Here is a 72,089-nt window from a genome sequence, read left to right as displayed (position 1 = left end):
TAGCCCATGGTCAAAAATGTAGAAAAACGAGGATAATCTTTTTTTTCAAAAATTCTAAAAACGATGGGTTATAACCCATGTTTTTTTTTTCCCATTTTTTTCAAATCCTCAAAAATGATGAAAAACTGCGTGCTATAGTATGCCGTACGGTATGGGCTATAGCCCATGGTCAAAAATGATGAAAAACGAGGTTAAAAACTTTTTTCAAAAATTCAAAAAACGATGGGTTATAACCCATGTTTTTTTTTTTTTTTTTTTTTTTTTTCAAATCCTCAAAAATGATGAAAAACTGCGTGCTATAGTATGCCGTACGGTATGGGCTATAGCCCATGGTCAAAAATGTAGAAAAACGAGGATAATCTTTTTTTTCAAAAATTCTAAAAACGATGGGTTATAACCCATGTTTTTTTTTCCCATTTTTTTCAAATCCTCAAAAATGATGAAAAACTGCGTGCTATAGTATGCCGTACGGTATGGGCTATAGCCCATGGTCAAAAATGATGAAAAACGAGGTTAAAAACTTTTTTCAAAAATTCAAAAAACGATGGGTTATAACCCATGTTTTTTTTTTTTTTTTTTTTTTTTTTCAAATCCTCAAAAATGATGAAAAACTGCGTGCTATAGTATGCCGTACGGTATGGGCTATAGCCCATGGTCAAAAATGATGAAAAACGAGGATAATTTTTTTTTCAAAAATTCAAAAAACGATGGGTTATAACCCATGTTTTTTTTTTTTTTTTTTTTCAAATCCTCAAAAATGATGAAAAACTGCGCGCTATAGTATGCCGTACGGCATGGGCTATAGCCCATGGTCAAAAATGATGAAAAACGAGGTTAAAAACTTTTTTCAAAATTTCAAAAAACGATGGGTTATAACCCATGTTTTTTTATTTTTTCATTTTTTTCAAATCCTCAAAAATGATGAAAAACTGCGTGCTATAGTATGCCGTACGGTATGGGCTATAGCCCATGGTCAAAAATGTAGAAAAACAAGGATAATCTTTTTTTTCAAAAATTCTAAAAACGATGGGTTATAACCCATGTTTTTTTTTTTCCCATTTTTTTCAAATCCTCAAAAATGATGAAAAACTGCGTGCTATAGTATGCCGTACGGTATGGGCTATAGCCCATGGTCAAAAATGATGAAAAACGAGGTTAAAAACTTTTTTCAAAAATTCAAAAAACGATGGGTTATAACCCATGTTTTTTTTTTTTTTCATTTTTTTCAAATCCTCAAAAATGATGAAAAACTGCGTGCTATAGTATGCCGTACGGTATGGGCTATAGACCATGGTCAAAAATGATGAAAAACAAGGTTACAAACTTTTTTCAAAAATTCTAAAAACGATGGGTTATAACCCATGTTTTTTTTTCCCATTTTTTTCAAATCCTCAAAAATGATGAAAAACTGCGTGCTATAGTATGCCGTACGGTATGGGCTATAGCCCATGGTCAAAAATGATGAAAAACGAGGTTAAAAACTTTTTTCAAAAATTCAAAAAACGATGGGTTATAACCCATGTTTTTTTTTTTTTTTTTTTTTTTTTTCAAATCCTCAAAAATGATGAAAAACTGCGTGCTATAGTATGCCGTACGGTATGGGCTATAGCCCATGGTCAAAAATGATGAAAAACGAGGATAATTTTTTTTCAAAAATTCAAAAAACGATGGGTTATAACCCATGTTTTTTTTTTTTTTTTTTTTTCAAATCCTCAAAAATGATGAAAAACTGCGCGCTATAGTATGCCGTACGGCATGGGCTATAGCCCATGGTCAAAAATGATGAAAAACGAGGTTAAAAACTTTTTTCAAAATTTCAAAAAACGATGGGTTATAACCCATGTTTTTTTATTTTTTCATTTTTTTCAAATCCTCAAAAATGATGAAAAACTGCGTGCTATAGTATGCCGTACGGTATGGGCTATAGCCCATGGTCAAAAATGTAGAAAAACAAGGATAATCTTTTTTTTCAAAAATTCTAAAAACGATGGGTTATAACCCATGTTTTTTTTTTTCCCATTTTTTTCAAATCCTCAAAAATGATGAAAAACTGCGTGCTATAGTATGCCGTACGGTATGGGCTATAGCCCATGGTCAAAAATGATGAAAAACGAGGTTAAAAACTTTTTTCAAAAATTCAAAAAACGATGGGTTATAACCCATGTTTTTTTTTTTTTTCATTTTTTTCAAATCCTCAAAAATGATGAAAAACTGCGTGCTATAGTATGCCGTACGGTATGGGCTATAGACCATGGTCAAAAATGATGAAAAACAAGGTTACAAACTTTTTTCAAAAATTCAAAAAACGATGGGTTATAACCCATGTTTTTTTTTTTTTTTTTTTCTTTTTCAAATCCTCAAAAATGATGAAAAACTGCGTGCTATAGTATGCCGTACGGTATGGGCTATAGCCCATGGTCAAAAATGATGAAAAACGAGGTTAAAAACTTTTTTCAAAAATTCAAAAAACGATGGGTTATAACCCATGTTTTTTATTTTTTCATTTTTTTCAAATCCTCAAAAATGATGAAAAACTGCGTGCTATAGTATGCCGTACGGTATGGGCTATAGCCCATGGTCAAAAATGATGAAAAACGAGGTTAAAAACTTTTTTCAAAAATTCAAAAAACGATGGGTTATAACCCATGTTTTTTTTTTTTTTCATTTTTTTCAAATCCTCAAAAATGATGAAAAACTGCGCGCTATAGTATGCCGTACGGTATGGGCTATAGCCCATGGTCAAAAATGTAGAAAAACGAGGATAATCTTTTTTTTCAAAAATTCTAAAAACGATGGGTTATAACCCATGTTTTTTTTTTTCCCCATTTTTTTCAAATCCTCAAAAATGATGAAAAACTGCGTGCTATAGTATGCCGTACGGTATGGGCTATAGCCCATGGTCAAAAATGATGAAAAACGAGGTTAAAAACTTTTTTCAAAAATTCAAAAAACGATGGGTTATAACCCATGTTTTTTTTTTTTTTCATTTTTTTCAAATCCTCAAAAATGATGAAAAACTGCGTGCTATAGTATGCCGTACGGTATGGGCTATAGACCATGGTCAAAAATGATGAAAAACAAGGTTACAAACTTTTTTCAAAAATTCAAAAAACGATGGGTTATAACCCATGTTTTTTTTTTTTTTTTTTTCTTTTTCAAATCCTCAAAAATGATGAAAAACTGCGTGCTATAGTATGCCGTACGGTATGGGCTATAGCCCATGGTCAAAAATGTAGAAAAACGAGGATAATCTTTTTTTTCAAAAATTCTAAAAACGATGGGTTATAACCCATGTATTTTTTTTCCCCATTTTTTTCAAATCCTCAAAAATGATGAAAAACTGCGTGCTATAGTATGCCGTACGGTATGGGCTATAGCCCATGGTCAAAAATGATGAAAAACGAGGTTAAAAACTTTTTTCAAAAATTCAAAAAACGATGGGTTATAACCCATGTTTTTTTTTTTCGATTTTTTTCAAATCCTCAAAAATGATGAAAAACTGCGTGCTATAGTATGCCGTACGGTATGGGCTATAGACCATGGTCAAAAATGATGAAAAACAAGGTTACAAACTTTTTTCAAAAATTCAAAAAACGATGGGTTATAACCCATGTTTTTTTTTTTTTTTTTTTTTTTTTTCAAATCCTCAAAAATGATGAAAAACTGCGTGCTATAGTATGCCGTACGGTATGGGCTATAGCCCATGGTCAAAAATGATGAAAAACGAGGATAATATTTTTTTCAAAAATTCAAAAAACGATGGGTTATAACCCATGTTTTTTTTTTTTTCATTTTTTTCAAATCCTCAAAAATGATGAAAAACTGCGCGGTATAGTATGCCGTACGGCATGGGCTATAGCCCATGGTCAAAAATGATGAAAAACGAGGTTAAAAACTTTTTTCAAAATTTCAAAAAACGATGGGTTATAACCCATGTTTTTTTATTTTTTCATTTTTTTCAAAAATGATGAAAAACTGCGTGCTATAGTATGCCGTACGGTATGGGCTATAGCCCATGGTCAAAAATGATGAAAAACGAGGATAATTCTTTTTTCAAAAATTCAAAAAACGATGGGTTATAACCCATGTTTTTTTTTTTTTTCATTTTTTTCAAATCCTCAAAAATGATGAAAAACTGCGTGCTATAGTATGCCGTACGGTATGGGCTATAGCCCATGGTCAAAAATGTAGAAAAACGAGGATAATCTTTTTTTTCAAAAATTCTAAAAACGATGGGTTATAACCCATGTTTTTTTTTTCCCATTTTTTTCAAATCCTCAAAAATGATGAAAAACTGCGTGCTATAGTATGCCGTACGGTATGGGCTATAGCCCATGGTCAAAAATGATGAAAAACGAGGTTAAAAACTTTTTTCAAAAATTCAAAAAACGATGGGTTATAACCCATGTTTTTTTTTTTTTTTTTTTTTTTTTTCAAATCCTCAAAAATGATGAAAAACTGCGTGCTATAGTATGCCGTACGGTATGGGCTATAGCCCATGGTCAAAAATGATGAAAAACGAGGATAATTTTTTTTCAAAAATTCAAAAAACGATGGGTTATAACCCATGTTTTTTTTTTTTTCATTTTTTTCAAATCCTCAAAAATGATGAAAAACTGCGCGCTATAGTATGCCGTACGGCATGGGCTATAGCCCATGGTCAAAAATGATGAAAAACGAGGTTAAAAACTTTTTTCAAAATTTCAAAAAACGATGGGTTATAACCCATGTTTTTTTATTTTTTCATTTTTTTCAAATCCTCAAAAATGATGAAAAACTGCGTGCTATAGTATGCCGTACGGTATGGGCTATAGCCCATGGTCAAAAATGATGAAAAACGAGGATAATTCTTTTTTCAAAAATTCAAAAAACGATGGGTTATAACCCATGTTTTTTTTTTTTTTCATTTTTTTCAAATCCTCAAAAATGATGAAAAACTGCGTGCTATAGTATGCCGTACGGTATGGGCTATAGCCCATGGTCAAAAATGTAGAAAAACAAGGATAATCTTTTTTTTCAAAAATTCTAAAAACGATGGGTTATAACCCATGTTTTTTTTTTTCCCATTTTTTTCAAATCCTCAAAAATGATGAAAAACTGCGTGCTATAGTATGCCGTACGGTATGGGCTATAGCCCATGGTCAAAAATGATGAAAAACGAGGTTAAAAACTTTTTTCAAAAATTCAAAAAACGATGGGTTATAACCCATGTTTTTTTTTTTTTTCATTTTTTCAAATCCTCAAAAATGATGAAAAACTGCGTGCTATAGTATGCCGTACGGTATGGGCTATAGACCATGGTCAAAAATGATGAAAAACAAGGTTACAAACTTTTTTCAAAAATTCAAAAAACGATGGGTTATAACCCATGTTTTTTTTTTTTTTTTTTTTTTTTTCAAATCCTCAAAAATGATGAAAAACTGCGTGCTATAGTATGCCGTACGGTATGGGCTATAGCCCATGGTCAAAAATGATGAAAAACGAGGATAATTTTTTTTTCAAAAATTCAAAAAACGATGGGTTATAACCCATGTTTTTTTTTTTTTCATTTTTTTCAAATCCTCAAAAATGATGAAAAACTGTGCGCTATAGTATGCCGTACGGCATGGGCTATAGCCCATGGTCAAAAATGATGAAAAACGAGGTTAAAAACTTTTTTCAAAAATTCAAAAAACGATGGGTTATAACCCATGTTTTTTATTTTTTCATTTTTTTCAAATCCTCAAAAATGATGAAAAACTGCGTGCTATAGTATGCCGTACGGTATGGGCTATAGCCCATGGTCAAAAATGATGAAAAACGAGGTTAAAAACTTTTTTCAAAAATTCAAAAAACGATGGGTTATAACCCATGTTTTTTTTTTTTTTCATTTTTTTCAAATCCTCAAAAATGATGAAAAACTGCGCGCTATAGTATGCCGTACGGCATGGGCTATAGCCCATGGTCAAAAATAATGAAAAACGAGGTTAAAAACTTTTTTCAAAATTTCAAAAAACGATGGGTTATAACCCATGTTTTTTTATTTTTTCATTTTTTTCAAATCCTCAAAAATTATGAAAAACTGCATGCTATAGTATGCCGTACGGTATGGGCTATAGCCCATGGTCAAAAATGATGAAAAACGAGGTTAAAAACTTTTTTCAAAAATTCAAAAAACGATGGGTTATAACCCATGTTTTGTTTTTTTTCATTTTTTTCAAATCCTCAAAAATGATGAAAAACTGCGTGCTATAGTATGCCGTACGGTATGGGCTATAGCCCATGGTCAAAAATGTAGAAAAACGAGGATAATCTTTTTTTTCAAAAAATCTAAAAACGATGGGTTATAACCCATGTTTTTTTTTTTTCCCATTTTTTTCAAATCCTCAAAAATGATGAAAAACTGCGTGCTATAGTATGCCGTACGGTATGGGCTATAGCCCATGGTCAAAAATGATGAAAAACGAGGTTAAAAACTTTTTTCAAAAATTCAAAAAACGATGGGTTATAACCCATGTTTTTTTTTTTTTTCATTTTTTTCAAATCCTCAAAAATGATGAAAAACTGCGCGCTATAGTATGCCGTACGGCATGGGCTATAGCCCATGGTCAAAAATAATGAAAAACGAGGTTAAAAACTTTTTTCAAAATTTCAAAAAACGATGGGTTATAACCCATGTTTTTTTATTTTTTCATTTTTTTCAAATCCTCAAAAATTATGAAAAACTGCGTGCTATAGTATGCCGTACGGTATGGGCTATAGCCCATGGTCAAAAATGATGAAAAACGAGGTTAAAAACTTTTTTCAAAAATTCAAAAAACGATGGGTTATAACCCATGTTTTTTTTTTTTTCATTTTTTTCAAATCCTCAAAAATGATGAAAAACTGCGTGCTATAGTATGCCGTACGGTATGGGCTATAGCCCATGGTCAAAAATGTAGAAAAACGAGGATAATCTTTTTTTTCAAAAATTCTAAAAACGATGGGTTATAACCCATGTTTTTTTTTTTTCCCATTTTTTTCAAATCCTCAAAAATGATGAAAAACTGCGTGCTATAGTATGCCGTACGGTATGGGCTATAGCCCATGGTCAAAAATGATGAAAAACGAGGTTAAAAACTTTTTTCAAAAATTCAAAAAACGATGGGTTATAACCCATGTTTTTTTTTTTTTTCATTTTTTTCAAATCCTCAAAAATGATGAAAAACTGCGCGCTATAGTATGCCGTACGGCATGGGCTATAGCCCATGGTCAAAAATAATGAAAAACGAGGTTAAAAACTTTTTTCAAAATTTCAAAAAACGATGGGTTATAACCCATGTTTTTTTATTTTTTCATTTTTTTCAAATCCTCAAAAATTATGAAAAACTGCGTGCTATAGTATGCCGTACGGTATGGGCTATAGCCCATGGTCAAAAATGATGAAAAACGAGGTTAAAAACTTTTTTCAAAAATTCAAAAAACGATGGGTTATAACCCATGTTTTGTTTTTTTTTTTTTTTTTCAAATCCTCAAAAATGATGAAAAACTGCGTGCTATAGTATGCCGTACGGTATGGGCTATAGCCCATGGTCAAAAATGATGAAAAACGAGGATAATTTTTTTTTCAAATTTTCAAAAAACGATGGGTTATAACCCATGTTTTTTTTTTTTTTCTTTTTTTTCAAATCCTCAAAAATGATGAAAAACTGTGCGCTATAGTATGCCGTACGGCATGGGCTATAGCCCATGGTCAAAAATGATGAAAAACGAGGTTAAAAACTTTTTTCAAAATTTCAAAAAACGATGGGTTATAACCCATAATTTTTTATTTTTTCATTTTTTTCAAATCCTCAAAAATGATGAAAAACTGCGTGCTATAGTATGCCGTACGGTATGGGCTATAGCCCATGGTCAAATATGATGAAAAACGAGGATAATTCTTTTTTCAAAAATTCAAAAAACGATGGGTTATAACCCATGTTTTCTTTTTTTTTTCTTTTTTTTCAAATCCTCAAAAATGATGAAAAACTGCGCGCTATAGTATGCCGTACGGCATGGGCTATAGCCCATGGTCAAAAATGATGAAAAACGAGGTTAAAAACTTTTTTCAAAATTTCAAAAAACGATGGGTTATAACCCATGTTTTTTTATTTTTTCATTTTTTTCAAATCCTCAAAAATGATGAAAAACTGCGTGCTATAGTATGCCGTACGGTATGGGCTATAGCCCATGGTCAAAAATGATGAAAAACGAGGATAATTCTTTTTTCAAAAATTCAAAAAACGATGGGTTATAACCCATGTTTTTTTTTTTTTCATTTTTTTCAAATCCTCAAAAATGATGAAAAACTGCGTGCTATAGTATGCCGTACGGTATGGGCTATAGCCCATGGTCAAAAATGTAGAAAAACGAGGATAATCTTTTTTTTCAAAAATTCTAAAAACGATGGGTTATAACCCATGTTTTTTTTTTTTTTCATTTTTTTCAAATCCTCAAAAATGATGAAAAACTGCGTGCTATAGTATGCCGTACGGTATGGGCTATAGCCCATGGTCAAAAATGATGAAAAACAAGGTTAAAAACTTTTTTCAAAAATTCAAAAAACGATGGGTTATAACCCATGTTTTTTTTTTTTTTCATTTTTTTCAAATCCTCAAAAATGATGAAAAACTGCGTGCTATAGTATGCCGTACGGTATGGGCTATAGCCCATGGTCAAAAATGATGAAAAACGAGGATAATTTTTTTTTTCAAAAATTCAAAAAACGATGGGTTATAACCCATGTTTTTTTTTTTTCATTTTTTTCAAATCCTCAAAAATGATGAAAAACTGTGTGCTATAGTATGCCGTACGGCATGGGCTATAGCCCATGGTCAAAAATGATGAAAAACGAGGTTAAAAACTTTTTTCAAAATTTCAAAAAACGATGGGTTATAACCCATAATTTTTTATTTTTTCATTTTTTTCAAATCCTCAAAAATGATGAAAAACTGCGTGCTATAGTATGCCGTACGGTATGGGCTATAGCCCATGGTCAAAAATGATGAAAAACGAGGATAATTCTTTTTTCAAAAATTCAAAAAACGATGGGTTATAACCCATGTTTTTTTTTTTTTTTCATTTTTTTCAAATCCTCAAAAATGATGAAAAACTGCGCGCTATAGTATGCCGTACGGCATGGGCTATAGCCCATGGTCAAAAATGATGAAAAACGAGGATAATCTTTTTTTTCAAAAATTCTAAAAACGATGGGTTATAACCCATGTTTTTTTTTTTTTCCATTTTTTTCAAATCCTCAAAAATGATGAAAAACTGCGTGCTATAGTATGCCGTACGGTATGGGCTATAGCCCATGGTCAAAAATGATGAAAAACGAGGTTAAAAACTTTTTTCAAAAATTCAAAAAACGATGGGTTATAACCCATGTTTTTTTTTTTTTTCATTTTTTTCAAATCCTCAAAAATGATGAAAAACTGCGTGCTATAGTATGCCGTACGGTATGGGCTATAGACCATGGTCAAAAATGATGAAAAACAAGGTTACAAACTTTTTTCAAAAATTCAAAAAACGATGGGTTATAACCCATGTTTTTTTTTTTTTTCATTTTTTTCAAATCCTCAAAAATGATGAAAAACTGCGCGCTATAGTATGCCGTACGGCATGGGCTATAGCCCATGGTCAAAAATGATGAAAAACGAGGATAATTCTTTTTTCAAAAATTCAAAAAACGATGGGTTATAACCCATGTTTTTTTTTTTTTTCATTTTTTTCAAATCCTCAAAAATGATGAAAAACTGCGTGCTATAGTATGCCGTACGGTATGGGCTATAGCCCATGGTCAAAAATGATGAAAAACGAGGTTAAAAACTTTTTTCAAAAATTCAAAAAACGATGGGTTATAACCCATGTTTTTTTTTTTTTTCATTTTTTTCAAATCCTCAAAAATGATGAAAAACTGCGCGCTATAGTATGCCGTACGGCATGGGCTATAGCCCATGGTCAAAAATGATGAAAAACGAGGTTAAAAACTTTTTTCAAAATTTCAAAAAACGATGGGTTATAACCCATGTTTTTTTATTTTTTCATTTTTTTCAAATCCTCAAAAATGATGAAAAACTGCGTGCTATAGTATGCCGTACGGTATGGGCTATAGCCCATGGTCAAAAATGATGAAAAACGAGGATAATTCTTTTTTCAAAAATTCAAAAAACGATGGGTTATAACCCATGTTTTTTTTTTTTCATTTTTTTCAAATCCTCAAAAATGATGAAAAACTGCGTGCTATAGTATGCCGTACGGTATGGGCTATAGCCCATGGTCAAAAATGTAGAAAAACGAGGATAATCTTTTTTTTCAAAAATTCTAAAAACGATGGGTTATAACCCATGTTTTTTTTTTTTTCCATTTTTTTCAAATCCTCAAAAATGATGAAAAACTGCGTGCTATAGTATGCCGTACGGTATGGGCTATAGCCCATGGTCAAAAATGATGAAAAACGAGGTTAAAAACTTTTTTCAAAAATTCAAAAAACGATGGGTTATAACCCATGTTTTTTTTTTTTTTCATTTTTTTCAAATCCTCAAAAATGATGAAAAACTGCGTGCTATAGTATGCCGTACGGTATGGGCTATAGACCATGGTCAAAAATGATGAAAAACAAGGTTACAAACTTTTTTCAAAAATTCAAAAAACGATGGGTTATAACCCATGTTTTTTTTTTTTTTCATTTTTTTCAAATCCTCAAAAATGATGAAAAACTGCGCGCTATAGTATGCCGTACGGCATGGGCTATAGCCCATGGTCAAAAATGATGAAAAACGAGGATAATTCTTTTTTCAAAAATTCAAAAAACGATGGGTTATAACCCATGTTTTTTTTTTTTTTCATTTTTTTCAAATCCTCAAAAATGATGAAAAACTGCGTGCTATAGTATGCCGTACGGTATGGGCTATAGCCCATGGTCAAAAATGATGAAAAACGAGGTTAAAAACTTTTTTCAAAAATTCAAAAAACGATGGGTTATAACCCATGTTTTTTTTTTTTTCCATTTTTTTCAAATCCTCAAAAATGATGAAAAACTGCGTGCTATAGTATGCCGTACGGTATGGGCTATAGACCATGGTCAAAAATGATGAAAAACAAGGTTACAAACTTTTTTCAAAAATTCAAAAAACGATGGGTTATAACCCATGTTTTTTTTTTTTTTTTTTTTTTTTTTTCAAATCCTCAAAAATGATGAAAAACTGCGTGCTATAGTATGCCGTACGGTATGGGCTATAGCCCATGGTCAAAAATGATGAAAAACGAGGATAATTTTTTTTTCAAAAATTCAAAAAACGATGGGTTATAACCCATGTTTTTTTTTTGTTTTTTTTTCAAATCCTCAAAAATGATGAAAAACTGTGCGCTATAGTATGCCGTACGGCATGGGCTATAGCCCATGGTCAAAAATGATGAAAAACGAGGTTAAAAACTTTTTTCAAAATTTCAAAAAACGATGGGTTATAACCCATAATTTTTTATTTTTTCATTTTTTTCAAATCCTCAAAAATGATGAAAAACTGCGTGCTATAGTATGCCGTACGGTATGGGCTATAGCCCATGGTCAAAAATGATGAAAAACGAGGATAATTCTTTTTTCAAAAATTCAAAAAACGATGGGTTATAACCCATGTTTTTTTTTTTTTTCATTTTTTTCAAATCCTCAAAAATGATGAAAAACTGCGCGCTATAGTATGCCGTACGGCATGGGCTATAGCCCATGGTCAAAAATGATGAAAAACGAGGTTAAAAACTTTTTTCAAAATTTCAAAAAACGATGGGTTATAACCCATGTTTTTTTATTTTTTCATTTTTTTCAAATCCTCAAAAATGATGAAAAACTGCGTGCTATAGTATGCCGTACGGTATGGGCTATAGCCCATGGTCAAAAATGATGAAAAACGAGGATAATTCTTTTTTCAAAAATTCAAAAAACGATGGGTTATAACCCATGTTTTTTTTTTTTTCATTTTTTTCAAATCCTCAAAAATGATGAAAAACTGCGTGCTATAGTATGCCGTACGGTATGGGCTATAGCCCATGGTCAAAAATGTAGAAAAACGAGGATAATCTTTTTTTTCAAAAATTCAAAAAACGATGGGTTATAACCCATGTTTTTATTTTTTTCATTTTTTTCAAATCCTCAAAAATGATGAAAAACTGTGTGCTATAGTATGCCGTACGGCATGGGCTATAGCCCATGGTCAAAAATGATGAAAAACGAGGTTAAAAACTTTTTTCAAAATTTCAAAAAACGATGGGTTATAACCCATGTTTTTTTTTTTTTTCATTTTTTTCAAATCCTCAAAAATGATGAAAAACTGCGTGCTATAGTATGCCGTACGGTATGGGCTATAGCCCATGGTCAAAAATGATGAAAAACGAGGATAATTCTTTTTTCAAAAATTCAAAAAACGATGGGTTATAACCCATGTTTTTTTTTTTTTTTTTTTTTTCAAATCCTCAAAAATGATGAAAAACTGCGTGCTATAGTATGCCGTACGGTATGGGCTATAGCCCATGGTCAAAAATGATGAAAAACGAGGATATTTTTTTTTTTCAAAAATTCAAAAAACGATGGGTTATAACCCATGTTTTTTTTTTTTTCATTTTTTTCAAATCCTCAAAAATGATGAAAAACTGTGTGCTATAGTATGCCGTACGGCATGGGCTATAGCCCATGGTCAAAAATGATGAAAAACGAGGTTAAAAACTTTTTTCAAAATTTCAAAAAACGATGGGTTATAACCCATAATTTTTTATTTTTTCATTTTTTTCAAATCCTCAAAAATGATGAAAAACTGCGTGCTATAGTATGCCGTACGGTATGGGCTATAGCCCATGGTCAAAAATGATGAAAAACGAGGATAATTCTTTTTTCAAAAATTCAAAAAACGATGGGTTATAACCCATGTTTTTTTTTTTTTTCATTTTTTTCAAATCCTCAAAAATGATGAAAAACTGCGCGCTATAGTATGCCGTACGGCATGGGCTATAGCCCATGGTCAAAAATGATGAAAAACGAGGTTAAAAACTTTTTTCAAAATTTCAAAAAACGATGGGTTATAACCCATGTTTTTTTATTTTTTCATTTTTTTCAAATCCTCAAAAATGATGAAAAACTGCGTGCTATAGTATGCCGTACGGTATGGGCTATAGACCATGGTCAAAAATGATGAAAAACAAGGTTACAAACTTTTTTCAAAAATTCAAAAAACGATGGGTTATAACCCATGTTTTTTTTTTTTTTCATTTTTTTCAAATCCTCAAAAATGATGAAAAACTGCGCGCTATAGTATGCCGTACGGCATGGGCTATAGCCCATGGTCAAAAATGATGAAAAACGAGGTTAAAAACTTTTTTCAAAATTTCAAAAAACGATGGGTTATAACCCATAATTTTTTATTTTTTCATTTTTTTCAAATCCTCAAAAATGATGAAAAACTGTGTGCTATAGTATGCCGTACGGTATGGGCTATAGCCCATGGTCAAAAATGATGAAAAACGAGGATAATTCTTTTTTCAAAAATTCAAAAAACGATGGGTTATAACCCATGTTTTTTTTTTTTTTCATTTTTTTCAAATCCTCAAAAATGATGAAAAACTGCGCGCTATAGTATGCCGTACGGCATGGGCTATAGCCCATGGTCAAAAATGATGAAAAACGAGGTTAAAAACTTTTTTCAAAATTTCAAAAAACGATGGGTTATAACCCATGTTTTTTTATTTTTTCATTTTTTTCAAATCCTCAAAAATGATGAAAAACTGCGTGCTATAGTATGCCGTACGGTATGGGCTATAGCCCATGGTCAAAAATGATGAAAAACGAGGATAATTCTTTTTTCAAAAATTCAAAAAACGATGGGTTATAACCCATGTTTTTTTTTTTTTCATTTTTTTCAAATCCTCAAAAATGATGAAAAACTGCGTGCTATAGTATGCCGTACGGTATGGGCTATAGCCCATGGTCAAAAATGTAGAAAAACGAGGATAATCTTTTTTTTCAAAAATTCAAAAAACGATGGGTTATAACCCATGTTTTTATTTTTTTCATTTTTTTCAAATCCTCAAAAATGATGAAAAACTGTGTGCTATAGTATGCCGTACGGCATGGGCTATAGCCCATGGTCAAAAATGATGAAAAACGAGGTTAAAAACTTTTTTCAAAATTTCAAAAAACGATGGGTTATAACCCATGTTTTTGTTTTTTTTTTCATTTTTTTCAAATCCTCAAAAATGATGAAAAACTGCGTGCTATAGTATGCCGTACGGTATGGGCTATAGCCCATGGTCAAAAATGATGAAAAACGAGGATAATTCTTTTTTCAAAAATTCAAAAAACGATGGGTTATAACCCATGTTTTTTTTTTTTTTTTTTTTTTCAAATCCTCAAAAATGATGAAAAACTGCGTGCTATAGTATGCCGTACGGTATGGGCTATAGCCCATGGTCAAAAATGATGAAAAACGAGGATATTTTTTTTTTTCAAAAATTCAAAAAACGATGGGTTATAACCCATGTTTTTTTTTTTTTCATTTTTTTCAAATCCTCAAAAATGATGAAAAACTGTGTGCTATAGTATGCCGTACGGCATGGGCTATAGCCCATGGTCAAAAATGATGAAAAACGAGGTTAAAAACTTTTTTCAAAATTTCAAAAAACGATGGGTTATAACCCATAATTTTTTATTTTTTCATTTTTTTCAAATCCTCAAAAATGATGAAAAACTGCGTGCTATAGTATGCCGTACGGTATGGGCTATAGCCCATGGTCAAAAATGATGAAAAACGAGGATAATTCTTTTTTCAAAAATTCAAAAAACGATGGGTTATAACCCATGTTTTTTTTTTTTTTCATTTTTTTCAAATCCTCAAAAATGATGAAAAACTGCGCGCTATAGTATGCCGTACGGCATGGGCTATAGCCCATGGTCAAAAATGATGAAAAACGAGGTTAAAAACTTTTTTCAAAATTTCAAAAAACGATGGGTTATAACCCATGTTTTTTTATTTTTTCATTTTTTTCAAATCCTCAAAAATGATGAAAAACTGCGTGCTATAGTATGCCGTACGGTATGGGCTATAGACCATGGTCAAAAATGATGAAAAACAAGGTTACAAACTTTTTTCAAAAATTCAAAAAACGATGGGTTATAACCCATGTTTTTTTTTTTTTTCATTTTTTTCAAATCCTCAAAAATGATGAAAAACTGCGCGCTATAGTATGCCGTACGGCATGGGCTATAGCCCATGGTCAAAAATGATGAAAAACGAGGATAATTCTTTTTTCAAAAATTCAAAAAACGATGGGTTATAACCCATGTTTTTTTTTTTTTTCATTTTTTTCAAATCCTCAAAAATGATGAAAAACTGCGTGCTATAGTATGCCGTACGGTATGGGCTATAGCCCATGGTCAAAAATGATGAAAAACGAGGTTAAAAACTTTTTTCAAAAATTCAAAAAACGATGGGTTATAACCCATGTTTTTTTTTTTTTCCATTTTTTTCAAATCCTCAAAAATGATGAAAAACTGCGTGCTATAGTATGCCGTACGGTATGGGCTATAGACCATGGTCAAAAATGATGAAAAACAAGGTTACAAACTTTTTTCAAAAATTCAAAAAACGATGGGTTATAACCCATGTTTTTTTTTTTTTTTTTTTTTTTTTTTCAAATCCTCAAAAATGATGAAAAACTGCGTGCTATAGTATGCCGTACGGTATGGGCTATAGCCCATGGTCAAAAATGATGAAAAACGAGGATAATTTTTTTTTCAAAAATTCAAAAAACGATGGGTTATAACCCATGTTTTTTTTTTTTTTTTTTTTCAAATCCTCAAAAATGATGAAAAACTGTGCGCTATAGTATGCCGTACGGCATGGGCTATAGCCCATGGTCAAAAATGATGAAAAACGAGGTTAAAAACTTTTTTCAAAATTTCAAAAAACGATGGGTTATAACCCATAATTTTTTATTTTTTCATTTTTTTCAAATCCTCAAAAATGATGAAAAACTGCGTGCTATAGTATGCCGTACGGTATGGGCTATAGCCCATGGTCAAAAATGATGAAAAACGAGGATAATTCTTTTTTCAAAAATTCAAAAAACGATGGGTTATAACCCATGTTTTTTTTTTTTTTCATTTTTTTCAAATCCTCAAAAATGATGAAAAACTGCGCGCTATAGTATGCCGTACGGCATGGGCTATAGCCCATGGTCAAAAATGATGAAAAACGAGGTTAAAAACTTTTTTCAAAATTTCAAAAAACGATGGGTTATAACCCATGTTTTTTTATTTTTTCATTTTTTTCAAATCCTCAAAAATGATGAAAAACTGCGTGCTATAGTATGCCGTACGGTATGGGCTATAGCCCATGGTCAAAAATGATGAAAAACGAGGATAATTCTTTTTTCAAAAATTCAAAAAACGATGGGTTATAACCCATGTTTTTTTTTTTTTCATTTTTTTCAAATCCTCAAAAATGATGAAAAACTGCGTGCTATAGTATGCCGTACGGTATGGGCTATAGCCCATGGTCAAAAATGTAGAAAAACGAGGATAATCTTTTTTTTCAAAAATTCAAAAAACGATGGGTTATAACCCATGTTTTTATTTTTTTCATTTTTTTCAAATCCTCAAAAATGATGAAAAACTGTGTGCTATAGTATGCCGTACGGCATGGGCTATAGCCCATGGTCAAAAATGATGAAAAACGAGGTTAAAAACTTTTTTCAAAATTTCAAAAAACGATGGGTTATAACCCATGTTTTTTTATTTTTTCATTTTTTTCAAATCCTCAAAAATGATGAAAAACTGCGTGCTATAGTATGCCGTACGGTATGGGCTATAGCCCATGGTCAAAAATGTAGAAAAACGAGGATAATCTTTTTTTTCAAAAATTCTAAAAACGATGGGTTATAACCCATGTTTTTTTTTTTTTTCATTTTTTTCAAATCCTCAAAAATGATGAAAAACTGCGTGCTATAGTATGCCGTACGGTATGGGCTATAGCCCATGGTCAAAAATGATGAAAAACGAGGTTAAAAACTTTTTTCAAAAATTCAAAAAACGATGGGTTATAACCCATGTTTTGTTTTTTTTTCATTTTTTTCAAATCCTCAAAAATGATGAAAAACTGCGTGCTATAGTATGCCGTACGGTATGGGCTATAGCCCATGGTCAAAAATGATGAAAAACGAGGATATTTTTTTTTTTCAAAAATTCAAAAAACGATGGGTTATAACCCATGTTTTTTTTTTTTTCATTTTTTTCAAATCCTCAAAAATGATGAAAAACTGTGTGCTATAGTATGCCGTACGGCATGGGCTATAGCCCATGGTCAAAAATGATGAAAAACGAGGTTAAAAACTTTTTTCAAAATTTCAAAAAACGATGGGTTATAACCCATAATGTTTTATTTTTTCATTTTTTTCAAATCCTCAAAAATGATGAAAAACTGCGTGCTATAGTATGCCGTACGGTATGGGCTATAGCCCATGGTCAAAAATGATGAAAAACGAGGATAATTCTTTTTTCAAAAATTCAAAAAACGATGGGTTATAACCCATGTTTTTTTTTTTTTTCATTTTTTTCAAATCCTCAAAAATGATGAAAAACTGCGCGCTATAGTATGCCGTACGGCATGGGCTATAGCCCATGGTCAAAAATGATGAAAAACGAGGTTAAAAACTTTTTTCAAAATTTCAAAAAACGATGGGTTATAACCCATGTTTTTTTATTTTTTCATTTTTTTCAAATCCTCAAAAATGATGAAAAACTGCGTGCTATAGTATGCCGTACGGTATGGGCTATAGCCCATGGTCAAAAATGATGAAAAACGAGGATAATTCTTTTTTCAAAAATTCAAAAAACGATGGGTTATAACCCATGTTTTTTTTTTTTCATTTTTTTCAAATCCTCAAAAATGATGAAAAACTGCGTGCTATAGTATGCCGTACGGTATGGGCTATAGCCCATGGTCAAAAATGTAGAAAAACGAGGATAATCTTTTTTTTCAAAAATTCTAAAAACGATGGGTTATAACCCATGTTTTTTTTTTTTTCCATTTTTTTCAAATCCTCAAAAATGATGAAAAACTGCGTGCTATAGTATGCCGTACGGTATGGGCTATAGCCCATGGTCAAAAATGATGAAAAACGAGGTTAAAAACTTTTTTCAAAAATTCAAAAAACGATGGGTTATAACCCATGTTTTTTTTTTTTTTTTTTTTTTTTCAAATCCTCAAAAATGATGAAAAACTGCGCGCTATAGTATGCCGTACGGCATGGGCTATAGCCCATGGTCAAAAATGATGAAAAACGAGGTTAAAAACTTTTTTCAAAATTAAAAAAAACGATGGGTTATAACCCATGTTTTTTTATTTTTTCATTTTTTTCAAATCCTCAAAAATGATGAAAAACTGCGTGCTATAGTATGCCGTACGGTATGGGCTATAGCCCATGGTCAAAAATGATGAAAAACGAGGATAATTCTTTTTTCAAAAATTCAAAAAACGATGGGTTATAACCCATGTTTTTTTTTTTTTCCATTTTTTTCAAATCCTCAAAAATGATGAAAAACTGCGTGCTATAGTATGCCGTACGGTATGGGCTATAGCCCATGGTCAAAAATGATGAAAAACGAGGTTAAAAACTTTTTTCAAAAATTAAAAAAACGATGGGTTATAACCCATGTTTTTTTTTTTTTCCATTTTTTTTAAATCCTCAAAAATGATGAAAAACTGCGTGCTATAGTATGCCGTACGGTATGGGCTATAGACCATGGTCAAAAATGATGAAAAACAAGGTTACAAACTTTTTTCAAAAATTCAAAAAACGATGGGTTATAACCCATGTTTTTTTTTTTTTTCATTTTTTTCAAATCCTCAAAAATGATGAAAAACTGCGTGCTATAGTATGCCGTACGGTATGGGCTATAGCCCATGGTCAAAAATGATGAAAAACGAGGATAATTCTTTTTTCAAAAATTCTAAAAACGATGGGTTATAACCCATGTTTTTTTTTTTTTTCATTTTTAAAAAAATGCGCGCTATAGTATGCCGTACGGTATGGGCTATAGCCCATGGTCAAAAATGATGAAAAACGAGGTTAAAAACTTTTTTCAAAATTTCAAAAAACGATGGGTTATAACCCAAGTTTTTTTATTTTTTCATTTTTTTCAAATCCTCAAAAATGATGAAAAACTGCGTGCTATAGTATGCCGTACGGTATGGGCTATAGCCCATGGTCAAAAATGATGAAAAACGAGGATAATTCTTTTTTCAAAAATTCTAAAAACGATGGGTTATAACCCATGTTTTTTTTTTTTTTCATTTTTTTCAAATCCTCAAAAATGATGAAAAACTGCGCGCTATAGTATGCCGTACGGCATGGGCTATAGCCCATGGTCAAAAATGATGAAAAACGAGGTTAAAAACTTTTTTCAAAATTTCAAAAAACGATGGGTTATAACCCATGTTTTTTTATTTTTTCATTTTTTTCAAATCCTCAAAAATGATGAAAAACTGCGTGCTATAGTATGCCGTACGGTATGGGCTATAGCCCATGGTCAAAAATGATGAAAAACGAGGATAATTCTTTTTTCAAAAAATCAAAAAACGATGGGTTATAACCCATGTTTTTTTTTTTTTTCATTTTTTTCAAATCCTCAAAAATGATGAAAAACTGCGTGCTATAGTATGCCGTACGGTATGGGCTATAGCCCATGGTCAAAAATGTAGAAAAACGAGGATAATCTTTTTTTTCAAAAATTCTAAAAACGATGGGTTATAACCCATGTTTTTTTTTTTTTTCATTTTTTAAAAAATGCGCGCTATAGTATGCCGTACGGTATGGGCTATAGCCCATGGTCAAAAATGATGAAAAACGAGTTTTTTTTTTTTTTTTTCAACATTTCAAAAAACGATGGGCTATAACCCATGTTTTTTTTCATTTTTTTCAAATCCTCAAAAATGATGAAAAACGGCGTGCTATAGTATGCCGTACGGTATGGGCTATAGCCCATGGTCAAAAATGATGAAAAACGAGGTTAAAAACTTTTTTCAAAATTTCAAAAAACGATGGGTTATAACCCAAGTTTTTTTATTTTTTCATTTTTTCCAAATCCTCAAAAATGATGAAAAACTGCGTGCTATAGTATGCCGTACGGTATGGGCTATAGCCCATGGTCAAAAATGATGAAAAACGAGAATAATTCTTTTTTCAAAAATTCTAAAAACGATGGGTTATAACCCATGTTTTTTTTTTTTTTCATTTTTTTCAAATCCTCAAAAATGATGAAAAACTGCGTGCTATAGTATGCCGTACGGTATGGGCTATAGCCCATGGTCAAAAATGTAGAAAAACGAGGATAATCTTTTTTTTCAAAAATTCTAAAAACGATGGGTTATAACCCATGTTTTTTTTTTTTTTCATTTTTTTCAAATCCTCAAAAATGATGAAAAACTGCGTGCTATAGTATGCCGTACGGTATGGGCTATAGCCCATGGTCAAAAATGTAGAAAAACGAGGATAATCTTTTTTTTCAAAAATTCTAAAAACGATGGGTTATAACCCATGTTTTTTTTTTTTTTCATTTTTTTCAAATCCTCAAAAATGATGAAAAACTGCGTGCTATAGTATGCCGTACGGTATGGGCTATAGCCCATGGTCAAAAATGTAGAAAAACGAGGATAATCTTTTTTTTCAAAAATTCTAAAAACGATGGGTTATAACCCATGTTTTTTTTTTTTTTCATTTTTTTCAAATCCTCAAAAATGATGAAAAACTGCGTGCTATAGTATGCCGTACGGTATGGGCTATAGCCCATGGTCAAAAATGTAGAAAAACGAGGATAATCTTTTTTTTCAAAAATTCTAAAAACGATGGGTTATAACCCATGTTTTTTTTTTTTTTTCATTTTTTTCAAATCCTCAAAAATGATGAAAAACTGCGTGCTATAGTATGCCGTACGGTATGGGCTATAGCCCATGGTCAAAAATGTAGAAAAACGAGGATAATCTTTTTTTTCAAAAATTCTAAAAACGATGGGTTATAACCCATGTTTTTTTTTTTTCCCATTTTTTTCAAATCCTCAAAAATGATGAAAAACTGCGTGCTATAGTATGCCGTACGGTATGGGCTATAGCCCATGGTAAAAAATGATGAAAAACGAGGTTAAAAACTTTTTTCAAAAATTCAAAAAACGATGGGTTATAACCCATGTTTTTTTTTTTTTTCATTTTTTTCAAATCCTCAAAAATGATGAAAAACTGTGCGCTATAGTATGCCGTACGGTATGGGCTATAGCCCATGGTCAAAAATGATGAAAAACGAGTTTTTTTTTTTTTTTTTCAACATTTCAAAAAACGATGGGCTATAACCCATGTTTTTTTTCATTTTTTTCAAATCCTCAAAAATGATGAAAAACGGCGTGCTATAGTATGCCGTACGGTATGGGCTATAGCCCATGTTCAAAAATGATGAAAAACGAGTTTTTTTTTTTTTTTCAAAGTTTCAAAAAACGATGGGCTATAACCCATGTTTTTTGTTTTTTTTTCATATCCTCAAAACAGACGTCTAAAACACGTCTATTTTTAGACTTGTTTTAGACGTTTATAAACAGAACTGTCCATCTAAATTCTAAACGGATGGTTAAATATAAGTTCCCGATTGTACCTCACATGCCAGTGTGGCACCGTAGATAAACCTGGGGTTTATAAGCAGAACATTCCGGGTTCAATTCTCCTGAAGAACATTTTCACTGTCCATCTAAATTCTAAACGGCTGGTTAAATATAAGTTCCCGATTGTACCTTACATGCCGATGTGGCTCAAAAGATAAATCTGAGGTTCATAATCCAAAGGTTACTGGTTCAAAACTAATACTCAACCAATGCTGCAGTAATTTGAACTTTTCAAGGCTAGAATAAAAAATAAAAACTCATAAGCACCAGGAGACATCTGCTGATTGCCCCAAGGTGCCTTAGCTCAATGGTGTGGTGTGCTTGATCGGTAGCCTCTGCTACCACCTGCCTGCAGGTTCAAGTCCCATGCAAGGTACTAGTGAGGACCATCGGGAGACGGTGCTCTCTCCCCCTGTTTCCTGAAAAGTAGCAGTTGGGGGTTATGTTTGAAAGAACCCTGTCCACCTAAAATTTTACAGATAAGAATTAGGTCAAACGTTTAAAAATAAAATAGCAATTTGGCCCATCATCTGACAGAAAGAATAGTCTGTGTATTTGCATACTGGGCCAAAACTTGGTTGGAAAGTCCCTCTTTTATGTCTGGCTTCCAGGCCAGTTGGAAAAGGGCAAACTGAGAGGTGGTAAGAGTATGTTAAATTGGACATTTTCATGGTAAAAGGTTAGCTGGACAGGGTTCTTTCAGACATAAGCCCCAACCGTTACATCTCAGGAAACAGGGGGAGAGAGCACCCTCTCCCGATGGTCCTCCAGCACCTTGATGTCATGACATGGGACTTGAACCTGCCAACTGCCTGTAGAGGCAACGGGTCAAGCGCTCCACACCATTACGCCAAGGCACCTTTGGGCATTCAGCAGATGTCTCCTGGTGCTTTTGAGTTTTTATGTTTCATTCAAGCCTTGAAAAGTTCAAATTACTGCAGCATTGAGCTGTAGGAGGAACAGGACTTGAACATGGAATGTCTGTACTGAAAGCCTGATGATTAGACCATTGCACCATCAGTCAGACACTCTCAGGCAAAGTCTCCTGGTCATTTTGAAGTGATCTTTTGTTCGTTAGCCTTCAGTTAGTAAAGTTTAAATAACACAGAATCATATTAATCAGATGCTTCTTAGCGCTGTTGAGGTCTTCTTTTATATGATAGTGTAACAGCCGGGAATCGAACCCTGGTCTCCCACGTGGAAAGCCAACATCTTAACCACTACGACAATTAGAGTTTTGAGGTAATCAGGCTGAGGCTGTGAGCCACTGCTAGAATAGCAGTAAATGAAGCTCAATAACTAGCATTAAACTTTAGGAAGAGTGGGATTTGAAAATGAACTCTCTGTGAGGAATAACCCCTACTACACCATCACTCAGTAACATCTGCCTCTTTGTACTGTTGAAGCGATCTTTTGTATGTTAGCCTTCAGATAGTAAAGTTGAAAGAATCAAGAGTTGAACATAGAATCACGTTCATCAGAGTGTAACACCCAGGAATCGAACACAGGTCACCTGCACTGAAGGCCAACATCTTAACCACTAAGCCAAAGCAACTGCCTATGGCTCAGGTGAGATATGAGACTTTTGAGGTCATCAGGCTGAGGCTGTGAGCCACTGCTATACAATAGCCTTCAATTAATACACCTTTACATGTTCAAATCCCTGTTCTCCAATACGTACGATATGGGCTATAGCCCATGGTCTAAAATGATGAAAAACGAGGATAAAAAATAAATCAAAAATTAAAAAAACGATGGGCTATAACTAAGGCTGTCCCCAAACATTCAAGGTTCGAATGTTCGCTCGTTAGGGTTGGCACTCGAATCTTAATTAATGGGTTTGAACCATTCGTTTTTTTTTATTTATTTATTTTATAAAAATAAATATTATTATTATTTTTTATTTTTTATTAACTCGAAAATATATCTCGGCGAGAATGTGATATGAGCATGTCAAAAAAAGTAAGTTTCTAGTGCATTCCTGTCAGAAGTTATGTCTATCTCCTTGTGCTCCAAAATCCCCTGTGCACATTAATTTGGTGATGGCCTGCACTCCCTGCAGCCAATCAGCCAATCAGCAACAAACACACACACACACACACACACACACACGAGTCGTTTTGTTTGTGAGGGAACTGGAAAGCGGCTGTGCAGCAGCAGTGCACTAAACTACATACATACATGTGTCCAGCTTGTTTATGTTTGGTTTCCAACTTTCCATCAATTGTGTGTATAATTCGACTGCGTTGCGCGGCGGCGCGGCCGATCTACAAGCTCACAACGCGTCGTGCTGCGCCGCGTTGTGAGCTTGTAGATCTGCTCTAATTCTGCAGTGCACGCCTGCACGACACTGCGCTGCTCAGAGGGGGAAAACAGGGGGCCCCACGACAGGACGGCCGGGCGTCGTGTGTGTGTCAGTGTGTGTGTGTGTGTGTGTACACACCCCAGCACGATCGCACAATTTGAGAAAAAGGTTAGTTCTCTCTCTCTCTCTCTCTCGCTGCGCTGTAGGCTACGTGTTGCGCTTCCATCGACAGAACCGAAAGTGCTATACTGTACTTCTCCAGTACAGCAGTGCAGAACCGAGAGAGAGTGATACATTGGATGTAAACTGCGCAGCTAAGAGCGGGGGAGGCGCGCTGTGCGCTCTGATCGAGACGGTTATTTTTTTAATTAATTAGAAACAAATGGTCCGAATGTTCACTCGGAAATTCCTGCCGAAGTTCGAGTCCTAAAATAAGGGCTAGGGTACAGCCTTAGCTATAACACATCTTTTTTAAATTTAATAATTTTTTTCAAATCCTCAAAAATGATGAAAAACGGTGTGCTATAGTATGCCGTACGTACGATATGGGCTATAGCCCATGGTCTAAAATGATGAAAAACGAGGATATTCTTTTTTTCAAAAATTCAAAAAACGATGGGCTATAACCCATCTTTTTTCATTTTTTCATTTTTTTCAAATCCTCAAAAATGATGAAAAACGGCGTGCTATAGTATGCCGTACAATATCGGCTATAGCCCATGGTCTAAGATGATGAAAAACGAGGATAATTCTTTTTCAAAAATTCAAAAAACGATGGGCTATAACCCATCTTTTTTTCATTTTTTCATTTTTTTCAAATCCTCAAAAATTATGAAAAACGGCGTGCTATAGTATGCCGTACGATATGGGCTATAGCCCATGGTCTAAAATTATGAAAAACGAGGATAATTTTTTTTTCAAAAATTAAAAAAACGATCGGCTATAATCCATCATTTTTTCATTTTTTTCAAATCTTCAAAAATGATGAAAAATGGCATGCTATAGTATGCCGTACGATATGGGCTATAGCCCATGGTCTAAAATGATGAAAAACGAGGATAGTTTTTTTTTCAAAAATTCAAAAAACTATGGGCTATAACCCATCGTTTTTTGAATTTTTTCATTTTTTTCAAATCCTCAAAAATGATGAAAAACGGCGTGCTATAGTATGCCGTACGATATGGGCTATAGCCCATGGTCTAAAATGATGAAAAACGAGGATAGTTTTTTTTTCAAAAATTCAAAAAACTATGGGCTATAACCCATCGTTTTTTGATTTTTTTCATTTTTTTCAAATCCTCAAAAATGATGAAAAACGGCTTGCTATAGTATGCCGTACGGTATGGGCTATAACCCATGGTCAAAAATGATGAAAAACGAGGATATATATATTTTATTAATTCAAAAAACGATGGGCTATAACCCATGTTTTTTTCATTTTTCATTTTTTTTAAATCCTCAAAAATGATGAAAAACTACGTGCTATAGTATGCCGTACGGCATGGGCTTTAAAAATGATGAAAAAGGAGGATAAAAAAAAATTCAAAAAACTATGGGCTATAACCCATCGTGCTATAGTATGCCGTACGATATGGGCTATAACCCATGGATGAGGATATTTCTTTTTTTTTTAAATTCTAAAAACGATGGGCTATAACCCATCTTTTTTAATTTTTTATTTTTTTTCAAATCCTCAAAAATGATGAAAAACGGCGTGCTATAGTATGCCATACGATATGGGCATCGTCTAAAATAGTCTAAAATGATGAAAAACGAGGAAAAAACATTTTTTCAAAAATTCTAAAAACGATAGGCTATAACCCATGTTTTTTTTGTTTTTTTGTAATCTTCAAAAATGATGAAAAACGGCGTGCTATAGTATGCCGTACGGTATGGGCTATAACCCATGGTCAAAAATGATGAAAAACGAGGATAAATTATATATATTTTTTTAATTCAAAAAACGATGGGCTATGTTTTTTTTTTTTTTTCGGTTTTTTTAAATCCTCAAAAATGATGAAAAATGGCGTGCTACAGTATGCCGTACGATATGGGCTATTAGACGAGCGTCTAAAAATGGGATAAAAATGTCTAAAAATAGACGTCTATTTTTAGATGTTTTTTAGACGTCTATTTTTAGACGTTTTTTGTCCCATTTTTAGACGCACGTCTAATAGCCGGCTATTGCTCAGTGGGATGGTCAAAAATTATGAAAAACGAGGATAAAAAAAATAATCAAAAAACGATGGGCTATAACCCATCGTTTTTTTTTCTTTTTTTTCAAATCCTCAAAAATGATGAATAACGGCGTGCTACAGTATGCCGTATGATATGTGCTATTATACGAGCGTCTAAAAATGGGATTAAAAAAACGTCTAAAAATAGACGTCTAAAACACGTCTAAAAATAGACGTGTGGGATGGTCAAAAATGATGAAACAGGAAATAAAGAAAAAATCTAGACCCTGATAGACCCTGACGAAGACCTTCTGGTCGAAACGCGTTGGTCCTGTTATTTATTTGCCTTGCCCATCTCCAAATAAATTATTTAATATTTCACCAATATTTCAGGAGTGCCTTGGATTCTTTTCTTTTCAAGTCTGCAATTCACATTTTTGACAAGCAGTACTACTTGGAGGAAGGATACCTTTTGTCTATATGGTTTTACCTGTATCACCAAAGAGCACCTATCTAAGAGCCACTAACAGATCCCTGCAGCGCTTCCATTCCTCTATTTCTAAAGAAAAAATCTAGTTACTGAATAATATTTAAATTAATAGTTGATTTAAATATAAACATGATTTATTTAAAAATATAGTATATATATATTGCGGAGGAAGAGAAACATTAGCATGCTACTAGTCCTACATACTTACACCTAGCAGCCCCATTCTAGCACGCACGCACGTTTTTTTCTTTTTTTTTCAAAAAATAAAAAATAAAAAAAAAATTAAAAAAAAATTAGAAAAATTTAAAGAATTGGAAAAAATGAAAAAAATGGAAAAAATGGAGAAAAAAAAATGAAAACTTAAAAATAAAAAACTTAAACCTTTTTTTTTTTACTTAAAAAGAAAAAACATATATATATATATATTTTTTTACATTTAAAGAAAAACTTTTAAAAACACTTCTACAACTTCCACATACTTTATTCCGCTTTATGCAGTTATTTATGCTTAAACTATAGTTTTTACAAATGTTCATACTTTTTTTTTACTTTTACTTCAGCTTTAATACATTTTCTACTTTTGTTTACAATATGCTACAGTCCCGAAATGTTGATTATGGATTTAGACCACCAATGGGAACACTATTACTCCGGTCCCCAAGTTTCAAACTTGACACAGCAATAACTTTATACATTGCATTTTATGCGAGCCCACGCAGTTTCTACAGGAACTGCTTTCTAGTTTAACTTAAACGCCCAATGCATTCTCTATGGCAATAGCACAAACTTTGGCATGCTACTAGTCCTACATACTTAAACCTACCAACCCCATTCCAGCCTACTTATGTTCATCTTACGGTGGACATGTTTGCCTGAAAAGGAATCTTTGAAAGGTGTCATAGTTTTAGAAATATAGTGCTTTCAAATTTGAGAAATTTACAATGGGGCTCAATGGCAGACATTGGCACGTCAAAAAAGCACTTTCACCTATAGAAACTCCATTCACTTTTTATTATTCAGCTTACTGTGGAGACACATGCTGGAACAGAGACTCTCTGTTGACCTAAAGTCTTCAAACACACATCACCGTGTGTCATCGAGGTGTCGAGGAAAATAACTCATTCAATTACTGATTTGCCACGAAAGCAAGGACACCACTTGCTTGCTAGCAATTTTAAATACTTTTAATCACAAGAGAAACTAGAAAAAGTGCCCTTCTGGGCACAGGTCTCCACCAGGATGAGCAGATGTGAAGAATTCCAGGCAAAGGTTTTTCCTTGGCCTCTAGGGAGTTGGCATACAAAGTTATCCACAGATCCGTGCAGTTAGAGGTAAAAACAGTTTTCGGCCAGTTATAGCGCCACCTTGAGGCTGAGTTGAAATTGTTCATGTGGCATTTCGTCCTCGGCCTAGTGGGAATGTGGGTGCACAATTTCACGGAAATCACGCGATGTGTTCATGATTTGCAGCATTTTGTTTGAAACTGAGCACTCCTGTGAACTTTGGAAGCCAATCTTAACCAATCAGGATGGAGTCTGAGAAATCTGAAAGACCGGTTTCGTTGAATGGCTCTAGAGAGACTGTGTACCAATTTGCGTGATGTTTGGACAAAATCTGTAGGTGTACTGTGCAAAAACTTGTTTTGCACAAATTGGCCTCTTGGTGGCGCTATAACAGGCCGTTCTGGAAAGTTTGGGGCAGCGGTTCATCGTTGGCATCCAGGGAGTGTGTGTGCAAAATTTGGCATCGACCGGGTTAACGGTGGCCGAGATTAGCTGCTCACGGACACACGGACGGACACACGGACACACGGACGGACGGACGGACGGACGGAGTGCAAAACATACTCTCCCCCCATGCCTTCGGCCTGGTGGAGACAAAAAGGGACATTTTTAATGATGCGTGGGGTGGGGGGTAAAGTCATGTCTGGACAGAACCATGGTTCAATGTAAATGCTTACATAATGTCAGTGGTTTTCAACCCTTTTCATATCAAGTCCCATTATTCGGCATTTGAGCCACGGACAACCATTTGATGACATTTAGCCTCTCAGACACAAAACAGTTTTGTGTCTGAGAGGCTAAATGTCATCCGCACTTCACGAGGACGCACGGCGCCTCGCGGACCACTACAGCAGGGATTTATCCTCAAGTTTCCCTGATCAACTCCTTGCATTCAGAGCCTGCTTTAAGTCTGAAATAGCAAAAGAGCCAACTGTGAAGGATATGGCGAAGATGCTTATTGTGGAAAACAGCATCATGGCAGCATCATTTACTGATGTTTGCACTGCGTTAATGTTATATCTCACCATACCTGTCACTGTAGCGAGTGCAGAGCGCTCATTCTCTAAGCTCAAGTTGATAAAGAATTATTTAAGGAGCAGCATGGGACAAGAGAGACTCAGTGGACTGGCTACGCTTTCTATTGAGAACTGCAGAGCGAGGGCTTTGGACCTGAGAAGCATCATAGATGACTTTGCTTTGAGTACAAGGCCCGTAAGGTGACCTTCTAATGAGTGAGTACTCTGGCAACAGCCACATCCATTCCATGCTGTGGTTTTGTAAGGCATATAATGAGCTGTGTGGGTTTTTTTTTATGTTTGATAGTTTGGAGACATCTGGCTGTGGTAGTTTTGTTTTTGTGCCCAAGTCAGGGCAGGTTGTTTATTGATGAATATACTGTATGGACACTGAGCTTGGAAGCTGGTGCTGTCTGCATGTGGTGCTGAAAGGCTGGTTTTATGATTGATTTAAATATTTTTTTGTTTGCAGAATTACAGTACATTTCAAGCACAAACTCAATACAAAGACTGTTAAGTGTGAGTGGACACTCAATGCTGTACCATATGTTCTCATGCCAATAAAGCCCCTTTGAATTTAATTGAATAATTTAATTGTGTGGCCGGTCACCTCACCTGTAATGTTAGTCTATACCTATTGTGTGTGTGTGTGTGTGTGTGTGCATGGGTGCGCGCACGCACACTTGTTTATGGCGGTGGTGGGGGGCCTACAAAATATTCTCGCACCGGGGCCCACCATGACCTCCCTACGCCACTGACAAAACTAAATAATATTTTGCTGTCATTGGATAAGATTTTGTCCACAATTCCATGCTGTATTGATATTGGTATCATTAGGCGAGAGATGACAAGAAAACGTTGATCAAAATAACAATTCTTCTACATTCTCTAATTGTGAAGACTTCTTGTAAATTAAGTAATGCAGATGATTAACAATAATTTTACTTTTAAGAGCGTAAAATTAAACCAAATGCACCCGTTTCATTTTACGTTAAAGAGTTAAAGATCTATAAGGGTCCATTTGGTTGCCAACTCTCCATCATTTAGCTGGGGATCACCTGGAAACCCCTCAAGGACCACAGGTAGTCGGTCCCCGGACCACTGGTTGAAAACCACCGACATGTGATTTCTCTTGACATCTTTCAAGACCAAAGGCCTTCCCACTTGACCCTAAAACTCCATAACACCACAAATAGCTGTGTCACCGGGGGCTAGATTTATTTGGCTTTTAAAGAAAACAATGTAAAACATGTTCAACAGTCATTACTTTATTAATATTATTTCAATTAATCACGTTCTTCGTATCTTCTGTCTGCATACCATGACATGAGCTCATAAATGAGCTCATAAAACGTGTCAACACAGTGGGTTCTCGAACTGCAGGCCGGCGGCACCCACTGGTGGGCCGTGAGAATATTGCAAGTGGGGCCCCCAAATAATTGACAAAACACTACAATTTCAGACAGTCATAAAATAGCACTAATATATCGTTGCTTTTGGGAGGAAATCACCTAACTCAAGTTTTTTTATTTTTCTGCATGAATCAATGCTATCGAATTGATGCTATTGGTCTCCATTGGACCCTCAAACGGTCCGCTAAAGCAACTAACTCCACCGCCTCTCCCCCTCTCATGCAAGTAATTGACACTATATGAAGTCACAACACCAACTTTGATGAGGCAGTATTACTTTGTATTCAAAATATGAGGTTTACTGAAAAAAAAAATATTTGTCATTTTTTATGAAAAATGAACATTTTGGAATTAGGTGGTTTCTTCCCGACAGCAGATATAATAAAGAAATAAAAATAAAAAACAATGTGGAAAAAAGAAAAAAATTATTCATGCGTTAGATTTATTGATTCAAGCCACAACACAATCGTTCGACTGATCATAAAAACCGGTAAACATGTTCTGAAAATGCATCCCACCACAGTTTTCAGGATTACAGTGGGGCCTGATTCAGAAGACAGCTGGGTTAAACGGACGTTTAATTGCATCAGTAATCTTTAAACATCGACATTACGCCACACTGGCACAGGACAGCACATCTGGACTGTGAAAGTGACAGTTGTTTTTTGACTGACGTACACGGCTGAACAAACCAATGTGGGCTCGGGGGGGGGGGGGGGGGGGGGGGCAACTTTGACGATGGCGAGGGCCACTATATTTCCTCACTCACACCAGAGGGCCACAGTGCATATTACTGTCGTAGCAAAAATAGCCGATCTACAAGCGCAAAACGCGTTGCATTATATCAGCTATTTTTGTTATATTTGAATTGAAAACCTGAATAATGTTTTGCTATTTTTGAAATGGAATCCTGAGAAGTAACTTCTTTATTGAATTTCAAATGCATTTAGTTATGTTAACTTTATGAACTGTTAACATAACTACATTGGACACAAAAAGACAATAACATGTTAATACTAGTCATTAAGTACTAGTTATTTAATACTAGTCATGAAGTAATTAAAGCGGGTTTGGAATTGTAACAGCTGAAATCAATACTACATCAGTATTCTGATATTAACATGCAGGCCGCATTATGTGAAGGTGGGGGCCGCATGTGTCCCGCGGGCCGCCAGTTGCCCACCCCTGACCTAAACGGTGGTGGAAAGTAACACTCTACTTTACTTGAGCATTTCCAAATTTCCAATACAATGCGAGCTTGTAGATCTGCCATTTCAAAATACTTTTAAATACTTGAAATGGGACATTGTGCACAATGAGCACTTTGACTTTTGTTACTTTAGTTATATTCCGATGCCAATACTTTTGTACTTTTACTCATTTTGAATTGAGTATTTCTAGATTGCAGTATAGATACTTTTACTTAAGTAAAACAAATAAAATTGGTACTTTTTCCACCACTGCTGGTAACATACAGCTAAAAAAACACACAGGCAAACAGGACCGACAACAGACTAGGTATGGACGGACAAACGCAGGTTAAAAACATTCCAAGGCTATTATTACGTTATCCACGTGCAATGACAACCATGACAGAGTTAGGGAGGGCCATGGCGCATGGATGGAGCAGGAACGGGGCTTTAAAGGTTTGGTTTAGGGAGGGCCATGGCGCATGGATGGAGCAGGAACAGGGGTTTAAAGGTTTGGTTTAGGGAGGGCCATGGCGCATGGATGGAGCAGGAACAGGGGTTTAAAGGTTTGGTTTAGGGAGGGCCATGGCACATGGATGGAGCAGGAACTGGGGTTTAAAGGTTTGGTTCAATTAAAATACAGGATTCATAATGTAATGCAAAAAACATGAGCAGCCTCCGTTTCTCCATTTCATTGGTGTCGGGCAGAAACCTTGTATCTCCATATTTAACTTTTTTGTTCTTTCTGTAAAATTAATGCCCTACTTCAAACAAGAGTGCCACACACAGTTTCGCATTGCGAGCATTGCGATCGGCTATTTTCACCATTTTTATTTAGTTTTTGAGGAGCTTTAATGCTTGTGTTGACTGAACAATAACATGAAAAATGCCATTGACAATGAACGGAGAGTTTACGTCAGATGCGTCTGAGCAAATCGGCATATGTATGTCGGTGGGAACCCTTGGCCAATAAGCGGCCACCATTCTTGATGATGATGTACGATGAGAAGAGCGCCCCTGACTTCACACAGGTGTTATTATTTATTAATAATAAAAAAAAGGAATGGTTTTGGTTTCTGACATACAAGGCTTCCACGCGTCAGTGACGATTTGCACTGGAGTCAGCTGGATAGTCAGACAGTGGATATTAACTAGATGAACGAGGTGAATCCAGCTCATGCTGCCCACTTAGGTGCCTGGGGTGTCTGTACTCTCATGCAGGGCAGCCAAGGGGGGCGAAACTCCCCCCTCCCTGGCTGCCACTGGTGCCAGAATGTACTGGTCGCCCTGGGATTACAGGACACTCCAGGTTAGGGCAATGGCACGAGCTGGAATCACTGACCGGGCAGGGACCAGGGACCAGGATCCAGGATCCAGGGACCAGGATCCAGGGACCAGGGACCAGTGACCCCCCCCCCCCTCCCGAGTGGCCGCGGCGCAGGAAAACACAACAGCAGTAATAGACTTTTTCCATACATTTCCGGACCTGGAAAAGTATGAAATGAAATTCCATACTTGTGTATAGGAACCCTACTGTGACAGAAAGATGATGAGGGGGGGGACGACGACAGGAAGGAGATCACTACTACACCTACGTTACATGATGAGGCAGGAGCATGCAGAGCCATGGAAATGACAGCAATACAGCATTAGTCCAAACACAGACAGACAGACACACACACACACACACACACACACACACACACACACACACACACACACACACACACACACACACACACACAAAGGCTGCAGGCTTTGGGATGTTGTTTGGTCTTTTTCACAACCATGCCAAAGAAGTGAGAGGAAGAGGGCTGAGGGTTTGGTGGGAGCCCCTCACTCACTCCCAGGATAAAGGAGAGGTGGAGGGAGAACGGGGTTTTGGAGTGCATGTGGCCCTCATTTTTTGTCATTAAGGGCTCCGTCTGCAGGACAAAACGTCTTTCCTCGCTGAAGAGAAAATGAACGTCCCGACGACCAGAGCAGCCGTCTGCTTTCCAAATGGGTCCAAAAACAGTTTGTCCGTTTAGTCTCAAAATCAAATCGTCATCGACTTGGCCGTGGCGCTGAACTCGTGTTATCAGTGTGAATCAACCGACCACCACACTCAATCACCACCAGCAGGACATTATCTCAGGGTTGACACCGTCCAAACTGCGCTCCCCCCTATCCCTCGCGGTCCCGTCAAGCCCATATCCGCGGTCCGGTGGGACGGATGGGGCGGTGTGGAAGTCAAAGTTCAAAGGCAGGGAAACGGGAGGCTTCGGGCTTGGCCAGCTCAGACAGGTAGTGGATGGCACCGGCCATACCTGGAGGGAACACAAGAGACAGTCACACAACAGACACATGATAAATCCATACCTGGAGGGAACACAAGAGACATTCACACAACAGACACATGATAAATCATGACTGCTGAACCCGAACAACACCAGGTAATTGATAAAGACCTCTTTCCCCACCGACCATGAGTTTTATTTGTTTTATTCGCCGACGTAAGATTGATATGAAATTCGTTAACTTTTTCATAAAAGCATGAAACTTGGTACACTTGTACCTGAACATTTTCAGATATGGAGCCATCGCGAAAACGCCCCCTGGTGGCCATTTTACTTTCCGCCATTACCAAATAATGTATTATGCATCGTAACTCCTGAACTAAACATAATAATAGAGCATGTGATGTCTACACCTATGTTTTGATGGTCAAGGATTACTATGATATCATGTACAACATCATAAACTGTTCAGGTACGGTACGGTGGCGCAGTCAGTAGAGCTGTTGCCTCACAGCTAGAAGGTCGTGGGTTCGATTCCAGCTGGGGATGCTGGGGGCGTGTTCTCTCCTCCGCGTCATCAGTGCCCTTACCATACCCGAGGCGGGGTTGGCGAAACGGCCTTTCTGTGTGGAGTTAGCATGTTCTTCCCGTGTCCCCTAGGATAGGTAACCTACCCAGTTTTAATGTTTGTGTCCGTCTGTGTGTCTCTATGTGCAGGGCATTGCTGAAAATGAGCACTTGTGCTCAGCTACTACCCTGGGTAAATAAAGGAAGAAAAAAAACGTACCCTCACAAAAAACATAAAGTAATCCTGGTCTCTAAACTACGTCCCCCTGGCCAGCTGGGGCGCAAGATGGAGGGGAAAGGAACTGGTTGGAATAACGTGTTCCTTTCACGTGCTACGTCCAACCAGGGAAACTCCCTCCCCTCCCTGTCAGGCGAAAAGAAGCGGCTTGGACTCCTCATGCATTGAAGGAAGCATGAGGTCAGTCCATTGCTCTCCCCAGGTCGGCAAAGGGAGTCCCAGGATTACATTTGATAATTGACTAAATGGGTTACAGAATCGTGGAATAAACAATTCAGGGGGAAGAAAAGTGCACAGTACGTGCATGAGAATGTATCGCTATACGTTTAGGACCGATTAACTGTTGACAGCTAACATGAATCTTAGAAATATAAGCCCAACAGCTGCTCCATAGAGTCCTGACTATATAAAATCACACTCTGCTTTAAAGATGCAAACTCTGGCGATGTCATTTCCTCTTCAGGAAGTCTGCGTATGAAATATTGACAAACTGCCTAGAGGGGAATCTGATCCGATCCGCTGCTCTGAAGATTTGTAATTGCCTTGTTTACCGTACCATAGATTTTTCTTTTTTTTAGAGGAACCCTGGATTTCAGTTTCATTTCAGTATTTTTGCAAAACCCGAGGACGTTGAAAGCCCAGGTCTCGTTAACGCAATCAACTCTCCTGCAGCTGTAACTTCAGATTGGAGCTGTCACACACCTCCTTTGAATAGAAAACGGATGGGTTCAAATATAGACATGAAAGGGCCTCAGCCGTCTTGCTTTGCTGCCTATATATCCATGGTAACATGTTTCACTCTATATACCTGGAGAATGATCTCTCTCCCTCCAGTATGCTCTCTTTTCTTTTCTTTCTTCTCAGTCTGGCTCTGTACATGCAGTATACCAGGGGTTGTCAAAGTGGGTCACTACTTTCCTTTAGCTATTTCAAAATTGCCAGATATTATTTTTGGGGGGTTTGTGATGTGAAAAGGTACGGCGTATTCATATGTGACTCATTTGATACAGAGGCAGTCATGGTGGCAAGACTTAACTGTTCAGGAGAGGAGAAAAACTGATTATTATTTTTTTAAATCCAAAATGAGTTAATAGCACAGGCAGACTCTTCACATGATACTAGAGCATGTCTGAAATGAATGTCAAGAGCTGAAATCGATGTAAATATGAAATAAACATCCGTCACACTGGCATGCAAAGGGTTCTGGGAAATCGAGGCCCGATGCATTCCAATGGCGGCGGTGGTGCGCAGCGGGCACGTTCCTACTCCGCTATGTTGTTGTTGATCGCCACTTATTTTTCAACATTACGACAAAGGATCACAGCATTTCAAAGTGGATTTTCACGAAAAGGAACGATGATGTCGGCGCGGTGGTTCTTCAAAGGTTAGTGAGATCTAGGCAGTCGACGGGGCATTGCGATTCATTAATTCCGCAACTCTGTTAACTCTCCGTTTTGTTCTCCAACGGCGCTCGCTACCATTGACGTGTTTTTAGTTTTTTATTAATTCAGAATGGTCTCGCATCTGTCTATCTACCGGCTATCCCTTTCGCTGGGTAACACTACATACATACGTACGTACGTACATACGTACATACATATAGTACATACATACATGAGTACGCACACATACAGAGACGTGGTGCATTCATTGTAAGATGTTTTAGTCATTAAAATAAGTGGAAATTGAAACGCAGACAAACATAAATATCAAGTACCTTCGAAGAGAGAGTAGGGCCTGTCAGGGATGCGACAACCGTGGGTTCCGTAGTCTAAACACCACTCGGCAAACTACAGGAGGCAGGAGGGGACAAAAAACACCAATGTCAAAAGACCAGTGTCCATGTGTGCTATATACACTTCGAGCACACTTTTAAAAATGTCTTCTAAATCATGACAGTTTTCTGAAATACCTCATGTTTCTGTATCAGTGGTGCTCAATATTATGTTAATTATTATAATATACTATGAGCTTGTAGATCTGCTATTTTTCAATAGCTATAGTATAGCATAATGCTTAAAGGACAACTTTAGTCTTTTTCAACCACGGTTCATGTTTTAGGTTGTTATTAGAGAAAGTAAAAGATGAGTGTACTTTTTTTTTCATTTGCTGCTTTCTTTCGTTTTAGGGATTTCAGCTCTTTTTGACAGGGGGCGGGGGCATTCGAGCATGGGGCTAAATATGTATTTTTTTTACCAATTCTTATGGCGATTTATTTTTGTATTATTTACTATAGTCCTAATAAACCCCAGGAAATTACATCTGGCCACAGCAGATCACAGGATCTACTGAATGTGAAGGTAGCCTATAGGGGAAGGCTTATACTGTGTGTATAGGCTCAATATGTCAGTTTGTCACCTTCAATAGATCCTGTGATCTTTTGTGGTCAGATGAAATTTCTTGGGGTTTATTAGGACTATAGTGAATAATAAAAAAAAAAATCGCCATAATATTTTGTAAAAAAATACATATTTAGCCCCATGCTCGAATGCCCCCGCCTCCCTGTCAAAAACTGCTAAAATCGCAAAAACGAAAGAAAGCAGCAAATGAAAGAAAATTAACACTCATCTTTTACTTTCTCTAATAACAACCTAAAACATGAACCTTGGTTGAAAAAAACTAAAGTTGTCCTTTAAAACACCAACAGGGGTTTGCGTTAGAGATGCTCCGATCAGGTTTTTTGGGGCCGATCACCGATCACCGATCACTGGAAACAGTATAGGCCGATACCGATATTGCCGATACCGATCACAGCGTCGTGAAATCCATATTTTTTTCCATTGTGTAGCATATATACTTACTGTATTTTCTACTGTACTCTTCTTACACATCATTGACATTGTAAGTATAAAAATTAGGAGATGAGAAAGTTTTTTTGCAAGCTGAGGCAACGTGCAATATTTCACTCTAGACTCTCTTAGAGACAACTTGGAGGTTACAGAGTAAACTGTAGAGACTCAAAATGCAGTGGTTCCCAAAGTGGGGTCCGTGGACCCCCAGGGGTCCTTGAGGGAGTTCCAGGGGGTCCCCAGCTAAAAGGATAGTTTGGAACCAAATGGACCCGTTTGGGTTAACACTTAACATTGATTTTACAATATGAATTGGGGTCTCAGAGATAGAAGTGGCATGAAATGGGGGTTCGTAGTCAAACTGGGGGTCCTTGAAATTAAACTGGTGGAGAAATTTGAGAATCACTGCTACAATCTTCTTATGGGGGTCCCTGGCATATCTTTTCAAATGGGGGTCCGTGGGCTGATCAGTGTCAATTTGGGGGTCCTTGACGTGAAAAGGTTTGGGAACCACTGTCTTAGAGACAACTTGGAGAGTAAACTGTAGCTTTCTTCTTTCATCAAATACAAAAATATAATAATAATAAATACCGTACATGTTCAGTGCACGGACACAGACAACTGAACATTTCACTGTACAGACTAAAATAAAAAGCAGGCTGCTAGTGTTAGCACTTGTATACTGTATAGGCTCGCTGATCGTTAGTTTAGTGCTTAGATTAGCGTGTAATCTAAGCACTGATTGAACTTCATCTCCGCCTTTAATCTAATTAATTTTTTTATTGACAACGTGAACGAACCCCGACACCAGCGCTGCAAAAATAGACAGATCTACAAGCTCTCAACGCGTAGCGAACTGCGCTGCAGAAACAGGCAGGACGCGCGATGCCTTGAGATCAGCAGCAGCATGGAGCCGCCGGCACTCCCAGCCTCCAACGGCGCGGGGAGGCAAGACTTCTGCGGGGAGGAGGAGACTTGGCCACTGGGCAGGCTAGGCTACATGTTGCTGTGGTAGCCACAGCAACATGTAGCCTGCCCAGTGGTTGTGATGTTAGCTTCAAGCTAACAAGCATCTGCTTGTCCGTTCCAACTTCACTTCATCTCCACCTGTAACTTATGAGTGCAGTACTTTCATCCGACGGAGCATTGGTCCGAACGACAACCTACCTCCTCCCTCACCCTAACCCTAACCTCCCCCGGGGCAGACACCTAAACCTAACCGCAACCCAATCCCGACCCGCAGCGCACCTCGGAGCATTGCTCCGTCGGATGATAGTATGCCTCCCGTAACTTATTTCTTATTTTTTCCCTGGCTGCGCAGCTGCGCTACAAACAGACGGATCTACAAGCTCTCAACAGCGACCGGAGCTGCAAAAACAGGCGCCCCCTTAAAGGAGACTTGCCACTGTCCCACTGTCTGTTTTGATCGGGCATTTTGATCGGCAATTTTGATTTATTTTGAGAATCCGATCCGATCCGATACAGGCATGATCGGCCGATCATGATCGGTGGCCGATCGATCGGCGCATCTCTAGTTTGTGTCTCTGTGGAGGGCGGCTGTTGCGGGAAGTTCAGAAACCCCGCCTACCAGTGACATCACGTCAGGCTATTCCAGGAAAGTTAGCATCACAATGCTATGATGGAAGCCATTGTTCTCCCGTTAATAAAAAAAACTGATAACCAATTATACGAAGCACGGTCTTTATGTGCATAGCTGCGTAAAATGTGATATTTGGGGCCTGATTAGAGCTTAATTTGACTTAGATATTAAAATAAACGATGATCGCTTAGCATCGGGGACAGATGACTGTGTAACACAGTGCAGAAAGATAGCGGATGTTGATGTTCCGTTTAACCGAAAATGCCAGATTCGTTCCATTCGGTCAAAATCGGCATAATGGTGAAGTTACCGCCACCATCAGGACTGGGTCTCTATCTAATACTATAGTCTTGCCTCGTGAAAATGAGATATAGTGTGTATATCAAGGATTTTTCTATTGGCATTAAAATTATGAATTAAACATATGAATAGTGCAGGTAGAAGGCACAATCCACTGTTAATTAGGGTGGCCATAAGGGGGTTAAAAGGGTTAAACAGGCACCTTGCAGGCGCGGTACAGATACTTCCTCTCCTGGGTGAGCTGGTAGAGCGCCAGGAAGGCGTAGGCGTTACCGGCGGTGCCGTGGCAGATCCCGTAACCTTTCCTCAGCAGGCCTCGGTTCCAGATCACCTCCCCACACTCCACCGCATCGCGCAGGTACTTCTCCTCCTTGAACAGCTGGTGGGAACACACAGGAATAGTTTTTCTTGTTTAATTAGTCTGCACATTTAATCACACTTTAATCACACGCTCACCTCCCACATGTCACAATCACATGCACTGAAGTGTTTTTTTTTTAAGCAGAGATAAGCTCACTGTATTGTCTATTTTAGGTTTGGTGTAGGAATTTTCGAGCGAACCTTCAAACTATTAGTTTTTTTGGGAAAGTGTCATAGTAGCTTGTTTACAACTGAAACGGACTTCCTGTGTATAACTTCCTCTTCAAAATAAGAGTCACATGTAATGATTAGTCAACACTAGTTATATTTCTAAGTCTACTTACAGGACATTAGCATCACATTTGAGTTCCTTTTAAATGCCTGTCAGATTTCTCTACATAACTGTCTCAGATGTTGGTGCGCAAATGCGCCTTGCATGCCTTTGATCTATGCGCAGAAAACATTTTGGCGACGTATGTGCACTAGAGCATCGGTTGTGTGCCCCCCTGATTATTAATAACATCTAAACATGTAACACGAAAACACAACATGAACATAGTACTCTTATTATGCATATCGCATTCTCACCGAAGAATATGAGTTAAGAAATGTATAATAATAAAATAAAAATAAATAAATAAACAAATGGTTCAAGCCCATTCATTAAGATTCGAGTGCCAACCCTAACGAGCGAAGGTTCGAACCCCGAATGTTCGGCGACAGCCTTAGTTGACGCAGGGACGTGCAGAGTGTGTTACAGAGGCAGGGGCTGAAATTCCGTAAGAGGGCACTTTTGGGAGAAAATAGCCGATCTACAAACTCTCAACGTTGACGCGTTGAGAGCTTGCAGATCTGCTATTGTCCAAGCGCGACCCCACACTCGTTGGCTACTGGAGATGCGGCAATGACATGGATTTCCAAACAAATTCTTTCAACGCAAAATGCTGCGATCAAGATCCGAAAATAAATTCTCGTGGCATGGAAAGGAGAGGGAGGGCATTTGCATTTCTTTCACCGTGTAGTAAATGCTGCATCCATGGTCTGGAGAGGGCAGTTGTTTTACAGACAGTAAAAGGGCTGGGGCTGAAGCTCCCTTTGATGTCTACATGTGTGCGCGTGCCTATAGGTGTTGAACCATGGCGCCATTGGGCGGGTAGAGAGAGACAGCAGTTAATCAGCAGGCAGACTGCCCCTAATAATCTCTGGTGCCCTGTTTGAACCAACGAGGTCAGACCTATTCCAGGGAGTCCAGGACAGAACAGGGCCATGGGGGGTTGGGTTGGTTTCAGACAGCCGCCCTGCACCGAGAACACACGCTGGGACAACATCTGTCCAATAAGAGCCTCCTGGTCCCGGTCATAACACTGAAGTCACATATAGCAGCTGTTGGCTCTGCGACGTGTATGTAACAACATCAGCATTCACACCTCTCTCTGTCGGGTGCAGAACAGTCACTTTTTACACAGTGGTTCCCAAACTTGTTCAGCCCCGTGACCCAAAACAGAAATTAAGATATTCGCCCCGGGACTCAAACTAGTGAAAATAGCAGATCCACAAGATCTAAAACGCTCTAAACGTGGCAGTGAGCAACGTGTTTAGAGTTTACAGATCTGCTACTTTGGATACACTGTAGAACTATCAAGTAGGACATACATTTATTTACGAAAAGAAAAAGAAAAAAAGAGAGATAAGCCCGTTTGTGCCCAAAGGCAACGATATGGATCTGCATAACTCAACGTAATCTTTGGCCAAGTGCTGCAGTCTGCGGAAAACCTGGACCGTCAAAAATAATAATGCATAATGCACCACACGTCTCTAGTGGTAGTCTGTTTATTTTATCCTTTTTTTGTTTGTTCTTATATCAGTTGCAGATTAGTAACGTCTTTTCAGCCCTGATGTATTGTGGAAGTGGGCCCTCCACTCCAAAATGCCTCTGCTTGTTAGCAAGACGGATGACGGGGGGCCAAAATAGCAACACATCAGCGTGTGCCCAGTGGCTGGCTAATGGGCCATGGGTGAGGCAGATTACAAGTGAGTGCAAGCGACGGCGTGTGTGTGTGTGTGTGTGTGTGTGTGTGTGTGTGTGTGTGTGTGTGTGCGTCCGTGCGCCAGCCTCTGACTGTCGAAAACACCTTTGCAGGGGGAAGAACAGAAGAACATTGCAGTGTGCATAATATTGACGACCTAAATGTGGGCCACATGCACATTTATCTCCACCATTAACTACCAGGCAACTTCCAAAGCTTTCACCAACCACGGGGAAACATATATATGTCAATTTTTAAACTATATTTTCCAAACTCACAATAATACTAATAATGTGTGGCATTGTGTGTGTGTGTGTGTGTGTGTGCTACATGGCTTCTGGCAGTGCCTCTAGGTGGTGCTGTTGTTCATGCGATGGTGATGGAAGAGAGTGGCGTGGCAAGGGAAAGATACTGTTCTCATAGAGCAGTGGTTCTCAACCAGTGGTCCGGGGACCACCAGTGGTCCTTGAGGCGGATCCCAGGTGGTCCCCATGCTAAATGACGGATTGTTGCTAACCAAATGGACCCATATAGATCTTTAACTCTTGAGAGCGTAAAATGAATTGTTCAATTGTTGTTAAGCATCTGCATTACTTCCTTCCCTACTGTGTTACCAATGATACTAATGAAGGCTCTGGTCAAACAGAGTCAGTGATAATGAGACTAATAAAGGTTCTGTTCCATTCCGGTCAAACAGAGTCAGTGTTAATGATACTAATGAAGGCTCTGTTCCATTCCGGTCAAACAGAGTCAGTGTTAATGATACTAATGAAGGCTCTGTTCCATTCTGGTCAAACAGAGTCAGTGTTAATGATACTAATGAAGGCTCTGTTCCATTCTGGTCAAACAGAGTCAGTGTTAATGATACTAACGAAGGCTCTGTTCCATTCTGGTCAGAGTTAGTGTTAATGATACTAAAGAAGGCTCTGTTCCATTCTGGTCAAACAGAGTCAGTGTTAATGATACTAATGAAGGCTCTGTTCCATTCTGGTCAAACAGAGTCAGTGTTAATGATACTAATGAAGGCTCTGTTCCATTCTGGTCAAACAGAGTCAGTGTTAATGATACTAATGAAGGCTCTGTTCCATTCTGGTCAAACAGAGTCAGTGTTAATGATACTAAAGAAGGCTCTGTTCCATTCTGGTCAAACAGAGTCAGTGTTAATGATACTAATGAAGGCTGTTCCATTCTGGTCAAACAGAGTCAGTGTTAATGATACTAATGAAGGCTCTGTTCCATTCTGGTCAAACAGAGTCAGGGTGCTGCTATTGTGTGTGTTGTTGGCTCACTCTGCTACACCAGTGGGCCTTGAGTGGGTTCCAAATGGCCCCGTATGGGTGTGCAACTCTGAGACCCCTTTTCCACCGGTTGGTTCCCAGTGGGAACCGGTTCAGTTCTTTTTGGTTTTTAGTCCATGAGCCAGAGGTCCAACATTTGTGGACGAACTATACACTATATTAAATTGTTTATATGATCAATATAAGTAAATAAATACATGATAACCCTTCCACAGTAGTAGCTTTTTCATATTTTCGATTATTTTGCATATTTTCCTACATAATGCCTCATTTGCATATTAAAAAATGTAAAATTTGTAATAAAATAAATCATTGTCTTCGTGTAAGTACTCAATTGGGGAAGTTTCATGGTCATAACAATCTAATATAGGTATGGTTTTGCCCACTCAATTCATAATTAACGTTTCAATTTTGGAGCTCTGGCTCATGGACTAAAAACCAAAAAGAACTGAACCGGTTCCCATTGGGAACCAACCGGTGGAAAAGGGGCCTGAGAGTAAATGGAACCAAATGGACCCGCACACTCTCAGTTACGGGGGTCCTTGAAATTAAACAGTTTGAGAACCACTGCACACTCAATGGAACACAGCCTCACCCATTTTGCATTGTCTTTATGTGTGTAATATGTGGTTTTAGATATTTTAGATTTTAGCAGTGTCCATGATGTCACAGACACTGAGCTTCCTTCCTGGACTACACCCATAATGCTTCGGTGTTCCTACGACAACATGTAGTCCTAGGAACATTAAAAGGGACATTTCACCCTTTTTGCAAAAATATATATGTTAATGACGTTTAGACTGGGGGTCTTTGTGTGTGTAATATATATTTTAGATTGTAGCAGTGAGCCCAGTGTCTCTGATGTCATGGACACTGGGCTCACTTACTTCCTGGACTACATGTTGTCTCAGTAAGACAGCCCTCCCCCTATCCACAATGAGGAGCAGTGCACCAAAGCATTATGGGAATTGTAGTCCAGGAAGAAAGTAAGCCCAGTGTCCATGACATCAGAGACACTGGGCTCACTGCTAAAATCTAAAATATCTAATACCACATATTACACACATAAAGACCCCCAGGAAAGTGTTCTAAATCTTCTAAAACGTCATTAACATATATTTTTATGCAAAAAGGGTGAAATGTCCCTTTAAGAAGGAACATGCACAGGGGCGTGGCACGATCTCCTGTGGGAGGTTTGCACATGCTCAGTGTAAACAGGAACTACGATGATGGGAGTGTTCCAGCAGAGGTGCTAGACAGAAAGCTCATAACTCATGTAAATAATGAGATCCAGAACAGTTGAGAATTAAACAGCAGTCACCCTTCCTTCCTCAAATGTATTATATCATCCATAGGGGGTCATACCTATGTTCCCTCAGCCCTATGTTCCCTCAGCCCCGAGGTGCGCTGCGGGTCTGGAGAGGGTTGCGGTTAGGTTTAGGTGTCTGCCCCGGGGGAGGTTAGGGTTAGGGTGAGGGAGGAGGTAGGTTGTCGTAGGCTGAGGGAACATAGAGCTGAGGGAACATAGGTACGGTCCCATCCATAGCACTTGAATGAACAGTATCCAATATGTTCCTTTGTCAATTCACAAAAATAAAAGTTGAACACATGTCCAACAAAATCCACTAAAGAAAAATATCCAAAAACATTAACATTTAGTTAACGTATTTGTCCTTGTCTTTCAGTCTGTTATGAAATTGATATACTTTTAAAAATAGGGTCAGCAACTCTCATGCACCTCTAGCACCTCTGCTGGAACACGCCATCATCGCAGTTCCTGTTTACACTGAGCATGTGCAAACCGGAGACCACGCCCCCATGCATGTTCCTTCTTAATGTTCCTAGATGTAGTCCAGGAAGTGAGTGAGCCCAGTGTCTGTGACATCATGGACACTGCTAAAATCTAAAATATCTAAAACCACATATTACTAAATCTTCTAAATGTCATGAACATAATATACATTTTGCAAAAAGTGTCCCTGTAATTAGTTATCATTGGTAACACCAGTGAAGGAAGTATAGGGAAGGGGCCTGGAAGTAGGAAGAGTTATTCTGTGTGCATATATAGAGTCATTATTGTGTCAAATAATTGTGATTAGGCGATTACCGTAATAATTCAACCCTTCTGATTGGTCCTTGACTAACCAGCTGGCTCTTTCTGCCTTGTTCCGCCCTGGTTCCGCTATAGTTCATGTTGAATTTGCTAAAACATAATTTTTGGAAAAAACAAAAAACAAACACGATATGCAGTCACCGTGCTGCACCTGTGATGTTCCTTTTCACTGACACCAAGTTTACAATAACAACTGAGTGCACAGAATATCAATATGACGCAACTGAAAAACATGTTATTTCAATGGTAGTGGATGGAGAGAGAGAGGATTTTTGTCCAACAACAAAACTGCAACCTATTGATGATATTCACACGGCTGCCATCTTGCCAGCAAGGTGATACCTAGGTGACACTTCCCATAGAGAGCCCATTCATCCAAACAGAAAAGTCCTCTCTAATTATATTAAACACCGTCAAAATCACCAACATTGCAGCTGTAGGGGAAGCTTGAATTGTCCTATTTCAATCTGTAAAGTCTTTGGTTAATAAAAATCCACCATAGACATTTAATGAGCTACTTCCCGTCAAGAAATCCCTTGCAGATGATTATTTTCCAAGTATCAGAGTATGGAAGCGCTCGTTATCAGTAAAGCAACCTCCTGCTGCCTCCTGCATTATGTGCACATTGAAAACAGGTGGTACACATGGACCGTTGACGAGCACTTGACAAAGGGTGCATTATACGACAGGGCCTATACGATCCGTTGTGGTTACCTTGTGTGCCATGAGAAGCATGTGCACCATGCCGGGCGCTCCGTGGCACCAGTGGACCAGCCGGTCGCTCTCGTTGCTCAGCGACGACGGGTAGTTCCCCGAGCGGAACTTCTTGTGGCGCACGTAGTCGATGCTGGGCCGCACCAACTCTGACAGCACGTCCGGACTCACCTTTGACCCTGGCTGTGTGTGTGTGCGTGTGTGTGTGTGTGTGTGTGTGGGGTGGGGGGAGCGATTGAAGATGTATAGGGGTGGAAAAAGAAGAGGAGAGAGAAAGAGAGAGAGAGAGTGATGAAGAAAGAAAAAAAAGAATGGGTCACTTTAGCGTTTAACCACATTGACCATTATTTTAAACTTTAGCTAGTTGAAAAATAGCAGATCTACAAGCTCGTGGCGCAGCACCGGGTGCCGCGCTATGAGCTTTTAGATCTGCTATTTTTTAAAGCTCGTGAAAACGGGTTCCAGTCTTTGTTTGAATACATATTCTTTCACAGCGGACATTTTGAACTCATATCTTTGCTTCTGGGGGGGGGGGGGACAAAATAAATTCAGATGGATGTCAGCGGCCAATTACACAATTATAATTTGTGGGGTCCTTGACATGAAAAAGTATGAGAAGTTGAGAACCACCGATGTAGCAAAGAATGGGGGACAAAAAGTGAAGAAGAGGGACTTGGTCATTTTGCCGTCTTATTCTGAAAATATGGGAGAGTTACGGACTGCCAACACGAATAAGCTGCTTTAGGGCTTAAATGTCATAAAGACAGAAGACAGAAGTAATCCTGAGCTCAACTCTCCATCATTGTGAGAATAATCTTAAACATTTGACTGTTAAGCCTGATTCACTCCTTTTGTCACAATGACGGTGTCACGCACCAAATAGTCTTGTGCAGCCAAGTAAACAAGTGTAATGCTTTATGGTGTCGTCCACTCACTGTTAACCGTTTTTGTATTGAGTTGTAACTGAAATGTACTGCAATTCTGCAAACTGTTAATAAATCAATCGATCAAAGCCAGACAACTATTCCACAATCTCCGAATACTAACGAGTCTGGAACTATACACCTCCCGGAATCTGAATAAGGAATCTGCCATTTCCGTTTACAAAAATTACGTTAAATGTTTGTATTTCCATTTATGCTAAGCAGCAACCTATATATGCTTAGATGTTTTTCTTTTTAATTAGGATGAATTTGCGCGACTGTAAAGACGAAACTGAAGTGGGAAGGAGGCTCCACTTCCACTTTATCGCTTACTTGTCATGATCAGAGTTTCCTTTGCTCCAGACTGTATGACGGAAGCATTCATATTTTACTCATGATCAGAGCTTCCGTTGCTCCAGAATGTATGACGGAAGCATTCATATTTTACTCATGATCAGAGCTTCCGTTGCTCCAGACTGTATGACGGAAGCATTTGGAAATTGCGAGAGGAACAGTCTGGCCACGCCAAAAGATAGCCGATCTACAAGCTCACCATGTGTTGCGTCCATGATGTGGACTAAATGTGTGAGCTTGTAGATCTGCTATTTTTCGATCATATGCATGATGTAGTACGCGCCCAGTGGTGAAAGGACCTGGCAATGGGCCCCCAGTGCAAATATTTTGTTTAGGTCCCCCTAAAAAGTGTGGCTGCGGGGGTCCTTGACGTGAAATAGTTTGAGCACCAGAAACATGGGATTTTCTGAAAACTGTCATGATTTAGAAGACATTTGTAGAATCGAACTTAGGTCTAAATGGGTTAACCTGAGGGCCACATTAACCCATTTTGGGCGGGAACCCCTTTTGGTGTTTTAAGCATTATGCTGTACTTTAGCTATTGGAAAATAGCAGATCTACAAGCTCATAGTGCCGCGCTACGAGCTTGTACAGTAGGTCTGCTATTTTATTTTAATCGTGACGTTGTGGGGGGGGGGGGCTGGAACAACATATTTTGAGATGGGGGTCGGATGGAGTCCTTGACATGAAATATTGAGTGATATAGGCCTAGAAACATAGTTATTTCAGAAAACTGTCAGAATTTAGAAGATTTTTTTGAAGTGAAGGTGGGGGCCGCGTGCATGTGGCCCCCGGGGCGCCAGTTGCCCATGCGTGTCCCACACTGACAGCACTGTACTTGGTCACATTATGAGGTTTCCACCCGACAGAGACCATATATTGTATAATATGAAAAGCGAGAGAGAGATCAAGAGCAATCAGCTCAACGGTAATAACAGCTGGTCATGCGACTTACAACAAAAAGTGCTTCATGGGTATTAACCGCACAGTTGGCGGGCTGCTTAACCCGTTGAGAACCGAGAACAGATTCTATAAATGTCTTCTAAACCCTTTTTTTTAAAGCCATGTTTCTAAAGCCATGTCAGTGGTTCTCAAAGTATTTCACATCAAGGACCGCAAATATTATAAGTATTTGGCCGCCGACCCCCATCTGAAAGTATTTTGTTCCAGGGACCCCGCAAAAGCAAAGATATGAGTTAAAAACCTTCGCTCTGAAAGAATACATATTCAAAGATTTGCGCCGACATTTTCACTATCTTTAAAAAATAGCAGATCTACAAGCTCGTCGTACGGTACTCGGTGCCACGCTGCACGCTTGTAGATCTGCTATTTTTCCAACAGCTAAAGTATAAAATAATGGTGCAGTTCCAGGTCTTAATGTATTAACCCATTTGGGCCTGACGTCGACATTTTTTAAATGTCTTCAAAATCCTGACAGTTTTCTGAAAAACCTTATGTTTCTGTATGGAATATGCCTCCGCCCCCCCATCTGAAAATATGTTGTTCCAGGGACCCAGAAGCAAAGATTTGAGTTAAAATGTTCACTCTGTAATAATATATATTCAAAGATTTGAGGCACATTTTCACGATTTTTCAATAGCTAAAGCAGGGGTGGGCAACTGGTGGCCCGGGGGCCACATGCGGCCCCCACCTTCAATTAACGCGGCCCTCATGTTAATATCAGAATACTGATATAGTATTTATATAGGATTATATATAGGATTTCAGCCGTTACAATTCCAAACCCACTTTAATTACTTCATGACTAGTATTGAATGACTAGTACTTAATGACTAGTATTAAAATGTTATTGTTATTGTTAACAGTTCATAAAGTTAACATAACTATAACTAAATGCATTTGAAATTCAATGAAAAAGGTTACTTTTCAGGATTCCAATTCAAAATAGCAAAATATAGCTGATCTACAAGCTCAAAACGCGTCGCATCACAGTAATATGCAATGTGGCCCCTCTGGCGTGAGTGTGGAAATATAGCGGCCCTCTCCATCGTCAAAGTTTCACAACCCTGATCTAAAGTATAACAATGCTTTATAACACCAAAAGGGGTGTTGATAGCTAGAACAGTGTGCCGCGAAGCACTGCACTCCCACTCCGGCACTTTGATCAGGCCACGCTCCACACAATCATTTTGAAGACTTTGATCATGATCTAATTACAGAATTTTCGTCATCTTCTTAAGGTCTATTTCACAGCGCAGCAGATGTTTGATATAGCTACAGAAAAGCAGGAAATTGTCTATGTATGAGATCTGTGATGCTTTGATAGACTTGTCTTTTCCTTTTGAAGCAATTCCGTGTCATCAGCGGAGCCCGAGAGGAGTGAAAGAAATGGAGGCAAGACAGAGAGACGAGAGAAACAATAGACATTTTGTCCAATGAAATGAACCCATTCTGGATGGGAACCCCTTTTGGTGTTTTAAGCATTATGTTATAGCCTACTTTAACTATTCAAAAATATCAGATCTACAAACTCATAGCACGGCACCGAGTGCAGTGCTACGAGCTTGTAGATATGCTATTTAAACCCGTGAAAATGTGGCACAAATCTTTGAATATAATTCTTTCAGAGCGAGTTTTTAACTCATATCGTTGCTTCTGGGTGGTCCCTAGCCTCGGAATCCCAGACGTTCTTTTTATTTACAGAAGAAAAAAAAGTCTGGGGCCGAGTCCACTTCAATTCGGCATACAGTAGCGCAAACGTCGCTCACTCTCCGCTGATTTCTGATCGTCTGCACCTTTGTTAAATTGACCCACACACGTACACATACACACTCCTCCCTCTCTCTCTGTCACTCTAATTAATTAGTCATAATTATGTCATGCAGCTGTGTGTAGTTTCTCCCGGCGGATCCTGCCGGGAGCTGCCTATGCCATAGAAAGCATAGGTGAGTTCCAGTCCCTGGAACAACATTTTTTTCAGACGGGGGTCGGCGGGCCAATTACATATCATTTCTGGGGTCCTTGACATGAAATAGTTTGAGAACCACTCATATAGAAACATAGGGTTTTTCAGAAAACTATCAAGATTTAAAAGACATTTAGTAGAAGCTGGTCTCAGTCCTAAATGGGTTAACATCAGTCAAGCGTCTGTGCCGTTACATCATTTGCATTGGTGAAAAAAATAGCAGATATGCAAGCTCAAACCGTGTCACGTTGTGCCGTGCTGCCTGCCACGAGCATGTGCATCATGCCATTTTTGAACATGCCATTGTGTGAGAACTACCGATTTAAAAGGCATTTGCGGAATCGACATCAGGACTTAATGCCTTTTTATTTATTTTGCCTGAGACACTACTGAGGGGAATGGCTGGCAACTCTCGGTCTTCATTTACTCTCTCACGCCACGCTGCATTAAAGTGCAGATGCTACTGAGCTCACACTGACGGGAAGAGCACTGCGCAAAAAGCATGGAATACGGATGTATACATTACAGGAAACTCCCGTTAAACTTTCCAACAAACTCCGGTAAACTCCAGAATTGTACCATCACACCTGTATATTACCGTATATTAACTGTATATGCCCGCTAAACTTGAGGTTTACGGGGAAAATACAGTGCACATAATTGCTCCCCTTTTCACGCAGTGCAGTCTGGCTCCCTTTGCGACGCGGACGAACTTGCAACAAACAAAATAAACGCTCAGTCAGGGTGCAGGCACACTTTTGCGTCAAGAAGCGTCAAGAAAACGCCTAGAACAGGCGTCTCTTCCCCGTTTTTGAGCGGATATCATCAGAGGACAAAGATACGACGAATGAGCTTATTGCACTGGTGCCGTCAAGTACAGCATGTTCTGATTCGTGTTAATTGGCGTGCGTGCGCGCGCAAGTGATAAGGCAACCAACTATTGAACGCTGTGTGATATATTGCTGAGCGTGCACCATGCCAGCCGTTCCGTTTACAGTAAACTCATTGAATATTTTAAATTTCATGTATTATTCAGGGTTCAGATTAGCGCTATAATCTTTCTCCTTGGAGGCTGATTGGCAGAGCTGACAGCTGCCAATCACTGGTGGGCTACGGGTATATAGGACTCTTCAGTTAAAACCCGGGAAGCATCTGCATCTTACAACATCTTTAGCTTGTAGATCTGCTATTTTTTGTACGTACTGTATTTAAAAAAAAATCTTTTAGAACTACTGATTTAGAAGGCGTTTGGGGTTAATAGTCCCCATATGTGTTTTTGTTTTCTTCTAACCCCCTGATGCAGTTGTTCTTAAAGTGGGGTCCGGGGACCCCAGCTACATGATAGTTTGGAATCAAACGGACCCGCACAGGTCAGTTTGGTTCCATGTGTACATTAACATTGATTTTAATAAATACATCTGACGGATGTTCCGGAAGATACAACCGCCGATAGCTTCTCAGCCTTAGGTTGTGACCAGGCTTTTCTTTTCGCAGATAAGTGAGCCTGGGACCGAGGCTAGGGTCCGGGGGGCTAATTAGTGTCAATTTGCGGGTACTTAACAGAACAAAACAAAGAGGTAGGGGCAGTAGTGGGGAGGTGCTGACCGCAGGAGATAAAACTTGAAAAAATGGAAAGAGGCCTCGCACAACTCCTAGTCACCAGGCAAGGATTTATTTTATTGAACTGACGTTTTCGGGGGAAACAGGTTGCCATACCCCGACTATACGAGTTGTGCGGCCTCATTCCCTTTTTTCTAATTTGGGGGTCCTTGACATGAAAAGGTTTGGGGACCACTGCCCTAATGTATCTGTAGACCGGGAGGTGTAGCACATCTGTGCTAGTGTGTGCTACATCTATAGCAGAATGTAATTCGGGGGGGGGGGGGGAACATATCATATATCAAACTTTTTTGGTAAAATATTTTTTTGGTTTAGTATATTATACTCACATGGTCACATAACATTAAGTGTTGAATGCCGTCTGTCCATGCTTTGATGGTTACAGTTTTATAACCAGTGTTGACAAAATTGTAAAACCTTTGTGGAGATCTTGTACAGCCTTCGTAGCCCTCATAGTTGTCTCCACCAGGCCGAAGGCATGTGGGGAGAGTATGTTTTGCACTCCGTCCGTCCGCGTGTCCGTCCGTCCGTTTGTGTGTCCGTGTGTCCGTGTGTCCGTGTGTCCGTGTGTCCGTGAACAGCTAATCTCGGCCACCGTTAACCCGGTCGATGCCATATTTTGCACACACACTCCCTGGATGCCAACGATGAACCTCTGCCCCAAACTTTCCAGAACGGCCTGTTATAGCGCCACCAGGAGGCCGCTTTGTGCAAAACAAGTTTTTGCACAGTACACCTACACATTTTGTCCAAACATCACGCAAATTGGTACACAGTCTCTCTAGAGCCATTCAACGAAACGGGTCTTTCAGATTTATCAGACTCCATCCTGATTGGTTAAGATTGGCTTCCAAAGTTCACAGGAGTGCTCAGTTTCAAACAAAATGCTGCAAATCATGAACACCTCGCGTGATTTCCGTGAAATTGTGCACCCACATTCCCACTAGGCCGAGGACGAAATGCCACATGAACAATTTCAACTCAGCCTCAAGGTGGCGCTATAACTGGCCGAAAAGTGTTTTTACCTCTAACTGCACGGATCTGTGGATAACCTGGTGGAGACCTGTGCCCGGAAGGGCACTTTTTCTAGTTGCTTTTAGAGTGACAATAAGTCAATCGATCGCATATATAAAACTCAATCCAGGGTTCCACCGCGCGCAATATGACATTCCCGCTATTTGTTTAATGCGTTTAATTCGCTGTTTCAAAATAATTAAAAAGAAACAGCGGATTTATCTGGGACCTGATGACGAGGCCGTTGCGTTATGATGACGAAACCAGGAAATCAAGTCATCATCTGGGCTGCTAGGGCTTCTGGTAGCTCAATGTAAGTGGACGGGGGGTTTGTTTGGACTACAATGCCTCATGGAGGCGGATCCTGTACCGCATTGTTGTCGTTGAAAGCTGCAAATACTTCAGCGTATGCTCTAAAGGTAATAAAACAATCTCGGCAGCGTAGAATATTTGATTAAATAGCGGGTAACACGTGTTTCACAGTAGAACTGTTAACATACATTTGTTTGGGTGGCATCCCTGCGGTCTTACCTGCATGAGCATGCAGTAGATGCCAGCCAGGCCGTGGGCCGCGCCAACGTACTGCTTCTTGTGCCACTCGTAGAGCAGCGGGCAGCGCTCAGTCTTCTTCTGCTCTGCCGACAGGTTCTTACCGGAATCCAGGATGGCAGTGACCACCTGCACACACACACACACACACACACACACACACAGGAACCAACGCAATTAACCCAGAGTTAGTGTCGAAGTGTCCTTGAGCAAGACACTAATTGCTCCCAATGTGTAGGTTGGTGCCTTGCATGGTTTCCTCCAGCATCGGTGTGTGAATGGGTCAACGTAATGCACAATCTCTGTAAGCTATATAAATGCACCATTTAGCATTTATGCCACCAAATCTCTCGTACTGAGCGGGATTACAATTGCAACTAGAAAAAGTGCCCTTCTGGGCACAGGTCTCCACCAGGTTATCCACAGATCCGTGCAGTTAGAGGTAAAAACACTTTTCGGCCAGTTATAGCGCCACCTTGAGGCTGAGTTGAAATTGTTCATGTGGCATTTTGTCCTGGGCCTAGTGGGAATGTGGGTGCACAATTTGACGGAAATCACGCGATGTGTTCATGATTTGCAGCATTTTGTTTGAAACTGAGCACTCCTGTGAACTTTGGAAGCCAATCTTAACCAATCAGGATGGAGTCTGAGAAATCTGAAAGACCGGTTTGGTTGAATGGCTCTAGAGAGACTGTGTACCAATTTGCGTGATGTTTGGACAAAATCTGTAGGTGTACTGTGCAAAAACTTGTTTTGCACAAAGCGGCCTCCTGGTGGCGCTATAACAGGCCGTTCTGGAAAGTTTGGGGCAGAGATTCATCGTTGGCATCCAGGGAGTGTGTGTGCAAAATTTGCCATCGACCGGGTTAACGGTGGCCGAGATTAGCTGTTCACGGACACACGGACGGACGGACGGAGTGCAAAACATACTCTCCCCACATGCCTTCGGCCTGGTGGAGACAACAACACATAAAACGAACCTGTCTCAGTACATGAAATAAATACAAATTGTAATGTTGCAATGTTCAATGCAAAAAAAGGAAAGAATAACTCAATTAAATCGTTATCACAATTATTTGTACGACAATTAACGGTGAACTTAAACGTGTAATGGTGACAGGCCTGGTTGTGAGAAGCTGAGAGACGATGCTACAGAGCAGGGTTAGAGAAGCAGCACACAGTTAGCCTAGAGATAGGGTCTTATGGATTTCCTTTAGGATACGACTGCATGTTAGCGCTGCAGAGCTAATGACGCTGAACTGCAAGGCTGACTGCATCTACTACGACGAGAGAGAGGGGGGGGGGGGGGTCAGTCAGCCAGGGAGGACAGGTGGGGCGAAGGAGGGGCATGAGAGAGAGGAGGGAAGACGAGGAGAGAGCGAGGCGTGAAGGAGAGAGGAAGGAGGGAAGGAGAGAGGGAGTGAGTGATAAAGGAGGGAAGGAGAGAGGGAGGAGGGAAGGAGAGAGCAAGAAGGGAAGGAGAGAGGGGGGGGGGGGGGGGGTCAGTCAGCCAGGGAGGACAGGTGGGGCGAAGGAGGGGCATGAGAGAGGAGGGAAGACGAGGAGAGAGCGAGGCGTGAAGGAGAGAGGAAGGAGGGAAGGAGAGAGGGAGTGAGTGATAAAGGAGGGAAGGAGAGAGGGAGGGAAGGAGAGAGCAAGAAGGGAAGGAGAGAGGGAGTGAGTGATAAAGGAGGGAAGGAGAGAGCGAGGCGTGAAGGAGAGAGGAAGGAGGGAAGGAGAGAGGGAGTGAGTGATAAAGGAGGGAAGGAGAGGGAGGAGGGAAGGGGAGAGCAAGGAGGGAAGGAGAGAGGAAGGAGGGAAGGGGAAAAGGAAGGAGAGAGGGAGGAGGGAAGGGTAGAGGGAGGCCGGGCTACACGCCACAGCGTGATACAGCGCATTTCTGTTGTCCATGTGCCTCCTCGCCACACACACACACACACACGATGTGAGGATAAGGAGAAGGTGCAGCGATGCAGAAAGAGAGGAGAGGCAGGTAGAGGCAGGTACAGTATACTGTATATACGCCAGAGAAAAAGAGTTGAGATACGCGGGCCAGGAGTGGCAGCGATATAATGGAACATGGACAAGCAACCAGAAACATGCCGCAGTATATATAGGGAAAGTTAATGCATTCAGGGCGGGAACCCCTTTTGGTGTTTTAAGCATCGTTATTGAAATACAGCTGATCTACAAGCTCATAGGGCGGCACCGAGTACCGCGCGATGAGCGTGTAGTTCTGCTGTTTTGTTTTGTTTTCTTGAAAATGTGGCGCAAATCTTTGAATATACAGTATATCTTTCAGAGCGTACGTTTTTACGTCATATCTTTGCTTCTCGGGGGTCCCTGGAACAACATATTTTCAGATGGGGGTCGACCGCTAATTATAATCAGAAAACCGTCATGATTTAGAAGACATTAGTAGAATCTGGTCTCAGGTCAAAATGCGTTAACTAACTCCTCCCTTTATGACAGGGCACATTTATACTGTAAGGTCCTCATTCGTTCGCTTATCCATTCCCTCGCTCGCATTGGTCTTATGATTATCCTCCACACGCACACACACACACACACACACTGGAGTTGCAACAGATACAGTCACTCCAGGGACAGACAGACAGGCAGTAGCTGGTTTGGGGCTAGCTATCTAGAGGCTACATCGGATAGCACTCCGGAAAAAGTAAAGTTAATTAAAAAAGCCCATTTGGAGGGGTTTTTTTAAGCTGCTATACAAAGATATATCAACACACTGTGTGCACACTAGATAAATTACACCCTGCTGCAGTGTCTCACACACACACACACACACACACACACACACACACACACACACAGTACACGCACACACACACACAGTACACACACACACAGACATTCGCAGAAATTGCCCATGAAATCATTCAAAGGGCGCGCAAAAGACACAAAACATGAAACTGACAGGTCCGGGGGCAAAAAAGAATAGAGGCAAAAATAAATCCTGCAGCCATGCATGCAAGGAGACGCAGATAGATAGGGACAAACGCTCAACATTGCTGCAAACAAACAGAAAAACCCTGCATGTCAGCACAAAGAAAGATCATGAAAAGATGAGAGAAACATCGAGTCAGACTGAACTGAACGTGTGTTTGAGAGAGAGAAATAAAACAATCCCGGATGGGATCATAAACCCGGCGAACGTGCATCTGGGGAGACGACTCCTGCAACCTCTGACGACGTGTGTCACACTCAACCACTTAAACCTTATAGTTTAGTTGTCCTGGGACCCCCCCAGGGCTCTATGCTTGGCCCCCCTCCTCTTCCCCCCCTCTACACTAAATATATCTGGTGTATTATCTACATTAAAGGTCCTACAACATGAAATTCAATTTTACAAGTAAGACGGGGCGAACGCGGCTCGTAAATTGCAATAACAACAATTAGAATAAATTACGTACTTGTTTTTTTAAGTTTTAAGTTTTCTAGTGTGTGTGTGTGTGTGTGTGTGTGTGTGTGTGTGTGTGTGTGTGTGTGCGCGCGTGCGTGTTTTTCAATGCATCAATTTAGGCAATTAATCCAGAGTGATTTACAGTATAGCAAGAACACCACATGGAAATACATCAAATACAAAGAAATAGTCATCAAGGATCATACGTTAAGCTGAGAACATAACATCCGTCTTAACAGTACTAGTAGAATATCTGTACATTGAAACTATGAGTATAAATATAGTAGTATACACTATATCTATATGCTATATGTCTACATACAATGTGACCAGATTTGACTGAGAGACTGCCATTGCGCAAATTACAGCTTTTCACCAGAGAATCTGAGGCAGAAGATGTAGACTCAGCCTATAATTCATTTCTAAATATATTCATACAATTATATGATAGACATTGTCCACTTCAACAATGTAGGAACAAACCAAAACACCAGAATAAGCCCTGGATGTCAAGAGGACTGCAAAATGCCAGCAAAAAAAAGACTAATTTATATAGAGAATTCATAAAATACAGAACCAGCGATTCGGAAATCAAATATAAAAAATATAAAAATAAATTAATAGACATTATTAGAAAATGCAAGAAAGAATACTATAATAAAGAGTTAGAAAAAATATAAACAATATCAAGGGCACGTGGAAAATATTAAACAATTTGATTAGGAAGAGAACTAATAATAACAACTATGTGGATTACTTTATGGAGAATGAAATGACCATTTCCAACATGAATAAGGTGGTTGATGGCTTCAATAACTTTTTTCTGAATGTAGGAACAAATTTGGCAAAATAATAAACCCTCCACAAGGGGTGTGGGTGTGGAACAAAATGATATAGATAGAAACCCAGCTACAATTTTCTTAACAGGTACAGATAAAAATGAAATTATAGACATAGTTAAGTTCAAAAATTAAATCTCTTATGACTGCAATGACATTGACATGACACTCATAAAAAGAGTTATAACTGCTATTGCAGAACCATTAACATATATATGTAATCTATCATTTGTGACTGGTTCTTTTCCTAACCAAATGAAAATAGCAAAGGTAATTCCCATTTACAAAGCAGGAGATAAACATCTATACACTAACTACAGGCCAGTGTCCTTGTTGCCTCAATTTTCTAAAATTCTTGAAAAACTATTTGATGCAAGGCTAGGTGGCTTCCTAGAGAAACACCAGTTGCTGACAGACAGTCAATATGGTTTTCGAGCAAAACGATCCACATCAATGGCACTAATTGATTTAATAGAGGAACTAACAAGTTCAGTTGATAATAACAATTATGCAGTGGGGGTGTTCATTGACTTAAAGAAAGCTTTTGACACAATAGAACATGATATAATGCTAAAAAAGATGGAGAGATATGGTGTTAGAGGGGTAGGTTTAAACTGGTTAAAAAGTTACATCACAAATAGACAACCGTATGTACAGATGGGTGAATATAAATCAAACTGTTCACATATCACGTGTGGAGTGCCGCAAGGCTCAATACTAGGACCGAAATTATTCATATTATATATTAATGATATATGTAAGACATCCAGTATCATGAAATTTGTTATCTTTGCCGATGACACCAATATATTTTGCTCAGGAAAGGACATTCAGCAACTGCTGGAGGTGGTAAAAATTGAATTGGACAGATTAAAGATATGGTTTGATCTAAATAAATTATCACTTAATCTGAAAAAAACTAAATATATGGTCTTTGGCAAACAAAAAACACTGATGAACACAAATATTGAGGTAAAAATTGATAATATCATACTAGAAAGAGTTTTTGATAATCTGTTTTTAGGAGTAATAATAGATCATAAGTTCTCTTGGAAACCCCACATTAATTATATCCGGTCTAAATTAGCGAGAAATATTGGTGTCATGGGCAAAACAAGAAATGTCCTTGAGTCTAAATCACTCACTCTCTATTGCACCCTTATAACACCATATCTCACCTACTGTGTGGAAGTGTGGGGTAACACATACAAAAGCAACCTTCAGCTAATAGATTTACTGCAGAAAAAAGCAATAAGAATAGTCAATAAAGTAAATTACTATGAACACACAAATCCACTGTTTCTAAATTCACATACATTAAAGTTTTTTGATTTAGTTGATTTTAAAACAGCACAATTATTATATAAAGCAAGACATAATCTGCTTCCTGGAAATATACAGAAAAGGTTTAGGGATAGGGATGGGAGGTATGAGCTGAGAGGGGAACTAAACTTCAAACAAATAAGTGTTGGAACAACCTTAAAGAGCATGTGTGTTTCTGTTCATGGAGTTAAGCTGTGGAACATCTTGTCTGAGCCAAAAAGCAAAGCAACAACCTAAAACAATTTAAAAAGAGGCTCAAACAGGAATTATTGCATAGATATAACCTGGAATGAGCGGGGAGCTGAGCCATGTTTATGCCATGTAGTGTTGGACTAAGGTATAACATTGTAGCTTTGTCTGTTTTTGTCTTTTTTTCCCTCCTCGTTTTGTTTTTCTCGTCTGTTTTGTTTTTTGTTTGTTTAATTTTCAATTCTCCTTCGTTAAATGGCATTTGTTTGTTTTGTTTATATGTTGATTGTATCTTCAACAGTATTTTGGAATACGTTGAGATAAGGATAGGCATTAATAAGCTTTAAGCTTCTGCCTATGCCTTTTCCATCACGTAAAAGTAAACTGTTTTTGTGTAATGTCTCCCTCTCTAAAGATCGAAATAAACTATTCATTCATTCATTCAATCTTTTTTTTTTTTTATGAGCACAGGCAGACTCTTCTCATACTAGACTAGAGCATGTCTGAAAGTGGCAGAGCTGCCACAAATTGACTTAAATATGTAAATATGAAATAAATGTAGTAGGTGTAATGTTAGAGACCACAGAAGTGAAACTTTCAAGTCTGTTTTCTCAACTCGCTGTTTTCTGCAAGACATTACTCTAAAAGCCATAAGTCACATCTCCAAAACTGGTGGGTCAAACTGAACAACCAATATGTCAATTTGAAGCTATGATTCCCTGCTTTCATAAATCCAATAGCAGTCCCTCAGTCAAATTTAGTCACAAATGTTATGTACAATTATTAGTTCCTTCAAGCACACCACAACGCGTTGAGAGCTTGTCGATGGCCCTGTTCTTTTCTGTTTTGCCTATTATGATTCGGAATAGGGACACCGGGGATTCGCATGGCTAATAAAAGCATACCAGTCATCGACTCATAAAATGGATTTACTGCTGTAATCTCTTTGTGGTCTGGTGTTTAAGGTGCCGTACATACACAGATGACATGATGATGATGAATGGCGTTTGTGGGAAGACGGATGTGATCGAGGACAACCTGATTCATCCATTTGTCACCATAATAATCCCCCACATATCCAATATGTCTGACCACAACGCCGGCTGTTTGTCAACATGCTGCTGACACCTTCACGCCACCTTGTGTGTGTGTGCGTGCGCGTGTTTGTGTGTGTGTGTGTGTGTGTGTGTGTGTGTGTGTGTGTGTGTGTGTGTGTGTGGCACCTCGCCAATAAGGACAGCTGGTCCTGCAGTTTCTGCAGTAATTTGTGTGCAGGAGTGTGTGTGTGTGTGTGTGTGTGTGTGTGTGCGTGTGTGTGTGCAGAAAATGAATAAGATAATGTATGCAATAATCATGGTATCCATTCTAGAATCATGACACACACACACACACACACACAGTACACACACAAAACATAATATTTGTGGCTTAAGGGTAAGTAGCGTGGGTCTTTGTCAGAATCAGTTTTCATGCGTGGGTATACATGCTCGATGATGAAGTCGCCTCTACAAGTGTCTGTCTGCGGATAATTGCAGAACTGAAGCAAACTCACCACTGAGCTTTTATTTTATTACATTATTATTATTACATTACATTTATTAATAGATGGTAATTGTTTTTGGGGATTTTTAGATTTATTTTTGGGGCTTTTTTATGCCTTCATTGATAGTGACAGTTAGACAGACAGAGGATAAAATAATGTGATCTAGACTCGAGCAGTGAGTCGCAATCGTTTTAACTTCAAGGACCCTTAGGCCTTGTTCACACGTATCCGGGTAAACGGATAAACGTAGGTTTTTATATGCGTTTGGGGGGGGTCGCCCACACGCAAACGCATTTTTGGTCCATATAAACGCATCTTTTGGAAAACCCCTGCCACAGTGTATTTTTTTTAAACTCCGCCTGTGTGTTCCCTGTGTGGACAATGTAAACGGAGTTTTGCATGGGTCTTGCCATTGGTCATATGGACAGAGAGATTTAAAAAAACGTGTCGTATGGACAGAGAGATTTAAGAAAACGAAAATGAAATAGCTACGTTCATGTAGGTGTGGATGAAGCCTTAGTTTGATATGCATGAGGCCATAATTCCTCTGGGACAGCCCTGAGGAATAATACTCTACATTGCCAGTACTCAATTGAACTGAATGGTGTCACCTTAGCCACGGTGACATCACACACACACACACGCACAAACACACACACACACACACACACACACACACACACACCTTAGCCACGGTGGCATCGTCCACGGTGTCGGGTCCCATCTCCTTGTTGACGTAGAGTAGGGCGTAGAGGTAACCCGCTCGGCCGTAGAGCAGCTCGTCTGGCATGTCCGACTCTGGACTCAGAACCGCCCTCTGGAGTTGAAGAAGTCTGACAGGCACGCACACACACACACAATAATATGAACAATATGAACCCACGTGCGTGCAGGCACACACACACATAATAAATACTGACTCTACATAAACGGTCTAAAGCAGTGGTTCTCAAACCCAAGGACCCTCAAGAGTGGCGCGCTATACGAGCTTGTAGGTCTGCTATTTTTGAAGAATCGAAGAGCGACTGACATAGAAGACATTTTTTAGGATCTGATCTCAGGTCAGAATGGAAAACTGTCAGGATGTAGAAGACATTTTTTTTAATCTGATCTCAGGTCAGAATGGAAAACTGTCAGGATGTAGAAGACATTTTTTAGAATCTGAACTCAGGTCAGAATGGGTCAATAATAATAACACATACTTGGTGAGACTGTCCTGGCTGTCGGCGGCGTTCCCCAGCCGGTGGTGGACCACGGCCCCCACGGCCAGGGGCCCCGCGTCGCCGCACAGGAAGGTCACCTTGCGGCCGTTCAGGTTCCGCAGGGCTCTCTTTGCGTAGTCCAGCGCCCTCTGCAGGTGGGCGGCGTCCTGGGACACGCGGTGGAGCTGCACGTAGAGCAGTGCGATGCCTGCATATCGATAGAATTCAATAAGATTTACCCCTTTTGGTGTTAGCATTATGTTATGCTTTAGCTATTGAAAAATAGCAGATCTACAAGCTCATACGAGCTTGTAGGTCTGCTATTTTTGGAAAAATCTAAGAACGACTGACATAGAAACATAGCTTTTTCAAAAAACTGTCAGGATGTAGAAGACATTTTTTAGAATCTGATCTCAGGTCAAAATGGGTTAACACTGTAACGGAGTGTTATGTCATGTCATGCGTGGGCGGAGAGACATTTTGGCCCAGCCGTGTCTCGCGGTCGGATAACGAGACCAGAACAGACCTGGGGAGAGACCAGAACAGACCTGGGGAGAGACCAGAACAGACCTGGGGAGAGACCAGAACAGACCTGGGGAGAGACCAGAACAGACCTGTCCAGCCGGTGTAGGTGGAGAAGTCGTGAGGGTCGGCGGTCTTCAGGCCTTCCTCCATCTGCTGCAGGAGGTCTTTTATCTTGTTCTGGACCTTCTTCTGGAAGGCAGCGCTCACCTGGAGGAGAAACCCATAGATATTTTTTTTTTAAACAATCACACCCGTGTGAACCGAGTGGTGCAACTCCCCTCTCTCTCTCCCCCAGCCCTCTCTCTCTCTCTCTCTCTCATTAGCAGGCAACACCAGTGCAGCACTGTCTCTCTCTCTCTCTCTCTCTGTTTCTAGCACAACAGCGCCCCTACTGGTACTCATACTGGTGCTCATTAACCACACATAGGTTAACCACACATACAGTAGGTGGACACGGACATTGCTGTTCCTTGGAGTGGTTGCACCACTCAAAAAAACAGATGCCTTATTGGCCGCTGCAGCTCAGTGAAGTGATGCGTCACCATCGTAAGGCCGGAAGGCAAGCGGAAGTACGGAATGGCACGCTGCATCGCTGCCACTCAAGTGACTACTGGCCAATCACAGCTCCTCTATTCCGGGACTTATCAATTCAATCCAATTAAGGGAGCTTTATCATTGGCATGAGGAAACAAACGTTTACATTGCCAAAGCAATTGCCGCCTTAGTTTCCATTCCATGCCAGCTTGGACAATCAACAATGGCAGACAATTGTAAACAAAGTGGAAATGAAAATTTGGAATTGAAGACTGTAGAGGGGGAGGGATTATACAAAGTAGGGGGTGATACAGATGAGATGCTTACAACTCAATCAGATGATCTGTTCCTGAGAGCAATGAAAAAGCCCCTATTATGATGAGAAGGGCTGATGGTTCAAAATTGCGTATTTGTGGGGATAGAAAACACATAGGGAAGCGCAAAAAAAAGAAATTGAAAAGTTTAAAGGTATATTCAGTGATTTCACTCAAAAAACCTTAGGTTTCGTTTTTGGCTGTGGGACCCAGCCTTTCGTCCAATCAGGATAGAGAGTCAAAAACGAAACCTAAGGTTTTTTGACCCCCAGGGGTTAACTGGGGACAGGGAGGAACTCCTTATATGGCCAGCACACTCTATAGTAGGGAGGATTATCACAACAAAACAAAAAAAATAAGTGAAATTGAAATTAAGTGAAATCACTGAATATACCTTTAATTTCATGTTGTAGGACCTTTTGAATATACCTCTAAAAATAGCAGATAATGCCATTACCGCAACAAAAGAACCGACAATTAGGGCTGAAAATATGGATTTGTTTTTAATGCCAAATATCTTGATACAATAATGGTTTCACTAATATATATTATTGTCCACGTGAGGAAATTTGTCTTCGGTCTCATCAACAGTAAAAAACAGTTACAACAGCAGCAACAACACTTACACAATTATTTTTCCATGGCAAAAAAGTGCAGGACAACAGTGGCAAATACATTGGAAAACAACATTTCTAGCGAGACGTGGTATAATTTAGTGCCTTAATGGCATTTGTGATGAAGGAATTTTTATAAATGTTACGGTTAGCTTTTGGTACTTTGTACCGTCTACCAGAGGGAAGTAGTTGGAACTCCCTGCAGAGTGGATGAGAGGAGGTCGTTTGCTATTTTGACAGCTTTTTTTCAAAGTACCTCCTTGTAGATACAACTTAATTGTTTCCGTCTCTTCCCAATGATTTTTGAGGCTAGGTTCACTTTTCGCTGCAGCTTGCTTCTTCCTTTTACATTAAAGGACCACTTCACCACTTTTCAACCTATCGTCATATAATCGGTCCTCACTAATAATCATGAATCATGATAAAAAGGACACGATTTTTGTCCTACTCAGTCTGTGTCTCATAGGAGGGCTGTGGGCAGTTTAGAAAACGTCTTCCAGTGACATCATCATTAGGCAGATTATTTTATTCAAAAATGTTTAGATCATAATTTTTTCATGATTATTTGTGAGGACCTACTATGAAGATAGGTTGAAAAGTGGTCCTTTAAGACCTAGGCTAGGCTATACGGTCTCTTTGAAACCAGCCAAAAGCTGGCCATAAACCGAAGCGCACTCACTCACTCACTCACTCACACACTCACACACTCACACACTCACACACTCACACACACAATAGTGAGATGTGTATTCCTATTTATTTTGTACCATCACATCCCATTTCTGCCAATGAAAAGACCTAGGCTAGGCTATACGGTCTCTTTGAAACCAGCCAAAAGCTGGCCATAAACCGAAAGGACGAATATCCCTTCACAAAAGGTTATGATCCCAGTGCTTCGTCACTGGGGCCTTATTTCAGGGAATAAATGGCCTTGAATAGTTGATTTATGTTAGCAAGACCCGAGGCTCCATTTGCCCTTTGTGCGGTTTAATAGGCCAGGCTGACGCTGGCTGGGCTCCAGAGCCTTGTGAACGCACCATCATGAACGTGGAGTTAGCTCACCATGGTTCACGCTCTGAATCCGTAGGCTACATCTTTTACATAATAATTCACTTAAGAATACCGTCTCATACAACCAGTTGTTCTTGGGGACGTGTGATTTGTTCTAAACAACACAAAGATGTTTTTGTTTAGTTTTTTCCAATAGTGTGATGTGTGATCTCTTATCATCTCCGCTGATACACATGGAATCACCACCAGCCACCTCACTTTCACTGATGAGATTCACTGGGACAGCAGAAATTTTCAGTAGAACCGAAGAGCCGACTTTAGGACGGTACCCCCCCCCCCCCCCCCCCCCCTAAAATAGTATGAATCGGCCCTTACGCCCCACACTGTTTGGTCACTGTACTGTACTGCCACACCCGAAATCACATAATGGCTGCTAAAAACTCAGCTTCCCACCATGCACCTGTGCACAGTGTGAAGCTCGACAGCGCCACATGGCTGCTAAAAACACAGCAAAATACCGGTATGTTATTTCCATGCTTAGACCCAGGGACACAGCCAGGGACACACATAGCTCTCTATAGGAGTGATTGCACCGCTCAAAAATCAGCTTCAAGAAGAAGAACAGGAGAGCAGACTGGCATCTGTTCTGTTTTGGATTGTGACCAGAGGCACGCGCTAGCTGCCTCACTCAGTGCTGCAGGATCACAGAGGGAGGAGAGAGGCTGGCAGCCTGGCACCCAGAACAGAACCATGGATACACACACAGGCAAACAAAGAGAGAAAGAAAGAAAGCCAATCCAAGGGAGGAACACAACACCAAAACAAACAAACAAACCTAATGTTCTCAAGCCTTAACAATAGAATATTCATAAAGTGGCAAAACACTTTCAGCTGTCACTGTTAAGCACTTCAGCTGTCACTGTTCTCTCTTTGTGTTGATTTGCTGCAAACGTGAATTTTCTGAAATGCCTTTGTCTCGGCTCCCGTGTCGTCGTTGGGTGGTATGATCGGCTCAATTGGCAAAAATGGGCGGCCAATCGTAGAACTGGCTGGCACGTTCTAGCCGTTTGCAGAGTGTCCACGTCCAATGGGAACCCAGCCTTATAGTTTTCAGTTTGAGAACTATATGCCATGATGCAACGCTAAAAGACTATGGTAACGAACTAACTTGGATCCTGAACACACAAAACTGAATAAGCAGAAAAAAAAGAAAAGTACACAGCCTTCTAATAGTCTTTCTAATTGAATGTGTTAATGAAATTGGGGGGAACTATGGCGTCATTGGTTTCCCGGAAAGATGCGTATATTTGTTGAACACACGGAGATGCAAGGGTTGCGTCTTCAGATTTATTGGGAGGGACCGGGTTTCAAAAAGTGAGCGTATTCGCCTGTCACCCAAAACGCTGGTTCTGTGTGAAGGAAACGGCAATACAATTTAAAACTTTTGTGGATACACATACTGTACTGGGCCTGAGTGTTCGAGTTTGGAAGCGCTCGTTGGAAATCACTCAACCGCCCTGCGTACCACCACCTGTTTTGAAATTGCACATAATGCACGAGGTCATTAGATAAAAATGATGTGGAGGTAAAACCTCACATGCACGTAACTTGGTGGAAGATGTTGTGCACCTCTCCACATACTCTGCATGGTTATAACTGGTTCTCAAAGAACTAGAAGGGACCCCCTGGGTCCTTGAGGGGATTCCCAGCATAAAACAAAACACACTTTAACCCAATGTTATACACATATATACTCAAACCTTTTTGATTTGATCATTTTTTTTTAAATTGGTGGTCCTTGACAAGAAAGGGTTTGAGAAGTGAAAACCTTTACATGTAAATAGAGCTACCACCTTTAAACATATCTTAAATCTGAGGGTTTTTTGCATGCCATTTAAAGTCTTGAGAAAAAATGCTGCCATTTGTGCCAAAGTGACTGTACAAAGATTGCTGCTATTAAAAAAGGAAAAAAGCTTGTATACAGGGGAGCTATGTCACAATGTGACATAGCTCTGCTTACAAAATGCTGTACCCCCTCCAACAGACTGTATCTCCATTTTCAACGTTATATTTTGACACTTGCTTTGGCAATGTATGTATGCCAATTAAGCAATTAAGCTCCTTTGAATTAAATTAAATTAAATTAAATTAAATTAAATTAAATTAAATTAAATTAAATTAAATTAAATTAAATTAAATTAAATTAAATTAAATTAAATTAAATTAAATTAAATTAAATTAAATTAAATTAAAAACCACTGGGTATTTGTCTGGTGACGTGAGGTTAATTGGGGATAGACAGTGGACTTCACTGTAAATGGATGTGACATAGCTCTGTGTTCACAAAATGCTGTACTACCTCCTCCAACTGTATATTAATATTATACTATATATACTTTCCCCATTTTCAACGTTTTTTTTAAATTATTGACACTTGCTTTGGCTGGCAATGTAACAGTAAAACGTGTGTGTTTTCTCATGCCATTTGCCAATAATATAAGGTCCTGGTTTGAATTGAGAAGTGAAAACTACTGTAAGGGGATGTATTTGTCTGTCTGGTGACACGAAGGAGGTTAACTGGGGATAGACAATGATGACAGTAGTCTGTATGTAAACATAACTGCATATAGCAACATGTTAGCTTAGTTCAGTGGTTCCCAAAGTGGGGTCCGGGGACCCCCAGGGGTCCTTGAGGGAGTTCCAGGGGGTCCCCAGCTAAAATATAGTTTGGAACCAAATGGACCCTTATGGGATTGTAACTCTGAGTGTACAAATGGAACCAAATGGATCCTTATGGTTATGGGTCTGTAACTCTGATTGTACAAATGGAACCGTTTGGCGTTTGTATACACTCTCGGAGTTAACTTAACATTGATTTTACAATATAAATCGGGGGTCCCAGAGATAGAAATGCCATTTAGTTGGGGTCCGTAGACTATAATGCATGTCAAACTGAGGGGTCATTGAAATTAAACGGGTTGAGAAATCACTGCTAGAGCCGTAAACATCTTCTCTTATGGAGGTCCCTGTGAAATCTTTTCAAATGGGGGTCCGCGGGGCTAATGAGTGTAATTTTGGGGGTCCTTACCTTGACATGAAAAAAAAGTAGACTTGACTGTATGTAAACATAGCAGCATAGCTTGGTTAGCACTACCATAAACAAACACGCATGGTGAATGTTGTGGTTTTTATAAAAAAAAATCTCCTCCTCACCTTCCCGTTGGCGTCAAGAGGCTCATGGCTGCTGCAGTCCTCTTCTCCCTCCTCGCCGGCGGAGGAGGAGGAGGGGGAGATGTGTCCCTGGTGGTCGTAGTCCGAATAAGGGTTTTGGAAAGAGCGCTCCTCCATGTCTGCCTCGGCGCCAGCAGAGACCAGCTTCAGCCTCTTGGACATGTTGTCTCCCATGGCAACGGACGGCGACCCGGCAGGGACAAACTGCGCTGGAGCGGAGGGAGGCAGCGAGCGCCCCCTGTAAACTGCTGCTGCTGCTTCTTCTTCTTCACGAGACGGGACAACGTACGGGAGGAAAGAAGCGTTGTTTTAACTGGTGGCCCGTGATAATAAATTAATAATGATGTTCTGGAACTACTACTACTACTCCGCATGTGCCATGTGGAACTGAACTATCTGGGCTGGGTGAAGCCTTTCACCTAAATAATAAAGTAGTCTACTCATTCAATCAAATTATTTTGACTTATAGGTCTACTAGTAATAATACAGTAATAATATCTCAAATTTATATAGCGCCTCTATGAGTAACTATACCCAAATCAAATGTGCTTTACGTGAGGGGCATAACTGAGAAAACAACACACTAAATAAATGTAGGAACACGTGGAATAACATAAATGAAAGGGGAATAGAGTTAGTTAATGTAATAATTAAGGAGGTAGAAAGACAGGAGTTCGTATAAATGTGGAAACACCTGTGGAGAAACTTCAGCCAATGAATGTCACCTGGCTTGAACATAATAATACTCACCTCACAGACCTGGAGCAATTTAAGACAAGTTATTGTAGGCTATACGTTGGTATTAATTATTATTATTATTATTATTATTTTATATTAAAGTAGAAATAGGGTTTACATTATGGCCGGGTAGCCTTTTCTATTGGGTGCATGGGTTCAGGTTGTGCTGTGCAGTGTGCACATTAAGTAAAATATATATATATATATATGATTAAAAATAACAGGCAACAAAAATGTGAATTAATATTGCACAGTAGCTAAATTGCTGCTAAACCTGCAATCTAGAGTGCATGGATGGATCATTGTGTGCAACTGCAACTGCAAGCTATACCTCCAAAAATAAATAAACGGTTATAGTAGGCCTACATTACGGAATGTTTAGCAGACTTACCAATAATACTGCAATAAAGCCACTGACGGATGCTGCCTTCATAAACCTTGTGCAATCCAGCGGTGCTATATGGTCGACTCGATGCAGCTGCAGTGTGCATGCTCTGTGGCATCCCCACTCAGCACTCACCCAGTCAGTCCTGTGGGCATTATGTCCAGACAGACGTGTCTAATTCACGTCGGCTTTACGTGTCATCCACGAAACGCACAGCGGCAGCATCGTATGATCACTCACTCTGCATGCTGCTGTATTCTAGATAATCAATCTCTCTCTCTCTCTCTCTCTCTCTCTCTCTCTCTCTCTCTCTCTCTCTCTCTCTCTCTCTCTCTCTCTCCCCCCCCCCCCCCCTCAGGCACAGAGACGATCATTCAGGAATCCTCCCATCCTCCCGTCTGTCTGTGTCAGAGGCAGAGCTCAGAGGATGTCCCCGACTCCCCCCGCATGCAACCCAGCCAGCCCAGCCCCCGTACAGCCTCGCCAGACTATTATGCAGACCCCCACACACCCCAGCACCAAGGCAGAGTGGACCGAAAAGCTGTTTTTGAGGGGCGCCGCCGCTAGCCCCATCTATGTCCCGTCCTGCAGCTTTGAGGGTTTGTGCACAATTTGTTTACACAAAAGTTGAATGCCCTCACTTCACAAGGGTGTGATTTTTGTTAATATGCGCATGTTTGGCCGAATTCATGTCTATACTGTGGGCTAGTAGCCTATGACTCCAGGAGGGAGCAGATGGTGTGTGTGTGTGTGTGTGTGTGTGTGTGTGTGTGTGTGTGTGTGTGTGCGTGTGTTCGTGCGTGCGTGTGCGTGCGCATGCATGTGTGTGCGCGTGTGTGCATGCGTGCGTGTGTGCGTTGAGGATTAGGCAATACAGCCAAATCCCAAATTCAAACTGAATTAATTATAATGCGGTGTTGGACAGTGTCTTGACTGTCTTCAGTGCGGTTGGGTGCAATTCTCCGAAAATCCTCATGGGGGCCCTGAGACCCCGGGGCAGACCAAGGCGCAGTTAGAGGAAATACATCGACTCACTGGCCTTGGAACGTCTCGGGATCCCCCAGGAGGAAGTCACTAATGTTGCTCTGGAGAGGGAAGTCTGGAGCGACCCGACTACGGATAAGCGGTTGAAGATGGATGGATAGTCTAGGCTTTTAACATGTGTAACATAATGAATGTAATGTTCAGTGTGTGTTGAATTGATTGATTGATTGATTGATTTAATAAAACTATAAGAGTACAATGATTTGGTTTTAGTTCCTCAACATTGTAGCCTCTACTGTAGGCTACTCTACTGTAAAAACAAACATATAGTAACAAAGAAATAATTAAGAGAAATTGGTATTTTGTATAGCCTAGCCTACTGCCTGTGCCAATTGACAGGGTCTGCAAAAGTCTGTGGTTGGGGTACCTAGAATCTTTGATAAGCCTGCGAGCTTTGCTTCATGGCTTACACCTCAAATAATTATCCTGGATGGAGGGGAGTTCATGTAGCCTGGTTAATAAACCAGACCGAATCAGCCCAAAAATAAATTGCCTGCCGGCGGATTTCGGTCTGGAGAGGCTCAATTGTACGCCCATTTCCTACACCAGAGAATGTGGGCGGCCAATCGGGACACGGTATGCAATATGGGCGGGCTTTGGTACAGTGACTTTCAATGCTTGAGACCTTTGACTGACAGTAGCCTAGCTCTGACCAATTGCGTCAAAGAGAAAATGTTTCCCTGGAAATGAAATCCAAGCTGAGCCTCCCCAGACTAATATCCCGCGGTCCGTGCGATATTAGTCTGGTTTATTAACCAGGCTAGAGTTCATGCACATCCACCGATGCGCTGGGCTGTCTGCATGAGCCTGTGCAATAGAGCGCCAAAGTCCTGACGTCACTCGCTCATCCCCTGGTTCTAAGGGCCCGGGGTTTGCGGATAAAAATTGTGGTCCAAAAATAAACGAACTGTCTCAGCGATATTGTCGGGGAGGTGTCTCTGTATCATTTATACGACATTCAGTCAGAAATGGCCAGGATTATTTGTTTATTTTTCCAAACAGTTTTTATGAGGTGATATAAAATCCCCTGGGGATTATCATACAAATAAAAAAGTACACAAATACGTGGATTTAGTGCCCTATATGACTTTGGAGCTTTTTGCTTCCTATTAGTCCAGAATCAGCTCTTTGGTCTTGTCGACGTTGATAGCCGCAGGTTGTTCTGAGTTCTGACACCATTTAGTTTTAGTATATTAATGGTCCTTTAAGAACCAGCTGGAGCTTCGCCATGCAGTCATACATTTACAGTTTTCTTTTTATTTTGTATTTCTTACGGGAAGCGAGAACATGCCCATCTCACACATCAGCATCCCCGGTGTGGATCGTACGCGCAGTTGGTAGCCATCGCTACCATGACTGCACCCCCACGTCCCCCGGATTCACACAGTCAGAAACATCTCTTAGATCTGCAGACATCTCATTAACATTTTGTGGAACAGGCTAGCCCTGACGCATCAATGGGCAGAAATGTAGGTTAAAGTATTACATTTGGCCCAAGGACCTATGAATACTTAAAGGTATATTCAGTGATTTCACTTAATTCAAATATCACTTATTTTTTTGTTTTGTTGTGATAGTCCTCCCTACTATAGAGTGTGCTGGCCATATAAGGAGTTCCTCCCTGTCCCCAGTTAACCCCTGGGGGTCGTTTTTGACTCTCTATCCTGATTGGACGAAAGGCTGGGTCCCACAGCCAAAAACGAAACCTAAGGTTTTTTGAGTGAAATCACTGAATATACCTTTAACGTCTGTCACATCAACTAAAGACATTAAAGACATATTATGACGTAAATTTTCCGTTCATTCTCAATGGTGTTTACAAAACAAACATTGAACTAAAGACAAACTTTAAACCTGTATATAGCGCCCCTCAAAAACACCAATTCAGTTCAATCTGTGCAGTCTCACCGGACTTAGCTCTTGTTCAAGCTTCTACTGATCCCAATG

The 72,089-nt window shown here is 39.2% G+C and overlaps 1 protein-coding gene across 1 annotated transcript; it reads right to left on the bottom strand.

Annotated features, from left to right (window-relative positions):
* Window positions 1-33,699: 33,699 nt before the first annotated feature.
* lancl2 (LanC lantibiotic synthetase component C-like 2 (bacterial)) lies at window positions 33,700-68,149 on the bottom strand (the record flags this gene model as incomplete). Its single annotated transcript, XM_083778098.1, has 9 exons — window positions 33,700-33,867; window positions 36,360-36,432; window positions 39,534-39,710; window positions 45,844-46,026; window positions 53,212-53,358; window positions 61,230-61,377; window positions 61,747-61,954; window positions 62,361-62,478; window positions 67,958-68,149. 9 exons carry the CDS (start codon window positions 68,147-68,149, stop codon window positions 33,791-33,793), a joined length of 1,323 nt encoding a protein of 440 aa, XP_083634224.1. The 3' UTR covers window positions 33,700-33,790.
* Between the last annotated feature and the right edge of the window lie 3,940 nt (window positions 68,150-72,089).

Source organism: Protomyctophum parallelum, assembly GCF_964188405.1.
Source record: "Protomyctophum parallelum genome assembly, chromosome: 12".
In the NCBI taxonomy this organism is placed as follows: Eukaryota; Metazoa; Chordata; class Actinopteri; order Myctophiformes; family Myctophidae; genus Protomyctophum; species Protomyctophum parallelum.
The sequence above is the reverse complement of the archived record's forward strand: the minus strand, read 5'-3'. Positions and strand labels throughout refer to the sequence as shown.